Source organism: Arvicanthis niloticus, chromosome 16 (assembly GCF_011762505.2).
Source record: "Arvicanthis niloticus isolate mArvNil1 chromosome 16, mArvNil1.pat.X, whole genome shotgun sequence".
NCBI classification, from domain to species: Eukaryota; Metazoa; Chordata; class Mammalia; order Rodentia; family Muridae; genus Arvicanthis; species Arvicanthis niloticus.
The window spans coordinates 56,066,710-56,138,798 of NC_047673.1; the positions used below are offsets into that span (position 1 = coordinate 56,066,710).

Below are 72,089 nucleotides of genomic sequence, written 5' to 3' on the forward strand. Positions count from 1 at the left end.
AATTGTATGAATTCTTGTTGACTTTTGGTGTCTGCCTTTAAAAATTACTCAGCTATACAAGCTAGTTCAACAAATAATACAAACTATCTTGATGAATCTAGTAATCTAGTATTTTGTTGAATCTATAGTAATTCTATAGATTACTTAAGTAACAAATACATACACACACATATATACATATACATATACATATACATATATATATACATATACATATACATATATATATATATCAAACAATGGTGTTGGAACTAAGGTTTTGGAAACTAGATCTAATTTTCTGTCCCTATGGATTCCTATGACTCCTTTCACTTGCCTTTATCCCCTTTTACATTCGCAGGTTTTCCTTGATGTCACCCACAGCCCTCATGAATAAGGACCCAAGGTGGAGTCGGGGGCGGGGGGGAGCACATCACTGCTGCTTCTAGTGTCTGGGAGCTGTGTGTGGTGAGAATTTTGATTTCTTTTAAAACCCCAGTTATGTTATGTGAGTGTTTTTTGTTTTCATCCCAGGCGTGGAATATTGGGCTGCTTCAGATGGTCTGCAGCCACTATCTGTGATTTGTCTTGTGCTCTAGGAGAGGCATGATTTTTGTCAGCTACAGATAACTTATATTGGGAATTCTGGGGACTGTTGAGAGGGTATAAAGTTGTTGAGAGCCTCTGAGGGCTTGTGGTGGCCACTGTTCCCCCTGCTGCCACCCCTATAACTGCTGGTCCCTGCTGCTGCTCATCCTGCCGCTGGTTTTGCTATTGCTGGATTGCATTGCTGCATGTGTGTGTGCTCTTACAGACTCCATGTTTTAAAACTATAAAGTGTGTGTGTGTGTGTGTGTGTGTGTGTGTGTGTGTGTGTGTGTTTGTGTGTGTGCCTGCACATGCATGGAGGCAGTTCAATGCTGCTCTTAAATGGAGGCAGTTCAATGCTGCTCTTAAATCTATTGTCATGAGTAAACACAGGTAGTCTAATGTCATATTTAGTGTAGGTTTTTGAGAGTAAAATTTGCTCTTCTAGTTTATAAATCAAAATTTCTATCTGAACAATCTCACCTAAACCAAAATTCATTTAAATATTTTACAAAATAAAATTTGCTAGCGAAATACAATATTCACAGACGCGTTGATTTAGAACTTAGGACATTTACAGCAGTTTGTTTCTACAGCCAAAGGTCCTCCACATTTAGTTGTTCCTCCAACCACCTGATTCAAGATTGCCTCCTTCTTCTTCCAGCATCTCCACTCACAGTGTTCCTACCCTTTGGTTTGCACTCAGAGGAGCAGCCACTGTGTATATGGAAGTGGCTAGGACTCTGCATCTTTGAAAAGCTCACTTCTTTGAATTCCGTCCTTTGATTTCTGTACCCATTGCTTTACAGAGGCTTCACAGAAAACTGTGGGCCTTTTATTTTGTCCTTGTTTCTCTCATTGTTGTCTTGATACAAGCCAACTGAAGCAGAAGGCTTTCTTTCATATGTGGAAGAGCAATTTTATAACAAGAGTGTTGTGTGTTTACTTTTAGTCTATTTCCTGTTGATGGGAAGGAAATAGCAAATTAGAATTGATTAAAGAAGCAAAGTATCTCACTAGGACCCAGAGCTCATCGATGCAGGGGACCAGCTTGCTCCAGACACGGCCTCCCCTGTGTGTTGCCATGAGAGCAGTAGTCACTGCTGGTGTCATACTCTCCAAGCACTGATATGTGTTCCAGGGATCCAGACTCTGGTCCCCTTGTTGTTCCAAGCTCTTTATTCACTAGCCATCTCCCCTGGTAAATCTTTTGTTTTTGATGCAGATGCTTCATGGATGTGATTGGTCTAAGTAAAATCTAAGGGTTTTTTTTTCTTTAAATTTTTTAAAGGACATTTATTGTCTCTTAGTTATTTTAACCTTACAAACATTAATCAATTCTTATAATCAAATTTTTGGCTCACATTCTGAGGAAAACTCTTGGGTGTACTGCCCGGACAGGATGAGTGAACCTAGCTGACATCCCAACAATCTAAAAAGAAACCCGATCAGAAACAGTGTGGCCGGTAGCATCATAGAGGCTCTCTCTAAAGGCTTCAGTCTAAGCCTTAATTAACCCCAGGTTTTTTTTTTTTTTTGTCAGGTATCTCAGTCCATTTAAGTTGTTTAAACAAAACAATAGGTTGATTTATACACAACAGAGATTTTCCTCTCTGGTGATTCCAAAGCTGGCAAATTTAAGCCCAAAGTGCTGGCAAATTCTGAGTCTGTTTTTCTTTTGTATTCATTGGGCACAAGTGAAAAACTTTGGTATTATCAGGAACTTATGAGGTTGTCAATCATTTGCCAAGGGCTCCACTCTCATAACCTAATCATTTCTACAACTATACAACATTAATTGTACCCTAATCTACTTTATTTTATTGGCTATTTTATTTATTTACATCTCAAATGTTATCTTCTTTTCTGGTTTCCCACTCCAGAAACTTCCTATCCAATCCCCCTTCCCCTGCTTCTATGAGGGTGTTCCCCCACCCACCTACCCATTCCCACCTCACCACCCTGGCATTCCTTTATACTGGGGCATCAAGCCTTCACAGAGATTGGCTGAAATGCCCAACAAAGAGGAGCGAGAACCTGTAGAGACTATATCCAGAAGTTAGGCAAGGCCCCCTGGTTGGTGTATGGGTCCTCCCACTCATCTCCAATTTTTTAATCCAGAATTGCTCCTGTCTAAAGGAAACATTGGGACAAAGTGTGGAACAGAGACTGAAGGAAAGGCCATCCAGAGACTGCCTCATCTGTGGATCCATCGCATATACAGACACCAAACCCGGACACTATTGCAGATGCCAAGAAGTGTTTACTGACAGGAGCCAGATATAGCTGTCTCCTGAAAGGCTCTGCCAGAGCCTGACAAATACAGAGGAGGATGCTTGCAGCCAACCATTGGACTGAGCATGGGAGACCCCATACAAAGGTGTCCTAATCTACTTCTTAATACCATCACACTAGAGTTAGGTTTCAACATAGGAAGTTTTGTGTGTAGTAATGATTTTCACTGATGAAATGCCTCAAGTTACTTACCACTACCATACAGAAATGAAAATCTGGAGAGTTGGGCTGGTGAGATGGCTCCATGGATTAAGGCACTTGCCACTAAGCCTGACAACCTGAATTTAATTCCTAGGACCTATGTAATAGAAGAAGAGAACCAACTCTTAAAAGTTGTCATTTGACCTCTATGAGTACGTACACACATGCACATGCACACAGTCATGCACTTGCACACACAAATACTATAATAAAATAAAGTATGATAAAAATAAAAAGGAATCCAAGGAATTGAGCAATGTGCACATCTCATAAGATCCTGGTAAAATTATTGATTACCTCTGGTCTTAAGGTGGTTTCTATAGTTTGATTCCATCTAGAAGGTTAGCTAAATTTTATTACAAAAACTATTATTGTAACTGGTCTGCTTATATTTATTGCTACGGGGAAGGTCAATACTAACCTCAAGTCCTAATGCAGAAGAGGATGTCTGTACCTCGTCCTTTTTTGTAGGTAGATGGATATAGTAATGAATGAGAAGCAGTAAGTGGCTTGAGTATTATGGTTGTCATGGCAAAAAGTGTGTAGGACAAATGGGATAAAAGGAAAAGTGGGTATTTCTAAATGATACTGAAACAGCAATGAACAGCCCCATAGAGAAGCTGCAGAGGAACTGAGCTGGAAGAATGATTAACCATTCAACGAGTGGACCGCACCGAGGGCTGGCTATGGTAGAGAGTTCAGCATGTTCTTTTCTCAGAACCAGGAGTAATGCAGTGTGACGAGGGGAGGTTTTGTGCACTTAAAGTGCTCCATCCATCTTGCTGAGAACACCAATTCTATTTTCCATTGTTGTAAAGATATGAGAAGTTTTGAAGCAGAATAACATGATCAAATTTATGCTTCAGAAAACCTTTGCTGATCACAGTGGTCATTCCTGCTGTCAAAGCGTTCAGCGAGAAGGTTGAGGCAGACACTGTGAGTTATTTACATTCCAATTTTCCCTTCCTCTCGAGCACACATTAGATAGTATCCTCATCTCTGAAGGGGAGGATAAGGCCATAGAATTGAGTTTTAGTTGGAGGAAAGTGAACAACTGTTGTGTGCTGCTTCCAGGCATGCATAACAAAGACTGTCAAAATCCTGCCTCCTCCTCATCCTTGGGGAATAATAACATAGAGCATTAGAAAAGACTGGGTCTGTTGATTGGTGTTTGAAGATGAACCACCCATGAAATTAGAATATCTATTTGGTCATTTGGTGAGGGAAAATAATTCATTCTGCCAATCCCTGAGATTTGGGGATCAATTGTTTATTTTTTAGTATATCTGAAATTTATTGCCATACATGAATATTGTATTATCTTTTCTCGTTTCATCCTGAGGTTTAAAGAAAACGCTTCCACTTCCCCAGTCAGTATGGCGTTATCAGTGGGCATCATCCGTAGTCATGATGATGTTAGTTGTGGCTTGTCATAGTGATCTCTATTGTGTTGAGGTACATTTCTTTTCTGCTTCATTTACTACAAGGCTTGTTTGTATTATTTCTTTCTCATGAACAGATATCAAATCTTATCAGATGCATTCACTCCCTATACCTGCTGAAATCATCATATGCCATTTTTCACCTGATTCGGCCAAAGGGGTGTATCACATTTGCTGATTTGCATATGTTGAACCATTCTTTAATCTGAGAAGAAGTTTATATGATGCTGACTGATCTTTTAAATTTTTTTTTTTTTACTGAATTCTGCTTGTTGGTATTTTGCAGAATATATTTTACATATGTATTCATAGAGGATATTAGCATTTCATTTCTCTTTGGGCTACATCTTTGTCTAGGTTTTGGTATTAAAGTAATTCTGCCTTTATAGGATGATCTTGGAAAAATTCTATCATCTCAATAAAAAAAAGCTATGGAAAGAATTTGTGTCATATTTTCATTAAAATTTTTATAGAATTCAACAGAAAGGCACAGGGCACCGTGTTGTTTGATGGGAAATGTCTTATGACTATTTTAATCTCATTGCTCTTGGCTGCCCTCTTTGGATTTCCTATCTTTTTAATCTTATATTGATGACCAGTATGTGTCCATGAATGTGTTTACTGAACCTGAAGTTTTGTAGCAGAGTAACATGATCAAATTTATGTTTTCAAAAACCTGTGCTGATCACAGTGGTCATTCCTACTGTCAAAGACTTCAGCTAGAGGTACTTTCCTTCTAAATTTTAGATGGAAGATTATTAAATTTGTTTAGTTTTTGTTCTTTCTGTCATTTGACATGCCTTAATGGGACTAAAGTGCACTTACTTGGCCTATTTACTTTCTGGTCAGAAATGTGATTTTTTTTTCTGGGCTACTGAAAAGACAGCAGTATCAACTAACCAGACCACCCAAAGCTCCCAGGGACTAAACCATTAGCCAAAGAGTACACATGGAGGGACCCATGGCTCCAGCTACATAGGTAGCAGAAGATTTCCTCATCTGGAATCAACGAGAGGGAAGGACCCAGGTCCTGTGGAGGCTCTATACCCCAGTGTAGTGGGATGCTAGGGAGTATATGGGTGGGCGGGTAAACACCATCACAGTGGCAGGGGAAGAGGGAATGGGATGGGGGCTTGTGGAGGGGAAACCAGGAAGGGGACAACACTAGAAATGTAAATAAATAAAATAACCAATAAAAAAAGAAAAGATAGCAGAGTTGATATATGAGTCCTACACAGAAACCTTAAGGAAACTCATTCTCCATGATGTATGTATCTTAAACCAGGAAGCACTGAGAAACAGAATTCACTTCTTTAACTGTAGAAAACATTGAAGAAATGTCAAGCTGGGCATTTTGCGCATATAATTGCAGTGGTGCAAGACGCTCATTACAAAGCATTAGTTGAGGATGCAGATTGCTTTCAGCCCACTGAGATGTGATTACAATGTCTTCTAATTTCTTCATTCTATTAACTTTCCCACCTGAAAAACCTCATGATCTGCTTCAACCCTTGCCCTATTCAGTGCTCTGGTTATAGAATCATAGATTCAGGGACGTATACCTAGGGATGCAGGGATGTATACCTGGGGATGCAGGGACATATTGAACCCAGTACTTGTGTTTGCACAACCATTTCACAGATCCTTGGATAAATATTTTCATTGAAAATTGATTTTTCATATATTATATTTTGATTACATTTTCCTCTTCCCACTCCTTCCAGTTCCTTGTTACTTCCTCTCCTGTCTGTACCCACACTCTTTCTGTCTCTCTGTAAGGCAAAAATAGGCATTTAAGCAATAATAATAAAATAAAATAAACCAAACAAATCAGAATATGACAAAACAACAAAACAAGAAAAAGAATCAAAGAAAAATCACAAGAAACACATATAGAGGTAGAGACATACACATTCACACACACAGGAATCCCATGAAAAACCAAACAAACAAAAAGAAGCCATAATATATCTGCAAGGGACATATAAGAAAAAAAATATAATGCTGACTTAACATTATGAGACAAAGAACCTCCATAGTTGCTGTTGAGTTAGTATTGTGTTGGTCACCTGTTGTTAGGTACCAGGCCTCCCTTTAGAATGGCTTCTTTCCCCAGTGGGACTCCTTGGAAGAAAATTAATTTTTATTTTGCAAGTGGCTATTAATGGGAGATAGCTTCTAGATTAGGACATGAATTCAGTTTTCCTTTCAGCTCTACGATTCCTCTGGGGCAGACTCATGCAAGCCCTTTGCATGATGCAGTCCTAGGCTCTAAGTTTATAGGTTGCTGGCCGTTGTGTCTAGAAGGCCTTGATTCCTTGGTTTCCTCCATTCCCTCTGGCTCTTACATTCTTTCTGCCTCCTCTTCCATGCAGCTCCCAGAGCTCTGAAAGGAAGGATTTGATGGAAACAACCTGTTTATGGTTGAGTATTCCAGGTCTTTCATTCTCTGAATAATGTCTGGCTGTGGTTCTATTTGTCTCCATCTGTGGAGGAGGAAGCTTCTCTGATGATGGTTGAGCAAAACACTAATATCATTAGGAATCATGTTATTGTTATGTTTTTTAAAATTATTTTTTTAAAATAACAGTATTCAGGTTTACTCTAGGTCTTTGGGCTATCTAGTCCCAAGTTATTGGCCACCCAAGCTGTGTTGCATGGGTTCCATCTCATGGAGCGTGTCTTCAGTCAAATCGGAATGGTTTGATAGATTTATTACTCCCACAAGCTTTGTGCCACAATTGCATTGGCATAACTTACTGGCAGGATGGCAGTGGAGATCAGAGGGTTTGTGGCTGGGTTGTCTTTACATTTGTCTTTTGGTAGTTGGCAGTATTTCCTCCTATAATAAAGATGCTAGCTAGTATGTCGGGATGAAGGTTGTATGCCAGTTTGGGTTGTTTGGGGAGTCCCATGTGACCTGTTTACCCAACAACTCAATTAGATGTAGCTCAATCTGGGACTTCAAGCTTCATTTAGTGTTAAGAGATGGCCACTTAGGACTCTATCTCCTCCATTATATGGCAACTTCATTTAGATTGACTTCATGTTACATATATATATATATATATATATATATATATATATATATATATATATATATATATATGTGTGTGTGTGTGTGTGTGTGTGTGTGTGTGTGTGTGTGTGTAAGTATATATATATGTAACATACAAATAATGTATATATAAATCTTCTTTTGTTTTATGTTTTTACAATACTCCTCTAATGGCCAATAATTTTAGCTCTTTCTCCCTATATTCCCTCCCTTGTCCCCATCTCCCCTCCTCTTCTCCACTTGATCCTGCCACTCCAGTGCCCCACACCCATCCAACCATAATTATCTACTCTTTCCCTCTCTTTCTTTTTCCTAAAGAATCTATCTGTCTGTCCCCACTCTGTTACTCTATATACTATTCTGTTGTTTTACAGACTGTAGCTTGGTTATTACTGAATTAACAGCCAAGACACACATATAAGTGAATACATGCTTTATTTATCTTTCTGGGTCAGGGATACCTTGTAACAGGCCTCCAGATCTTAGCATGACTCCATAATGGACGTACCATTCAGGCCATAAAACTCAACACATCTGCCAAAAAAAGCAACAGTAACCTAATATATCAAAGTCTGTAGTTATGGGAAAGTCTCTAAATGTACTAACCTTGCTTTTTGGCTTCTGTAGTTCTGCTTCTAACTAACTGTTCTTGTTAATTGAAGTGTATCAACCAGGATACTGTTTATTTTGTGCTTAAAAGCTCACCATGAGAAAGACTTCAGGCTACACTGGGATGCCTAACACCAGACATAGTCAATGGCTGTTGAATAAATATTTCCTGTAGCTTAAACCCATGTCTGAGTAGTTTTTTTCTGGTGGACAACCCACAATGTAACTCACTCAAGATGATTTATTTTGGTAGTTCTATCCATTCATCTGCAAAATTTATGATTTCTTATCTTTTTATTTTCTGAGTAATAATCCATTGTGTAAATAAACCACACTTATTTTATCTATTCTAATGTAGAAGAATATCTACTAGTTTCCAATTTCTGGTTTTTATGAATAGAGCAGCAATGAGCATAGTTGAACAAGTGTCTCTGTGCTAGGTTGAAGCATATATAGGATATATGCCCAAAAGTGGTATAACTGGATCTTGAGGTATATCAATTCTCATCTTCCTGAGGGACTGTCACATTAATTTCCATAGTGGCTGTACAAGTTTCCACTCACACCATCAATAGGTAAATGTTCCTCTCACTTCATGTGCTTGCCAGCCTGATCTGTCATTTGATTTATTGATATTAGACACCCTGATTCATATAAGATGAAATCTCAAAGTAGTTTGATTTGTATTTTTCTGATGACTCAGGATGTTAAACATATTTCTTTAGCTATTTCTCAGCCAGTTGAGTTTTCCCGTTTGAAAATTCTTTGTTTATATCAGTACTTGAAGTTTGAAGTGGATTGTTTTCTTGATATCTAGGTTTTTAAAGTTCATTATACATTTTTGATATTAGCCCTCTATTGAATGTATAGTTGGTAAAACAGATTTTCTCATTCTGTAGGCTGTTGCTTTGTCTGAAGGATTGTGTTCTTTGCTCTGCCAAATCTTTAAAGTTTCATGAGGTCGGATTTAATTGTTGATCGTGGTGACTGAGATAATGGTGTTCTGTTTAGAAAATCTCTTTCTCTGATACGTTCAGAGCTACTCTCAACTTTCTCTTCTATCAAGTGCAGTGTATCTGTTTTACATTAGTATTTAATAAAGTTTGATAAGCACCATTTTTGAAGATGCTATCTTTTTTTAAAATCAAAAATCAGATGTCCATAGTTGTGTAGTTGTATGGTTTATGTCTTGGTCTTCAATTTGACTTCATTAATCATTATGCCTGTTTTTGTGTTGATATCATCACATACACACACAAATATATATATTTACTAATATAACATATAATATTAGTAAAAGATCCGTAGTACAATTTAAGTTCAGAGATGGTGATACCTTCAGTAGTTCTTTTATTATTCATAATTATTTTAGCCATCCTGTTTTTTGTTTTGTTTGTTTGTTTGCTTGTTTAGTCTGTGCCTCCATATAAAACTGAAAATTTTTTTTCAGTATCTGTGAATAAATGGCTTGGAATTTTATTGGGGATTGCATTTGAATCTGTAGTTTGCATTTCGTAGGATGGCAATATCATTTCTAAATAAGGATTCTTTTACTTTTTCCTTCCCAATTTGTATCCCTTTCATCTCCTTCAGCTGTGTTATTGATCTAGACTTTAAGTATTATATTGAATAGGTATCAAGAGAGTAGACAACCTTGTCTTGTTTATGATGGTATAAGACAGAATCCCAGAGTAGTTTTGATTTGCATTTCCCTTGTGGCTGAGGCTGTTGTACATTTCTTTAAGTGCTTCTTATCCACTTGAGTTTCCTCTTTTGAAGATTCTCTAGGATAAATATTTTAAGACCATCAATATGGCAATATTTACATTTGACAGAATTATGAATTAAATCTATGTGCTCTTCTAGTTCACTAGATACTAAAATAAGTATACAAAGTGCTCTTCCAGAGCATAAAGGAGACCTGAAATACTGTGTATGCACTGTTCTTGATTTTTGCATTTTAGGAAATACAGATTTATCACATTTTATGAACCACTTCGTTAAGTATTTACCAGATGAGATATTTTGTTTAACAATTTGTTACCTTAAAGCATCTGCAATATAGAATTCTTGTCATGTTGAGAAGCTTTCACAAAGCAAGGCAGAAAAGATTATTGGTATTTAATTTAGTGAACTGGGAAATGCAAGAAAGGCTTTTACAGTCCAGAAAGATAGTGTGAACATATCAATATAAATATTTCATATTTATATTTTTACTATGATGCTGCTCAAACACTACATATATCACTAGATGCAGGCACAGCAGCAGCATCTCTAATGGACTCAGTGTGAATACGGTAATTATGAAGTGAGCAGTATTCTTTAAGGGTAGACATAGGGGATACCCTGAGAAGCTTTACTATCATAGTTCTTACATGATATTCTGGGCTGAAGGTTTCTGCCTAAATAATGAGCTGTTTCCCTTTTAGAGATGACAACTTTTTTTTTCTTAAAGCTATGATTATAACTCCTTCATTCCAGGATGGCTGACGCAGTTCTGGGTGGATTTTGACTGAAGGCAGCAGTTTCCTTAGTGAAGTAATTGCTTTGTGATGTCTTTTATTGGATATGAATTGAGACCTTCAGTCAGATTAATTGATGTTTCTTTTCCTTTTGGCACAATAGTGACCGGTACCCCCATGATACCGATGGCTTGGTACATGATTGATCACATGTATGTAACACATGTACTTCTATTCCTACAAATCTTTTTTTTTTTGGTCTTGTTGAGGCAGCGATTATTTATTATTTCACTTAACAGGGTGATCTTCTGTTCCATCCATTTTTTTTTTTTGCCAATTATGTGATTCTTTTTTTTTTTCTTTGTAGTGGCAGAATAAAGCTTTATTGTATGGATACATCATTTACTGTGCATCTGTACGGTCGAGCCATCACTACTCCCTGCAGTGCAGCTTTGACCTGCATCATCTTCATGACTAAAGATGGTGAGTGTTTTTCATATATTTATTGGCCAAATCTGTACATCTTTAGAGGCTTGCCTGCACAGTTCCTGTGTCTGTGTGCTTTTTATGAAGATTCTTTATATATTCTGGATATCAGTTGCCTGTCAGACCAATAGCTAGCAATGATGGTCTCCTATTCTGCAGGCAGTCTCTCCTGTAGGTGGTCTCTCTGTGCTGGTAAGGGTTTCAGTTGCTTTGTCCACTGTTATTTTCTACAGCTACAGGATTCCTGTTTAGAAAAGTGTTCCATATGTATCTATCTTGAAGCATTTTCTCTGTATCTCCCCTAGCAGTTATAAGTCATATATTAAATCATGGTCAGTGTATTCACACAGCAGCAGAAATGAGGTTAGGTGGATGCTAACTCTTGCTCTGGGTTCCTGTTACCGGGAACTAACTGATCCTGTTTGGAGAGTGACCTGACCACAGGTCTTGTTGCTCAGCAGTGGTCCCCAGAGGATGTCTACCAGCCAATCCCACTGTTCCTGCATGTGAGGAAGGCCCAGAGCACATTCCAGGAGAGGGGCCCAGGATGGAAGGTGGTCAGGAAGCTGGGCCCTTAACGAAATAAACCCCATAGTGTCTTGTCCTCTCTCTTCCTTCTCCTCTCTATTCCTATAAGTCTTATCTAAAGTCAGTTGTATCAGCAATTAAACCTGCTTATGCTGGTCAAATTGTTCTGTTATCATAAGATTTCAACACAAACTTGCATATAATAGAAAATATTAAATAAATATTGGGATAATAAATATTGAGTAAAATATTAAATAAACAAATGTTGGGTAAAATACCAGGAAGATGTGTAGAGATTGTAAAAATTAGAATTAACATTTTGCTAAACAATGCTTTTGAAATACATAGGTGTTAACTCTAAAATGATGGAAGAAAAATCATGAAAAAAATCCAAACTCCAAAGACATTTCTACAGTTAGGTCATGCTTAGGAAGCTTCATGTTCTTGTTTCATTTTTAGAAGAGCTCATAGATGATGCATCATAGATGATATATCATAAATTATACATTATAGATACATTTTTTCTTCCTAGGAGAGAGGTCTGTACAGTAAGAGGAGGCAAGACTAGGGACAAATAACATGAAATTTGTTTTATAAAACTGCAAGGTATCATGTTATTTCCTATTTACTTGCAATTATACATAATCCATATAAATATATATGTGTACATGCATACATATATACATATATATATACAAATACATAATACATATACACATTAATGTATGTACATACATATTATGTTTTAATTATTATGCATATATAATATATTTATCATATATTATATTTTGTATTATATGAAATTTAAGCCTTGTGGACTGCATTGCTCTTCATAAGAACAGACTAACAAAAAACCCAGTACCAGGCCATGAGAGACCTTTTGAATGCATGCTCAGGGTAGTCCAAGTGACTCCCTGAACAATATAGATTATCAGTGTGGCCTTCTGGGATTGAGGTAGAGTTCGATTGCTGAAGACACCATAAACTTAGGAAACAGAACACAGATGATTGGAGATGCATTTGACCTGGAAACCTCTTTCCTATAATCTAGAGCCCCGAATTCAAGAGAGTGCTAGCTAAACTGTCAAGACAGAGAACCAATTAAATAGTCAGCTTCAATTTCTATGAGTCATGGAAATTTTCAGCATGACAAGACATCCATAAAGGTGCAAGAAATGGCACTTACCAGTTGTTGGCGACCAACAGCTGTATAGTTGGGCCTATGTCCCACTCAACAGTAGAGAAATCACTCCTGGTGCTAGAAATTTAGCCAGATTCCAAGAGCTAGTGAGGCCATGGACGTTAGGAAAGAATCTTCAACCACCATGTTGCTAAACCAGAGTAATTCCTTACTACATTGTAAATCTTGTCCTTATACCCACAGATAAGTGTAGCTACCACTCCTTATCAAAGAAGCCTCTTTCTACAGCAAGTGACCCATCCTAGAAAACCACAGCTGACTGGTGTAGAAATAACAGACTGTGGGAGTCAAGCCTGAGTGCATACATTTATATTATAGCTCTATGGTTCAGAGGACATCACAGAAGAGGGGGGTAGAAAGAACACTAGGAAGTCTGCTGTACAACAGTTCTTCCTGGAAATGGCTGATAAAAGAAGACAGGAACAACAGCATTATAAGTGGACATGTTAATGTGGAAGGGGAAAATTTTTGTGGGCTCCTACCCCTAGACAAAAGGCAACTAAAGGCATCTAATGACTACTGGGGGAAGGAGAATTAGCTTCTCCTGGAGATGAGTCTCCTTATTGGTTGTCTAAGTCAGAGAGGAAAGCCTTAAAGCTATATACACAATCAACAAAAAGCACACTCAGCATGCTGTGTTTACACATGTATATGTATGTAACATGTATATGTATGTAACATGTATATGTATGTAACATGTATATGTATGTAATAGTAAAAGTCAAGAAGACTAACAGCTTGAAAATCAAGGGTTCATGAGAGTGGTTTGAGGGAAGATAATAGGAGAGGTTAGAGGGAAGAAAGGAATGGGGAAAGTTATGTAATTCTATTTAGATTAAAGACATATTAAAAACATATTTTAAGATTTTCTTTGTTGTTAAGGATTAAACACACACTGGCAAACTCTAAGCATCATTGTCTGTACATACAAATTACCTGAATGATTTATGCATATCTTTGCAAGTAGTTATTATTAATCTTATGATTCTAATTATAAACAAGTGAAGGTTCTTTTCAAGAAGAGACTAAACACAAGGAGAGGCTCATGTCTCAAGCACAGAATTCTCCAGTAGCATTACTCAAATGAATGATTAATTTTCTTCATCTAAAAAATGTTACTATGTTATGTATTTTGTATTTTCTACAACATCAGGGCAGATATCATTCATTACCACTTTGGGATTTCTCTCTCTCTCTCTCTCTCTCTCTCTCTCTCTCTCTCTCTCTCTCTCTCTCTCTCTCTGTGTGTGTGTGTGTGTGTGTGTGTGTGTGTGTGTGTGTGTGTGTGTGTTCAGGCTCTCCTGATTCCCCCAGGTGTTGTTTGGCTTGTTTTTTAAGACAGGATCTCTCACTGGCTTGAAGCTCACTGAGTCAGATAGGTTGTCTGGCCAGTGAACCCCTTAGATCTTCCTGTCTCCACCTCCCTGGTACTTGGAATACAAGCACATGACACCACATTTTTGTTTTCACATGGTTTTGGTGACAAACACTTTGGAAACTCCCCAGTCTGAGATTGCTATTTTGAATAAAAACTAACTTTATTGAAACCTGGTATAGATAGTACTTAAATAATTTTAATGTTTCTGTAGAAAATGCTTATCTTTGCTTTGTAGTTAAAGCATAGTTTGAAGGAGAATCATGTTCTTTTTTAACTGTAGGTCTATACACAGCAGTTCTCCCATGCCATCTATTTAGTCCCCTATAAGAAAGCTTTTGTTTGTTTGTTTGTTTGTTTGTTCATTTGTTTTTAGCTAATTCAGACTTCTAGTATGGTCTAGAGCACTGGATAAAGGGTCATGGAATTGGTTTCTATTCAAAATTAATGTATTATTTTTTGGGACACAGTATTTAGCCTATTTTTATTTCAATTTCATCAGCTATTAAATTGGCACAAAAATGGCTTCTGCTATTAGAATGTCAGCAAAGCAATTTTACATGGGCAAATGTGATTTCTTTTGAAAATTAAATAACATGAAATAGAAAAATGAGATAAATGAGGTAAATAATACCACATGTAAATCGTAATTTCATAAGCATTATGTATCGGCAGACATAGCTAAAATGGATAGGTAGAATCGATATGCATTTTAAATATTCCCTATCCTTTATGAGAAATAGATGGGATCATTATTTGGATAATTTTTGTATTTTAAACAACATAAAGGCAAAGATTCAAAACATTCTTGTTTTTCATCTTGAAAAATAAACCAACAGTTGCATAAATAAAGCTCCTTGGGGAAAAGAGTGAGCTCACATGTTTGATGAGCTACTGTTCCTGCAGAACCAGGCTGATGTATCTAGTTCTTTCCTGGTACAATCTACCCAAGTGGAAATATGGGCCACTTTTTTTTCTCCAGAGTTCTTTCAAACTTTTGAAAAATTGACATGCCCTCACCATTTTTCTTTCTGATGGTTTTGTCCTTTCTTGGCCCTGGAATAAAAGTAAACTTCAAAGAGAAACTCCCAGTGAATGGAAACCAGGTAAAGAATCTATTCTAGTTGCAATCTCTATTGCTATCATAAAATACCAGGACAAAAAGCATCTTAGGAGAGAAAGGTTTATTTTAGCTCATGATTCTAGGTCCATTATTGCGAGAGAGTCTAGGCAGCAGGAACCCAAATCAGATAGTCACATATCCACAGGTAAGAGTAGAGGGAAACAAACACATGCATGACCACTCGCTTACTTTATACCCTGCTTGATTTTCCATTCATTAGATTCAGGAACCTCTCCTATGGGATGGTGCCATCCACAGTGGGCTAGGTCTTTCTACATCAGTTCACTTAATTAGGACAATCTCCCATAGACATCTCCCAGAAGTCAACCAACATAACGGTTGACATCCTTTCCTGAAATTTTTCTAGGTAATTCTAGGTTGTGTCAAATTGTCTATTTAGAGCCAACATACTATAGCATGTCTGAAAGGCAAGATTTAATAAGTCACATGGCTTACAGTCCTCTCAATACTGGTATATTATTGGTAAGTTCTTTTTTTAAACTACTAACCAACATTACAAAAAAGACAGTAGGGGCTATAGAGTGGATAAGAAACTGTGAAAAAGGTTTGGGTAGAAGTCTTTATGTAAGAAGAGAGCCCACAAATGCCTATGACTATAGCTCTGAGTGGGCATAGAAAAGAGGATCATGGGTTGGCTGACCTCCAGTCTAGCTGAGAAAACCAAAGACCTTTAGTTTCAGGGAGAAACTCTGTCCCAAAGAAAAAGGTAGAGAGAGGTACAGGAGGGCAGCTGACATTTCATTCTATTGTCTCTACAGGAGCACAAGCATACCTTTGCCCCATATATACATACACTCACATATACAAATACACAAATAAATAAATACATAAATATGAGACAGTCAGCACACAGCTCCAGTGAGTCAGCTGGTTTAATGACAAGGAACAAAGCTACTTAAAACTTTGGGATTCCAGTCTTCACCTGTGCCTGGAGCAGTCCTAGGGTGCCACCTCTGCACCCAATCCCCCCAAATCCAGAGGAGGCTGGACTCCCAGGAGCTCTAGCATGCTCAAGAACATAGGATAATAGGATCATAGGATCCCAGGAGCTTGGTCACACCAGGATTTCAGGATCCCAGAAGCAGCCTGACTCCCAGGAGCTATCACACTTAGGATCTCAGGATCACAGGTTCCCAGAGACAGCTGGAATCTGAAGAGTTCTGACACAACCAAGGTAATAGGACACATAGGCTCCAGTCAGAGTCAGTGAGTGAAGATAGCAGTAGAAATGACCAGATGGCTAAAGGCAGGCACAAGAACATAAGCAACAGAAACCAAGGTTACTTGGTATCATGAGAACCTAGTTCTCCAAACATAGCAAGTCCTGAACACCCCATGACACTGGAAAAGCAAGAATCACATTTAAAATCACTTTTTATATTGATAACAGAGGATTTTAAGAAGGACATAAATAACTCATGCAAAGAAATACACAATAGTCACAAATAATATAAAATACCTTGGTGTGAAACCAATCAAGCAAGTGACAGATCTGTACAAAAAGAACTTTAAGTCCTTGAACAAAGAAATCAAAGAAGATCTAAGAAGATGGACGATCTCCCATGCTCATGGATTGGCAGGATTAATATAGTAAACATGGCCATCTTGCCAAGAGCAATCTACAGATTCAATGCAATCCCAATCAAAATTCTAACTCAATTCATCACAGAATTAGAAAGAGTAATTCTCAAATTCACTTGGAATAACAACAACAACAAAAAAAATCCAGTATAGCAAAACCTATTTTCAACAATAAAAGAACTTCTGGCAGAATCACCAAACCCTGACCTTAAGATGTACTATAGAGAAATAGTGATAAAAACGGCATGGTATTGCTACAGAGATAGACAAGAAAATCAATGGAATGTAATTAAAGACCCAGAAATGAAACCACATATCTATGGTCACTTGATCTTCAACAAAAAAGCTAAAACCATTCTGTGGAAAAAAAAGAAAGCATTTTCAACAAACGGTGCTAGTTCATCTGGAGGTCAACATGTAGAAGAATGCAAATCTATCCATTCTTACTTCCTTGTAGAAAACTCAAGTCCAAATGGATCAAGGACCTCCACATAAAACCAGATACACCAACACTAATAGAAGAGAAATTGGGGATGAGCCTCGAACATATGCACATTGGGGAAAAGTTCCTGAACAGGACACCAATGGCTTATGTTCTAAGATTAAGAATTGACAAATACGACTTCAATAAATTGCAAAGCTTCTATAAGACAAAGGTTGCTGTCAATAGGACAAAATGGCAACCAACAGATTGGGAAAAGATCTTTACCAATCCTACATCTGATAGAGTGCTAATATCCAAAATTTATAAAGAATTCAAGAAATTAGATTCCAGGCTATCAAATAACCCAATTAAAAATGGGGTACAGAGCCCAACAAATAATTTTCTCAATTGAGGAATATCAAATGGCCCAGAAGCACCTAAAGAAATGTTCAACATCTTTAGTCATCGGGAAAACACAAATCAACAAACCTTGAAATTCTACCTCAAACCAGTCAGAGTGGCTAATATTAAAAACTCAGATTACAGCCTTTGCTGGTGAGGACGTGGAGAAAGAGGAACACTCCTCCATTGTTGGTGGGATTGCAAGCTGGTACAACTGCTCTGGAAATCAGTCTGGTGATTCCTCAGAAAATTAGACATAGTATTACCTGAGGATCCAGTGATACCACTCCTGGGCATATACCCAAAGGATGCTCCAACATAAAACAAGGACACATGTTCCACTATGTTCATAGCAGTCTTATTTATAATAGCCGGACGCTGGAAAGAACCCAGATGTCCTTCAACAGAGGAATGGATACAGAAAATGTGGTACATTTATTACACAATGGAGTACTACTCAGCTATTAAAAACAATGAATTCATGAAATTTTTAGGCAAATGGGTGGAACTCGAAAATATCCTGAGTGAGGTAACCCAGTCACAAAAGAACACACATGGTATGCACTCACTGATAATTGGATATTAGCTCAAAAGCCCACAGTACACAAGACATAACTCACAGACCACATTAAGCCCAAGAAAAAGAAAGACCAAAGTGTGGGTGCTTCAGTCCTTAGTACAAGAAGTAACAAAATATTTACAGTAGCAAATATGGAGACAATGTGTGGAGCAGAGACTGGAGGATGGAGAATCCAGAGACTGCCCCACCTGGGGATCCATCCCAGGTCAATCACCAAATGCAAACACTGTTGTGGATAACAGGAAATGCATGCTGACAGGAGCCTGATATACCTGTCTCCTGAGAGGCTCTGCCAGAGCCTGACATTTACAGAGGAGGAGGCTAGCAGCAGCTAACTGTTGAACTGATGGCAGGGTCTCCAATGGAGGAATTAGAGTGAAGACTGAAGGAGAGGAAGGGGCTTGCCAACCCATAGGGAGAGCAACAATACCAACCAACCAGAGCTCCTAGGGTCTAAATAGCTACCCTGGGAACACACATGGAGGAACCCATGGCTTCAGCTGTATATGTAGTGGAGGATGGCCTTGTCGGGAATCAGTGGGAGAGGAAGACTTTGGTCCCATGAAGGGTGAATTCCCCAGGTGGGGGAATTCAAGGGTGGGGAGGTGGGAGTGGGTAGATGGGTGGGGGCACATCCTCATAAAAATAGGAGAAGGGAGTATGGGATAAGGGTTTTTTTTAGGGGACAGGTTGGGGAATGGGGAAAGGGGATAACACCTGAAATGTAGATAAATAAAGTATCCAGTAATAAAACAAAACAAAACAAAACAAACAAACAAAGCAGATACTGGGACTGTCTATAGCATTTGAGACTTTTTGGCAGCAATTTAATATTACCCATATTACTAGAATTCCTTATAATTGTCAAGGACAAGGGACTGTGGAAGGGGCCTATGGATCTTTAAAATAATATCTTCATTAAATAAAAAAGGGGAAGTATATCCCAGTATACTGCGAATTTATTTAAATCATGTTCTTTTTATTTTAATTTTTTAAAAAAATTTAATGTCAAGGAACTCTCTGCTGGGTGTCTGTGGCATTCTACAGCTAGGCATATTTATGCATAGGTGAAAGGGAAGAATCCACTTACTGGCATATGGCATGATCCCAATCAGGTATTTAATATGGGGCAGAAGACATGTTTGTGTTTTTTTCTGCAGGATTCTGAAGGAGCATGGTGGCGACCAGAGTGATAGGTGAGACATGCTGATGCCAGGACACAGAATGGTGCTGACCTATAAGCTTGCTGAGTGCCCTGACAATGGTGACTGGGAAGCTGTATTGGACATATGTTCCAGACCCACCACTGCTTACCTATACCCCTGATGGAACATGCTACTTTGCCTCAATATTTTAGACCTTATAGAACAGAGAATCAAAAAGAGAAATTAAAATGACTCTTGTATTTTTCTTAAATGTGACCAGTTATTCATTCGGACTCAATCATGTGCTGGTTTAGAAATCAATCCAATATTAGAAATAACAATCTTTATTTGGAAGGCTGGTTCTGGACATTTCCAGAGACTTATTTGGAGGTTAGCTACAGTTCTCTATGATGTTATGTTAGCAAGAGATAAAGTTGAGACAGGACCTGGATTTCAAACACATGTTAGTACATGTGTTAAGGCTCTTTTAATTGTCAAGTTAAAATTACTTTTGTTTCTTCTACAGTATTTAATGTAAGTTGCATTGATTGTAAACTTTCTAATTGTGTTAGTGTTTTGAAATCAGGCATGTCAGTTATGGAGGTCTATCAAGCAGCTTTTGATTTATTGTCCTGAGTATCACAGAATCTTGGTCTTCTGAAAAAAACTTGCAAGTACTGAAAGATGTGAGTCAGGCTTTAAGCAGAAGCAAGAGGGTAGTGATTTTGATTATTGCTGGTATAACAGCTTTACTTACATTAATTGCTCACACCACTGCTTTTGCAATTGCTTTGACACAAGAAGTTAAGACAGCTATTTTTGTTAATCATTCAGCAAAACAGTTACTAATGTGTTAAGTATACAAGAGGATTTAGATAGGCATTTGCAACAACAGATTGATGCTCTTCATCCTATTCAAATTGTTAGAAGGGGGTTCAGAGTTTAAGAGTAAGGAGTCATCTCGAGGGTCATGCCAAATACCACTGGATTCATATTAGTTCTAAATTTTACAGTGGTAGTAATTATAATTAGAAAAAGTTTAAAGACACTTCTAGTGTATTTGGTATAATTTTAACACATCTGTGGATGTTTTAACTTTTCATAGTGAGATAATAAATTTAAAATATGCTGCTCTGCTGAGCGTTGATGCAGCAGATACTGCAAATAAAATTACCCATGGCCTGAGGTCAGTATTTCTATTTTGGTCAAGCTTCAAGAATGGTATATAAAGCTTGATCATGCTAGCTCTTTTTTTCCTGAGAATAATTTTATTCATGCCCATCATGTTAAAGCTTGTCTTTAACAAACTCAACATGTTGGCAGCCAAAGTACATGGTTTGAAACTGAAAATGGACCCACAGACAGAGTTATTAAATTAACAGGATGGCAAGCTAAGGACGGGTAAGATTCTGCACAGAGTCTTACCAACCTAAGACAGATATATATTGCTTTTGATAATGCATATTCCATGCTGCGTAAGAAAGGCATTCTTGTTAGAATGACCTAAGACAGGCACAGTCTTGTTTATTAAATAAAGAAGAGGGAAAGGTGTAGAGCTTTTGGGGCTGCTTGGCAAGAATCTGACATGGGCCAAGGACAAGGAAATGAGATGTTTGGCAGGAATATGACATTGGCCAAGGACAAGGAAGTGGGCTTCAGGCAGAAATCTGACATCAGGCTACAACAAAGAAGTAATTTCAAGCAGGAATCTAAATCTTAGGCTAGAACAAGAAAGTAGGCTTCAGACATGAAAATGACTATGAGCTAAGATAGGGAAGTAGGCTCAGATATTTTGGTCATCCTGATAAGCCCTTGGAAACAGTGATCATGGGAATGTGTTCAGAATTTTGTTTATTTTCTTTCTTGTTTTTGACTATTTGTGCTTATTATCTTGCTTGTTCCTTGACTATTTGCATCTATTGTATTGCTAGTTCCTCAACCTAGAACTGACCTTAATACTTGCATGTAATTAAAATGGTATAAACACAAAAAGGAGGAAGGGGAATGTGATAGGCAGTTTCTAGGGGAGTGAAATGGGAAAAGGGGATGGCATCTGAAATGTAATTAAATAAAATATCCAATAAAAACCAAACAAAAAACCCAAAATAAATAAATACATAAACAAGCAAACAAATAGATGATAGTAAAACAGATAACTTTTTTTTTTTAACATTCTATGTTTTTAATGAATGATGAAAAAAACATGGGATGCTTCCTCAATACCTTTACATGAAGAAATATCATGTAGTACAGGTTTTAAAAACAGCAAATTATTTCAAAGAAACTGTATACATTCATATATAAGCAGCCTGTCATAGATAACAAAATGTGAACAAGCAAGATAATTTTCTCACCTAGTTTTTCTTACTGCGGGTAGCAATTTGTGATTACAAAGATAAAATCAATTATTTCATTAATCATCTTAAAAAGTTATCTTATAAAAATATTAAGGGAATCACAAATTTAAACTTATATAAAATGTTTATATTCTTCTTTATCAATTCTAATTTCTGAGTGCACATCTACTCATCAGCAAGTTTTATTAAATTAAAAAGGGGTAAAAGGAACTAATTATTAAATAAATAGCCAATCCAGCCACAATCTGACTCAGGTCAGCCAATTCTAGTTAGACTGCCATTGTTCTTGTTTGCTGATGACAAAAATTCCCTAGGTCAACTATTTAAGAGTATTTTTTTTTTGTTTTTGTTTTTTTATTTTGCATATTTTGTTTATTTTTATTGGGTATTTTGTTCATTTATAATACAGATGTCATCCCCTTTCCCCATTTCCCCTACCTAGAACCCCCTATCCTATACCCCCTCTTCCTTTATGCTTTTATACCATTTTGATTACATGCATGTATTACAAGGTCAGTTCTAGGTTGAGGGTCTAGAAATACAATAGATGCAAATAGTTGAGAGACAAGCAATACAATAAACACAAATAGTCAAAGAAAAAGCAAGGCATTAAACCCAGTTATGTGAACACTCCCATGGTCACTGTTTCTAAAGGCGTATCAGGATGACCAAAGTATCTGAGCCTACTTCCCTATCCTAGCCCAAGGTCATTTTCATGTCTGAAGCCTACTTCCTTGTTCTATCCTAAAATTTAGAATTCTGTCTGAAATTACTTTTTTGTTCTGGCCTAATATTTAGATTACTGCCTGGGATTACTTCTTTGTTGTAGCCTACGATTTAGACTCCTACCTGAAATTACTTCTTTGTTCTAGTCTAATGTCAGATTCCTGCTTGAAGCCTACTTCCTTGTCCTTGGCCAATGTCATATTTCTGTCAAGCAGCCCCTTTCCTGGTTCTTGGCCCATGTCAGCTTTTTGCCAAGCAGCCTCAAAAGCTCTCCACCTCTCTCCCTTTTTAATTTTGTTAACAAGACTGAGCCTGTTTTAGGTCGTTCTGGCCAAGAATGCCATCATGGAATATGCATTATCAAAGGCAATGCACTTCTGTCTTAGGTTGGTAAGGCACTGTGCAGAATCTTACCGACCCTTGGCTTGCCAGTCTGTTAATTTAATAACTTTGTCTGGGGGTCCATTTTCAGGTTTAAGCCATGTACTTTGGCTGCAAACATGTTGATGTTGTTAAAGATAAGTTTTACACAATGGACAGGAAAACATAGTCTTCCCAGGACAAGAAGGGCTAGGCTGATCAAGCTATATATGCCATTCCTGAGGTTTGTCCAAAATGGAAATACTGAGCTCAGGCCATAGATATTTTTATTGGCATTATCTGCAACATCAAAGGTCAACAGAGCAGCATTCTTTAAATTCATAATCTCATTATGCAAAGTTAACACACCAGGAGAGGTGTTAGGATTATGTCAAATATCCTATAGGTGTCTTTAAACTTTTTTCTAATTATAATGACAATCATTGTGAATTTCAAAAGTAATACTACTCCAATAATATTTTTCATGACACTTGGGATGTTTCCTAACTATTGAAGCCTGAACCTCCTTCAGATAATTTGAATGGGTTATAGAGCATCATTCCTTGTTCCAGATACCTATATAAATCCTTTTGTATACTTAATACATTAGTAACATCTTTTGCTAGATGGTTAACTAAAATAGTTGTCTTAACTCCTTGTGTCAATGCTATTGAAGAAGCAGTGGTGCTAGCAATTAATGGAATTTAAGTTGTTATACCAGCAATAGTCAAGCCTGCTACCCTCTTGCTTCTGCTTAAAGCCTAACTCACTTCTTCCAGCACTTTCAAGCTTTTTTTCAGAGAATCAAGGTTTTATAATACTCAGGGCAGTGAGACAAAAGCTGGTTGATAGACCCCTGTAACAGACATGCCAAGTTTCAACGCACTAACATAATTGGAAATTATACAGTCAATGCAACTTACAATAAATGCTGTAGAAGAGACAAAAGCAATTTTAGCTTGACAGTTAAAAGAACCTTAAAACATGCACTAATCCTTGTTTGAAATCCAGATCTTGTCCCAACATTATCTCTTGCTATCCTAACATCATAGTGAGCTACAGCTAGCTTCCAAATATGTTCCTGACAAAGTCCAGGTCCAGTCTTTTAAAAGTAGACTGTTATTTCCCATATTGGGTTGATTTCTAGACCAGTACATGATTGAGTCCTAATAGCTGGGCACCATTAAGAAGAACACAAGAGACATAGTTTCTATTTTTGATTTTCTATCCCGCAAGGTCTAAAAACTTGAGGCAAGGCAGCTTGTGCCATCTGGGATATAGTCAAGCAAAGGTGGGTCAGGAACATATGTCCAATACAGATTCCCAGTCGCCCTTGTCAGGGCACTCAGCACGCTCACAGGTAGGCATCATTCTTTGTCTCAGCCAAAGAATGTTTCACCGATCTTTTTAAAGTTCCATGGTCCTCTTCCATAATACTTTGTCCTTGAGGATTATATGAAATCCCCATAATAAATTGTTGACAAAAAGTTTTGACTGCTCAACTACAATTGCCAGACCCATTATCTGTTTTTTTTTTTTTTTTTTGGAGTGGATATTTTATTTATTTACCTTTCAATGTTAAATCCTCTCCCATTCCCCCCCAAAACCCCTTACCCCATCCCCCCTCCTCCTATTACTATGAGGGTGTGCTGCCACCACTCTCCCATTCCTGCCTCCCTGCTCTCAAATTCCTCAACACTAGGGAATCTGAACTTTCAGGTACCAAGGCCATCCACTTCCACTGATGCGAGGCAAGGTCACCCTCAACTACCTATACAGTTGGAGCCATGAGTCAGTCCATTTGTGTTCTTGGGCTGGGGATTTTAGAGTGGCTACTTCAGCTGGTTTCTTAGGACCATTTGCTTGAAACATTGTTTTCCAGCCTTTTACTCTAAGGTAGAGTCTGTCTTTGTCTCTAAGGTAGGTTTCCTGTATGCAGCAAAATGCTGGGTCCGTTTATGTATCCAGTCCGCTAGCCTATGTCTTTTTATTGTTGGAATTGAGTCCATTGATGTTAAGAGATATTAAGGAACAGTGATTGTTGCTTCTCGTTATTTTTGTTATTAAAGGTGGAATTATCTTTGTGTGGCTATCTTTTTTTGGATTTGTTGGAAGAGGATTACTTTCTTGCTCTTTCTAGGGTATAATTTCCATCCTTGTATTAGAGCTTTCCTGCTATTATCCGTTGTAGTGCTGGGTTTGTGGAAAGAAATTGTGTAAATTTGGTTTTGTCATGGAATATCTTGGTTTATCCATCTATGTTAATTGAGAGTTTTGCTGGGTATAGTAACCTGGGCTGGCATTTGTGTTCTCTTAGGGCCTGTATGACATCTGTCCAGCATCTTCTAGCTATTATATTATCTGGTGAGAAGTCTGGTATAATTCTGATAGGTCTGCCTTTTTATATTACTTGGTCTTTTTTCCTTACTGCATTTAATATTCTTTGTTTTGTTCATTTGGTGTTTTGATTATTATGTGATGGGAGGTATTTCTTTTCTGGTCTAGTCTATTTGGCATTCTATAGGCTTCTTGTATGTTTATGGGCATCTCATTCTTTAGGTTAGGGAAGTTTTCTTCTATAATTTTGTTGAAGATATTTATTGGCCTTGTAATTTGGGAATCTTCACTCTCATCTATACCTATTATCCTTAGGTTTGGTATTCTCATCGTGTCCTGGATTTCCTGTATGTTTTGTGTTAAGAACTTTTTGCATTTTGTGTTTTCTTTGACAGTTGTGTCAATATTTTCTATGGTATCCTCTGCACCTTAGATTTTCTTTTTTATCTCTTGTATTCTGTTGGTGATTCTTGTGTCTGTGACTCCTGATTTCTTTCCTAGGTTTTCTATCTCCAGGGTAGTATCCCTTTGTGATTTCTTTATTGTTTCTACTCCCATTTTTGTGTCCTGGGTGGTTTTGTTCAATTTCTTCAGCTATTTGGTTGTTTTTTTCTTGTAATTTTTTAAGGAATTTTTGTGTTTCCTCTTTAAGGGCTTCTACCTGTTTACCTGTGTTCGCCTCAAATTCTTTAAGAGTGTTATTTATGTCCTTCTTAAAGTCCTCTATCATCATCATTAGAAGTGATTTTAAATCTGAATCTTGCTTTCCTAGTGATATGGGGAATTCAGGAATTTCTAGTGTGGGAGAACTAGGTTCTAATGATGCCAAGTACCCTTGGGTGGCTGATTCTTATTTTCTTGTGCTTGCCTTTCACCATCTGAAAATCTTTAGTGCTACCTGCCTTGTCTCTGACTGGAACTTGTTCTTCCTATTATCTTGGTTGTATCAGAGCTGTGTGAGCTGGCTGTTACTACTGGGGTTAGAGCTGGGGCCCAAGATCTGCTCAGTGCTCAGGTGCAGACAGGAAGGAACCAGTGCTCTGGGCCAGGAGTGACTTCCTGGGTCCTAGTGCCGGTTACTCTTTGTTTGAGGCGTGTGTTGCTGTTTTGTTATGTAAGATACTGCCTGGGTTAGAGCTCCTGGGATGCCTGCTTTCTCTGGGTTTTGTGAGATTATGGGCAGAGCTGCCGCCATGGATCTGCCAACAAATAACTTTTAAACAGAAACAAAACAAACAAAAAAAAACAAACAAAAAAAAAAAACAAAAAAAAAAAAAACAAAAAAAAAAAAGGAAGAATGTGTTTGAAGCTTCTTTAAATGAAATATCTAGATTAGGCCACAACAATATAAAGTACATTTCGTTTCTATTTTAAATTGGTCCAAAAATATTACTGCTGTCAGAAATCAGCCCGTTTTTGCGATCCTGTGAGCACTTCAAGAGTATGTTTGTAGACAGAGCAGTGTTTTGGCACTGGCTTTCTTTGCTCAACCATTTTTTTGTTCCCAAGCTTCCGGAACTGATGTAGATAGTTGTATGTCATAGTGGAAAATGTCCAAATTAGTTCTGGCTCTCCAGAGGTCATGGAAATATTTTATTATTAGCATCATCTATTATCAGGCAATCATCTGAAGCTTGGCCCTTTACCTTTAAAAATTTTGATAAGAATAATTCCTTTTTAAAACTTGACAGAAGAAATTCCATTTATTTGAAAAGTTAAAATATTAGCACTAATTTTACGTATACCAAAAAGAGGAGGGAAATTATTTTCTTGAAGTGGGGAGTGGTACAGCTTTTGATCAACTTAAATGTGAGCTTGAATGAAATTAGACGGTTTGTTTTTCTTAACCCTCCCTCAATCTGCTTTATTTGCTTTGTCAGCCACTCCCATGAGAATAAACATGGCTAAAAGTTGCTTATCCCTCATTGGATCACTGGTGTTTCCATTCATTTGGCCTCAAATTCCATTAGGATCACCTCTTCCTTAGTAGCAGGCACTCAGGGCTAGGGAGAACATCTCATGAACAAAAAAAGCATCAATTATGTGCTGGACTGCAGATGCATGTAAACAAATATATGCACACACACACACACACACACACACACACACACACACAAAGAGATAGAGCATGAAAGAGAGAGAGAGAAAGAGAGAGAGAGAGAGAGAGAGAGAGAGAGAGAGAGAGAGAGAGAGGAGAGTATCTTAATGTTACCTAAAGTTATTTTATTTCTTAATTTTGCTTATTTTATACACAGATATTTTTCCTGGATGTATGTCTGTGTAGCATGTGTACAATGTCTGAGGAAACCAGAAAAGTGTATCAGATGCCCTGAGAGTGGAGTTACAGATGGTTGTAAGCTGTCATGTGGGTATGGGAGTTGATGCTGGGTCCTCTGAAACAAAACCTGGTGTTCTTAACCTCTGAGCTATGTCTTCCCAGTCTAACCCAGTGTTACTTTGTGTAGAAGTAGAAAAGTATTGTTTTAAAACCTTCCTTACTTATGGCCTTTTCCATAGTCCTCAGTTTTTCATGTCATCTTTATGGATTGAATGTATTCATTATTTTTGCCCAAGAAAGAAAGAGAGCACCCTCTTGGTCTGCAGTTGAAAACTAACACACTTCCTTAGTTACTGTGTTAAACACTGGTTTGGGGAAGTCCTAAATCAAAGAGCTCTCAATTGAATTTCAGATGAAAATTTAAAAACAGATGAAGATGGTATACAATAGCAATGACAAAATTATAATAACTCAGCTCACAAATATATCAATAACTAAAGAAGTATAATTAAAATAAAATATGTAGACTAAATGAATATTATAAGGACAAAGATAAAAAACCGAGATGCTATTTTTAAAAAAGTTGTACCTCCACTGAAGTTATTCCAGACTCATTCTGTCTTCATGATTGGGGGAACCAGAATGGGAAGCAAAGCCAATGCTATTTATCTCCAGTCCCCTAATAACCATTCATCAGCCAACTCTGTGTCTGACTTAACATTTTTTTTAACATTACTTCTAGACTTACTCTCTGTCTCCTGTCTCCACCCCCTTTTTAATTTCATTTAGTCATGACATTGTCATTGTTCATTATGGATTTTTTTCTTGTAATCCTGGCAAGGAAATAAGCAGAACAATGTAGTTATAACTATCCCTTTGATAGTAAAGGGGACTATTAGCATTCCCTTGTGGGAAAAATGGGGAGGGGCTTTAACTAAATTTCTACCATTCCTACTGGGAAATGTTTTTTAGGATGTGAGGGTTAAATAAAAATGGGAGTCTATTAATTCAGCTTTCATGAAGTCACTACCCATGGTGGGGTGTGACTGGGCTTTTCTATGATGCAGCTGTTTTTGACTCACCCACACTCCTGTAAATAGCCCTTCATTCATGTTTCTGTAAGTAAGCCCTACAGATGTGTTTATAAAAAAATAAGGAGAAAGAGAATATGTTCTGTGGATGTGTGGAGAGGTATGGGAGAAGGGGATGTCTCAGCAGGCCCATGCCGAGGCATCTCTTTTCCCTGAGGGACCAGCCACACACCAGTATAGTATAGAATAGAGTTTATTCAAGGCATGGGGAGGGGAGTTAAGAGGGTATAGAGGCAAAGAGAGGCAGGGAGAGAGTAGAGGAGTAGAGGAGTAGAGGAGTAGAGGAGTAGAGGAGTAGAGGAGTAGAGGCCAGCCATAAGCACATGGAAAGAGGGCAAGGGGACAGAGGGATCAAGAGAGCAAGAGATCAAGAGAGAGAGGAGGGGGCAAGCAGCCCCTTTTATAGTGGCCAGTCCTACCTGGATGTTGCCAGGTAACTGTGGGGGTGGAGTTAAGACAGAATGCTAACACAGTGCACTCATTGTTTCACTGAACTTGTGTACAATTGTCTTTGCTCATCATTAGTGCAGTACCTAGTGTGAATGAACATTTGTTCATATCCACACAAGGAAAGGAATGTAGCAGGAGTAGTGTTATGTTTTATAAAATGGTGGCAGTGAGCAGAGGAAGGGAGTTCGTGGGTGGGCCCATTCTGAAGCCTTCCCTTTGAGAAACCAGCCTGAGGAGAGATTATTGGGACCTAGGGGAGGGGTTAGAGGCAGAGAAGGGAGGGGACAGAGAAGGACAGAATGAGAGAGGAGAAAGAGAGAAAGAGAAAACAGGCTGGCTGGTGATACGTGGGGAAGAAAGAGAAGAGGAGATGAAGAGAGAGAAAGAGAGAGGGTGGGGGGAGGGGGCGGCTAAACAGTCCTTATAGGGAGCCAGGCTATATCTGGCTGTTGCTAGGTAACTGTTGGGTAGAGTCTAGAGGAAATACTAATAAGTAATATAAGACAAGATCAAAATGGCAAGGAGAGACCAGAATACAGGGCACCTTGATTTCTAGCTTGAGGCTTTTACATTCGAAGCACCATGAAAAGATTTCCACAGCAAGGGAAGAGATCAAAGCTTGTTTCAGAGGAATCATGGGAGCCCATAGACAGGTATGGCTTGAAAGACATTCAAAGCAAGGCGATATGACAACCAGGATAAAGGGCCCAAATAATGGGCTTATCAGCAAAAATGGAAGTAGAAAGAAGAAGTTACTAGAAGATGACTATAAAGGAATGAGGGGAGTTGAAGATAATATGTCAGATCCGGGACTCAGTTGTTAACAAGAGCTAGGGCAGGAACCAAATAAAACGTCAAGAATTCAATTCTGAGCCAGTTGCATTGGAGGCAAAATGGTACCTTACTGTATGTTATAAACAGGCTTGTTGAAATGTGGCAGGCTAAATAGGGCTACTAGTTTTGTTTTTGTTTGTGTCAAAAGAATGCTAAATCCTTGAGAATGCTAGTTCAGCATTCATGGCAGTGAATACAGGGGTTAAAAATCTACCAAGTTTGTTTACTGGGGGATTGTGACATCCATTGCTGATGAGACTTCATGAATTATTAGAAAATCTGTGCAGGTTTGACAGCATGTCAGTTTGAAAGGTATTGTAACAAATATCCCAGCCAAATTCTATTCAAGGTGGATGGAACTGGAAAGTAATCAATGTGGCAGTGTGGTGTAGCTCAGTTACCTATCATAGCCAAAGTTAAGGAGCCAGTTCTCCATCTGTGATGCCTGTGAATCTGTTATTCATGGCATGCACTTTTGACCCTACCCTAGATATACTTATTGAATGAGAAACTCTAAAAAGGGGCCCAGAATTCTGTATGGGTCATTCTAACACCCATTGAAGATTATGAGTCTTCAGTTCTTAGTCTTGAAAGTAGGATGTGAAGGAAAAGGAGTCAGATGCTATGCCATGGTACTGGGAACATTTAACATTTTGCAGTAGTAATTTGTAGTAGGTGCTGTCCTTTCCTATCACACAATATCTGCTTCAAGTGAAATGGGAATTTAATTGGCCCCTCAGTGACACTAATCCTGTATCAGCATTTGCCATAGACACTCAAATTTTAAAATGGTGATAGAAATAAAAGCAGCCCTCATATTCTCCAGGGGCAGGCGGCCATTCATCCTCCCTGTTGGTTCTGAATTATGTCCCTTCCCAAACATTATTGAACTCTTTTTTTTTTTTTTTTTTGGTTTTTCGAGACAGGGTTTCTCTGTGTAGTCCTGGCTGTCCTGGAACTCACTCTGTAGACCAGGCTGGCCTCGAACTCAGAAATCCACCTGCCTCTGCCTCCCAAGTGCTGGGATTAAAGGCGTGCGCCACCACTGCCCGGCCATTATTGAACTCTTAACATAAGAATATGTATATAAAATGTGACATTTGGAAATAAGTTTTAATAAGTGTATCAAACTAAACTGTCATCATTAGAATAGGTCTTAAAGCAACATGCTTGTCAGACTAGCCTGGTTTCTGGTTGGGCACAGGCTAGAAACTGCCAGAGACCCCAGGTGATCTCAAGGGACTCCAGGCTCTTGACACAAGGTCGCAGCCCTCCATAGACTTGTGTCTTTTAGTCACATAAGGGCAATGCCCTACTAGTCCCTCCATAGGTAGAAGGTGTGACCATAGGTAGCCTCAAGACAGACCTCTATATTAATGAGGTACCTAAAGGCCAGAAGGGCTTAGCCAATTAAGTTTTCCTTCCCAGATCCTCCTCCCTGCAAAAGGTATTTAACCTCAGGCCTGCCCTGAAAAACTGGGGTACAGTTTCTCATCTGCTTTCTGGCATGACAATAAGCTTCTTAAGGCCTTATAATAGTCATCTTAAGACTGTTTCTTTTCACTGGGATCTGCTGTGGGGAACAATGGAAAAGGCCTTTTCCTATAGAGCTGCCCTCTTATCTCCCGCAGAAGACCTCTCTGCGGTCCCAGCCAGTTACCACCAACCCAAGCCAAGGGCAACCGGAGCTTCTCTCCTCCTCTCCCCTTCATTCTTGGCTCTTTAACGGCTCCCAGTGGCACCTGGGTGTCCAAGAGCCTGAGAACCAGATGATCCCCGGCCTCGGCAGGCCAACTCCAGCTGTCCCTGCTGGACTTCAGATTGCACTCCCCCACCTCCGGAGCAGGGTCCCGAGGCTTCCCATAACCCACGTGGAGTGAGTGCAGTCAAACTTCCCATGGCCTGCCCCCCTCCCTGAGCAGCTCAAGCCCAGTGTGGGGTGGATACAGGACTCCCCACATTAATCCAACACATGCATTCTGTTTTTTATAAAAAATTAAATAATTGTATGTAGGAATAAAAACACACAAATAGAAGTCTGGGGGCTGGCACACAACATGAAGGTCGTCATTTGTTGTGACACTTTTATAAGTCAAGGGTTGCTGACAACTTAGAAACTATCAGATGCTCAGAAAATTACTGCTCTGGAGCCTTCATGGAAGGGACAATTCGGTTTCAGATTTTTAATTTCCAGAATGGATTCTTCTTGCTGGAAGCTACACAGTGGTTGGTACTTTGGTCATAGGAAACGCACTATTTCTCTGGGTACATGAGTGTGTGCAGGAGTTCCCCCTGGTCACATCAGACACTATGTGTTGTTATAGAAGAGTGAGTGGACACCTCCAAAGCCTGCATTCTAACACTGATGGCACTGTGATGGGACAGAGATTCTTCAAAAGGAGATAGCTAGCTTCAGAGAGAGATCAGCTCCCAGATAGAAGTTTGGACATGTGTGTTAGCTTGCTTAAGGGTGCATCTAACAGACTTGCTATCTTAGTTCCTCTTTCTGTTGTGGTGATAAAATACCTTAACAAAAGCCACTGGAAGAAAAGGTTTATTTTTGGCCCCCAGTTCTAGGACATAATCTGTTGTCCATCACAGTAGGGAAATCCTTGCAGCAAAATCTTGATACAGTGAACCACATTGCATTCACAGTCAAGAATCAGATGGCAAGGAATACTTGCTTGTGCTCAGCTTCTTTTTTTTTTTTTCTTTTGTATAGTTTAGAATTTCAACCCTAGGAAATGGAGTCAACCACAGTAGTCAAGTCTTCCCATGGAAGTTAATTTAAAATAAAATAAAATAAAATAAAATAAAATAAAATAAAATCTCTCATAGTCATGCTCAGAGCCTAACTCAGAGAATTCTTCACGAGTATGCTGGGAGGCTGGCCTCCTAGATGATTCTAGATCCTGTGGAACTGACAAAACTAATCATCACAGATGCCTATTTTGAACGCGTGCATTACTAAGTTATTCTTTGTATTACTTCAAAAAAGTATCCTAGCCATTTTAGAATACATCCCAGGATCATTTGTGTGCCTCGGGATTACATTATATCATATCATATCATATCATATCATATCATACGGCTCACAGGCACACCTGCAGAAGAAGATGGAGAGGTGGGCAGCCTAACAGCACAGCTAGGCTGTTAGAGAGGAAACCATTCACTTTAGTTTTCTAATGCTGAAGAGTAGGAGAAAAGCAATCACAGGAAAACTGGGTTGGGCTGTTCCTATGTCTATTCCCTGGAGTTCGAGTTACAACAGAACACTGCAGTAAGAGCTATAAATTCAATCTTCTCTCACCCGCTCTAATGCCATAAACACTCATTAATTAAAAGGATAGGGCTTAAGTGCTATCAATAAAAGCATTAAATCCATAAATTGTCTAAGATACACTCAAGTGGCAGTTTCTAGGCTAATTGAGAAGAACTGGTTTTTGCTGGGGATGATGAGCAGCTGTGCTGCAATCTTAAACAAGTCCTCAGTGGATGGTTTCTGTAAGGAGGAAGCAAAGCACCCTGTCTAACTGGATTAACTATGGAACTTGATATGCCATTCAAATAGAGAGTCCCTTATTAATTTAATGCAAGATGCAGACGTATTATGCTAAAGGGCATGAAGAAGTAAAATTTCCAGATATTGCAGGGGAGAAAAATGCTTCCCCCTTTTTTAATTAATTAATTTAATAAAAATTTAGTAGTAAGTCTAACTTTTGCTAGGACACAGTAGACCATGATGTGATGGATAGTTTTAGTTGTCAAGTTGACCCAATTTAGAATCACATGGGAATAGATTCTCAGTGACGGATTGTCTAGATTAAATTGCATGTAGGTGTGTTTTAGATAGATTATGTTGATTATTGGGAAGACCTAGCTACTGTGCATGGTACCATTCCTAGGACGGGGTATCTTGACTTGTGTAAGAGTGGACAGGGTGAGGGAAGCACTGGCATGCACTCAGTTCATTGTTCTTTACTGAAGATGTAATGTGTAATGTGACTAGTTCTTTTGAGTCCTTGCTGCCTGGTGATGAACCGTAATCTTGACTTGTGAGCCAAGTAAAGCTTTTCCTTCCTTATGTCAAGGTCCTTATTTGTTCCAGAAATGGAGTCATTGCTGTGACAAACCTGACTATTAGGCTTTCTGCACATAAAGCTTTCAGAGTTGTTGTATGGGAGGAATGTGAAAGAGTCTGGGACATTAGACCAGAAATGTAGGCTTAGATTATTTTTTTTACAGCCTGTTTTAATAAGCATTCTCAAAACACTTCAACCCTGCTTCTAGCCCACTATACAAAGGTAGGGGAGAAAATATGGTAAACAGAATAAGGGGATGTGGTTCTGTTTAGAAGTAGTTCTTTGGGGGTAAATTTCAATTTTCGTTTATCAGGTTACCAGCAGTCCAATTTAAGTGTCACCAAACATGAAACAGTGATGCCTGCCTGATCCAGCAGAAACCACCAGGCCTCCGCCAATTGCAGGAGTCAGTGGAGCAACCAGGACCAGCTGGAATGTCAGGCGTTCTCTCAATGAAGTGAAAACCAGTGAAGATGCAAAAGAATGAAGAGTTGCATAGCTAGTGATGCAAGTTCTCTGTCACTGGTGAGTACTATTTATTCTCTCCAAATATCATATGTGTTCTCTTTGAGTCTTGCCTCAGTAAGATGGCACATGAGTCTGCATCACATTAAAAAAAAACCAGAAACTTCCACTTCGCAGAAAAGCTACTGAATGCTATAAGCAGAGCTTAAAGGGCTGTTTTATTGGACATTTAGAAGAAAGGATTTAGAGAGGGGTTTGAATAACCAGGTACTTGCTTATCAGGCTGTAGAAAATCAAGAACTCTGTCAGTAACTGGGCTAGGGGCCACTCACATGAGATTTGGTACACAAATTGTTCTCCATTCTTTTCACATCCCAAGAACTTGAATGAATTTGTGTAGAATAAAAATGAACCGATTTTTAAGATGAAGGAATAGTGAGTGAATAAGATTATAAAGTTTTGGACAAGGAAAGTATTGACAACAAAGCATTTGTGACAAAGAGATTAATGCCAATAAAAGAAATACATTGTTTGGTACTTAGGCAATGAGAAAGTATTCCCACAGGGCAGCGCACCAAAACCACTCAAGTTGTCATCCCTGGTGCCAGGTTATATCTCCCCAGGCTATATATTCTCAACAGCATGTGTGTGACATTGGATTTGAAGACATAGTAGATGCAAAACTGCGGGGGTTATGGAGAAAGATGTGAAGGTAAAGCTTAAGTCTTAGGGGAAACCCCTGGATAGTGGAGATGCCAGGCTCATGTGACATCTGCCTAGAAAACCTGTGTATAAGGACAGGATCCAATTCAAGAGAGAAGTTGTGTGTGTTAGAGGCAGCATAGCTAGGACAGTTGGGTGGCCCAAGCTATCTCAAGACCAGTTAATAACATTAAAGGCCTCAAACACTGGAAATGGAGCAATGGAATTTAATGTTCGAATTGCTTAGATTGGCTTTATTTTGGTGTGATTGTTTCTAGCTATTCTCTGGCTCAACCACTTTGGAATAAGAAAGTTTAAAATTGTGCCATTATATGGCTGCAAGTATGTATCCTGTTTTTCCTTTTAAAGAAAGTCACAGTTATAAACATTTGGATTCTTAAAGTGCTAGGATTTTGTAAGACTACGGGGCCTTTAAAAGTTATACATGATTTTGTGATAGATACACATGAGACTTTGAAGTCTTTTAAGGCACAGAGGTTGTGGCTTTAAGTGATATGTTAGTGAGTCAAGTAGACAAGGGTAGAGTCATGGTGGTTAGTTGTAATTGTCAAGTTGGTACAATTCTGTCACCTGGGAATGGAGTCTCAATGGAGTCTTATCTAGAGTAAGTTGACCTGTGGGCAAGTCTGGGTGGGGGGGATGATCTTGTTTAATAGAAGTATCTACCTGCTCACTGTGTGTGTGATAACATTTCCTGGGCAGCAGGTCCCAGACTGTGTAAAATTGGGGAGAATGATCTGAGCATGCATTAATCCATTGCTCTCTGTTCTTGGCTGTGGATGTAATACAACAAGTTTCCCAGGCTCCTGCTGCTGTGATTTCCCTGCTATGATGAACTTATGTGGAGTTTTGAGAAAATAAACTCATTCTCCTTTAAGTTGCTTCTTAAAACAGTATTTTATCACAGTAACAGGAAAGCATGTGGCTATAGCAACTGATGAAAGAGATGGGATAAAATCTCAGTTGAGATCAGCTTGCCCTTCATTTTTTTTCCCTGTGCTTTAAATCTGTCCCCACTTAGTGACATTAGGAAGGCTGAAGAATGGTCTAAGTAGACTGAAAGGACATTGTGTATTTCTAGAATAAAAGTCACAAACCACCATGCTGAGGCAATTAGGGAAAACAGATGTGAACAGTTAAGAAGAGTCTGTCCAACAGAAAAGACATTGTGAATATTGTCCCATCTCCACTTTTTGCTTCTTTTTATGGCATTAACTTCATTTTATCACTCTTTTATGGTCCCTAGAGTACAGAAGTCTTTCCAGCATATATGTCAGAACTTTCATAGTCAGTTGGAATTAAAAGTGCATTCAATTTAACACTCTAGTTGCCTCTCGTAAAGAGAAATAAAATATATTAAGTCAATTTTTCCGCATCTTCCATCTTAAGACTACTAAGAATCACTGGTTAGGTGCAGAGCCTAGTTTATTGTAGGTACTGTCATCACAGTACTGGAGAAACTAGTTATTTTTAGGACAGTGCTTCTTTCCTTGCTTTTTACCTTGTAATCCACCATGGCTGTTGATTATCATGGGTTGTTTGAAGAGAACAAGATAGAGGTATATTGTTGAGACAAAGGAGGCACTTTTCAGGTGATGGGACACCAGCATCATTTGGTAGGCTCAATACATTGAGTGAATCACATCTTAGGAAACACAGCACCTAAATCTCATCATAAATTCATGCTTCTGGGACCCATTGAGTTTTGGGCATTATATTGTATTCTGCTGGGCCCACTGAAATTCAGCAGCTGATTGGTTTTAGCTAACTAGGAGTAACATTCTCTTTGAACTATTTCACAAAGTGTCCAACTAGGCATTTAAGGTGACACTTATATCAAAATGAATTGCTGCTTCTGTACTCTTTGTGTGTGTGTGTGTGTGTGTGTGTGTGTGTGTGTGTGTGTATGGTATGTATGTGTGTGTGGTGTGGTGTGTGGGGATATATATATATATATATATATATATATATATATATATATATGCACGTATATATGTATGTGTGTATGTGTTGTGGTATGTTTCTTTGGGGACATATGTATATATGTAAGTGCTTATTCATAAGTGTGAATGGAGGCCAGAAGACAACCTCTGGCGTAGTTCCTCAGGCAGTACTGCCTACCTTGTTTTCTGAGACAAGGTCTCTCACTAGCCTGGAGCTCCCTCAAGTAGACCAGGCTTGGCCACAACACCTCAAGGAACTGGGTGTCGCCACTCCCGAGTGTTGGAATTTCAAGCACAAGCAGCCACACCCAGCTGTTGTATGTGGGTCCTGAAGATCAAACTCAGGTCTTCATGCTTGGGTGGCAGCCCCTGCGCTGGTTCTCTATGATCTGTTTATCAAGATGGAAATCTGTTGTCCTGTAATCACCAAGAGCCACAGCTCTTCTCTCGATTCCTCCAGTCACTCTTGACAAGTGAGATTGATCTGCATACTGTAATACAGCTGGATCCAACAGACTGAGCACACATTTCTTATCAATTCAGAAAAAGGGGTAGACCTTATTAAGATTGACTTAGGGAAGTCAAAGAAATGCGGCATTTATTTCTAAACAACTTGAATAGGTGCAAATTAATAGCTAGTATGTATTAATTATGGCAAAATTATAGAACCGATGACAGGTATTTCAAGATAGGAAATATTCTAAGAGAAATATTGAGAGGTTTACATGATTTTATATGATATCGGAAATAATTCAACAGCTCACTTATATTTTTCTCTAAAGGTTAATTGAAATGAGGGTTGTATAAATGAGGATTTATTTAAGAATAAATAATTAATATAACATCTCCAATTTTCTTCTGCACTGTTTATATCCAGATTCTAAGTTTCTTGAAAACCTAGGCAGTGTATAAATGATTAGAAAGTACAGGTGTAGGTGTGGTTTCTATATTTTATTTATTGTTATTTTACAATGCTGAGGATTAAATACAGGGTCTCGTGTATGCTAGGCAAGTAATGGTGCTACATAATGTTATACTACTGGACCTTTAAAATATTAGCAACCATACTTATTTTGCAATAATAATGTCAAAATATCACATACTTTTATAAACCTGAAAGCCACCAACTTGAAAAATAATAATAAAAAATAAGGAAGCAGCACAAGCATGAATAAGCTGAAAAATCAAAATGTAAGTATACCATGATAAATTTAAGTAATATTTTAACCAATTATTTAACAATTCTTCAAATCAAAATTGAAGCTTATCACTACATTTATACCAAAGAAATTAAGTAGGAATCTTTAATGGCTTGTGTCCTTAAGGGTTTCAATACATCTTTGTTGCCCTTTCTCTGGTATTCATGGGTATATGTACATATATGTATGTATGTATTTGTGTGTTTAATACATGTAGTAGCAGAAAAATTTTAATAATAGTATCTATTGCTGATCTCATGTTAAGTACTTCCCACTTTTCTGGTCATTCTCCTTGCTCATTCCACTAAGGAAGGCAATTGGCCGTGACCTACAGGCACAATTGAGTCCGAATACCAAAGACCATTTCTAAATTCAAATAAAAAAATCATCTTCTCACCATTCTGACAGTCATGATCAGCCACTCTGTTTTATACTTGCAGTGACTGCCAGTTGTGGTTTTACACCACCTGCCATATTTTACCCCTACTCTGACTTTCTTTCTTAATGGTCAGTGGCTTTTTCTTGCTTTAGTCCATTTCTAAGAGCATTTCAACACACAAGCACTTTGTAGTTGTATTGGACACATATCCATGAGGTCAGTCCTGGTGGAATTTGGGAATTCTATCACCTCTACCTGCATTTCTCCATGATCTATCAAGATGACTACTTTATCCATTCAATGTTTCAAGAAAAATAAGACTATGTCATCTTGAATTTGTTCTCTTTGTACTAACGATGGGGGTCTGTGAGTTTAGTTTGCTTATGACAGTCCAAACTTACATTTATTTTCTTGGTATAAATATTAATAGAGTTCTCATTAATTTGCAAACGGTTCTTGTTTGAGTAATGAATTATATATCCATCCAGATCTTATTTCAGGTGGTATTCTATGCAGTGCATCAAAATTTCTATTGGTACTACCTTCAAAACATATGCAGTATTCACTCACTCTCCCCCATTTCTTGTATACCATCATAGTCCACACTGTCTTTCAAATCATGCAAACAGCCACCTGCTCTTCTGCTCTCTGTTTCCTATAGTCTGAAGGCTGCCCAGACTAAGCTCGGGTCACTCTTTTGCCACAATATTCTTCTGGCTTCCCCTTTTAGATTGCATCTGAACATCTTGCCCTGTTCTATAGAGCCAGAAGTAATCCTGCTTTTGTTTATATTTCTATAAGTATACAACTCTCTCCCATTTTGCTTTTCTTCTCCAGCTGTATTATACATCTTGTTGTTTTCTCAGCACACTGAGCTTGCTCTCATCTTTGCAGTTTTTATTCTTCCTGCCTAACATTTTCTTCTCCAGCTTATCTGACTAGAGCCTGGACTTCCCCCCCCCCCCCCAGGCATCTCTTCAATCAAAGGGAAACTTTATCTGGGAGATTTTTCTTGACGATCAGTTTTTGACCATATGCCTCAATTAAGTTTAAGAAACAGGTGCATTTGTAGATTTTTCAAGCAGAAAGGAATTTAATTTAAAAATTAGGAGCTTTGTAAGATCAAGAAGATAACTCCTAGACTCAGCCTGCAGGTCATGCTGTATGTTTACATTTTCTGCATTTGGCAAGTACAGGAAAATGGTTTTGAGCTCTCTGAATTTCCCACAATTTATGCATCTCACTGGGAGAAGTTAAGCAGTTCCTACTGACCGAGCGAAAAGGGATTCTGGGAAATACATTCATTACTCTCTGTGAAGGTTAATTTGCTTAGCACTACCCATAGGCTGGAGACCTCAGAGATAGAATGAAAAAGTTTCCCTCTCCCTCCCTACGACTCCCCCCTCTCTCCCACTCTACCTCCCACCACCACCTCTTTCTGTTTTCTGACTGTGATCACATGACTAAGTTTGCTCCTCCCCATGCTCTCCACCAAGATGCCACTCCTTGCTACAGGTTCAGCATCAACAGGGCCCATGATAATGAACTGAGCCCCGGAATCTTCATGAGCTAAAATAAAAATGTCTTCCATTTTTACATTCTGCCAGGTATCTCACCATATCAATACGAATACTAATACATATTCTTCCAACACTTGTGTAACTAAAGGGCAACTAGAAGCCAGACTGCGTAGAGTGCCCAGTAGGTTAAACATGACCCCTGGGCTCTGTCACACTCTTGTCTTTACTATGCTTAACTTTTCTCACCAGTACTCACCATGCAAGACATTTCTTTGTTTTCTAGTTAGATCTGACTTATCTAATAGACATTAAAGTTTAGCAGAGGGGCTAGAGAAATGCATACACTATATTCCATGTAATGCAGAAAGTATTATCAGAGAATTTTTCAAGAGGATAGGAAAAGGGAAGCCAGTAGACATTAAAAATGATAAATTTCAGGAAATTCAATTTTAGGTCAGCTGGGTTATGTGGGAGAATAATCACGTAATTCTAATTCAATTAGAATTGGAAGTTATATTTACTTATCTCAGGTAAGAGATGCAAATGGCTTTCTGATTACTGGGGACTTCTCATTATTTTTTCATCTCTCTCTACCTTCTACAAAATATAGAGCTGATGGGTGAGATGGTAGAGTTGTGTGTGCTGGCATAGCCTTTCTTATCTTCCTCACAGGACTTGACAGCTGATTGGTCAAATGTCACAAGTCAACAGACATTTGACAGAAGCTCTGCCCCTGCACAGACCTGTAATTATCTAGCTGATCTTTCTATGACAGATGGTTCAATTTATGCTCAAAGAAACAGAAAGTGGTTTGAGCCTCAGAGATGAAACTCTGTTCAATAATAAAGCAGGTTGGTTTTATATTTTAATTTTCTTCTGCATCTATTACACACAGGAGAGAGAATTGAGATGCACATTGGAAATACCCGAGAGTTTTCAGATATTCTGATGTGCAAGTTCTAACCCCAGAGATGCTGCTTTAATTGTTCTGTGGTCCATGACTGTGAATTAGAATGTTTAAAAGCCCTTAGGTGAGTCTCATAAACAGCAAAGTTGCATTCTTCTGCCTCGAGAAGGAACCATTGATTGGGACATTTAAAACCCAAAGCAGAAGTCTGGGGAGATGGTTCAGTGGATAAAGCATTTGCCTCTCATTTGAGATTTAGAAAAAGAGTTTGGATCCCTAGAGCCCATGTAAAAGCTGAGAGGGATCCTAGTGTGCCTATAGTTCTGGCACACTCGGTTAAAGTGTGCTATAATACATAATAACTAGTGGGCCAGGGAGGAAATAAGGGATTTACACTTTCTAATCAGCAAACTTTATGTCCAGCTGGTAGACTTTCTCAGTCAGGAAGCTGGAAAGCTCTAGAGGAAGACATCTGGAATCAAATCTGAGCCTCCACGTACAATGCACACACATGTGCATATGCACCTGCATTCACACGTGAACATAGATGCACACATACCACACTACATACATACATACATACATACATACATACATACATACATACATACACAGGCAAAAATAAAATACTAAAAAACTCTCAGTGCACTCATTAGTTGGCTATTCACTAGTTTATTGCTTCCCACAACACTCATACTGTTAAGACTGCAAATTTGGTAGGTGTTCAGCCCATGAAGCTGGATGTCTCTGCAGTTTCAGTCTGGTGCTGGAGTCCTGAAGGATTTCCTGAGAACTGCTGATCTTTAGTCTATATTGGTACCCTGGAGTAGTTGGTTTTAGTACATGTGAAGCAATGCCACAACCGGAAAGATGAGCTTGCCAGGAAGAACGAGGGCAATCAGGTAAACAACTACATCCCTTTCCTTCTTATTCCTGAGATTATCACCAGAAGAGGCTGCCAAGATTTAGGATGAGTTTTCCTGCTTCAGGTAATCTTATCAAGAAAATTTCTCATAGAAGTGCCCAGCAAGTTTCATCTTAGTTGATTCCAGAGGCAATCAAGATTAGCCATCAATGGGTCTTACCATCAGACTCTAGTGGGCACCAAGAGTAATGGCAGTAGCCAGTAGAGTGTGTGTGTGTGTGTGTGTGTGTGTGTGTGTGTGTGTGTGTATGAGGTAGGGGTGATGGGGTCTGTATGTCACCTGCCACCAACAACTTGAGGCAAGATGTTCCACACCTGGTGCTGTTTTTTTTTGTCAACCTATGGCTTCTGCTATGAGAATAATCCATTCTGTATGATAACTCCAATTAAACTCATTTATATAAATATATATTTTATACACCTATATATATAATATATAATATATAATATATAATATATAATTTATAATATATAATATATAATATATAATATATAATATATAATTTATAATATATAATATATAATATATAATATATAATTTATAATATATAATATATAATATATAATATATAATATATAATATATAATATATAATATATAATATATAATATATAATATATAATATATAATATATAATATATAATATATAATATATAATATATAATATATAATATATAATATATAATATATAATATATAATATATAATATATAATATATAATATATAATATATAATATATAATATATAATAAATATATAATATATAATATATAATATATAATATATAATATATAATATATAATATATAATATATAATATATAATATATAATTTATAATATATAATATATAATATATAATAATATATAATATATAATAATATATAATATATAATATATAATATATAATATATAATATATAATATATAATATATAATATATAATATATAATATATAATATATAATTAATATATAATATATAATATATAATATATAATATATAATATATAATATATAATATATAATATATAATATATAATATATAATATAATATATAATATAATATATAATATATAATATATAATATATAATATATAATATATAATATATAATATATAATATATAATATATAATATATAATATATAATATAATACATAATATATTATATAATATATAATATATATCATATATCATATATCATATATCATATATCATATATCATATATCATATATCATATATCATATATCATATATCATATATCATATATCATATATTTATTATATATTTGTTATATATTTATTATATATTTATTATATATTTATTATATATCATATATCATATATCATATATCATATATCATATATCATATACATATTATATATTTATTATATATTATATATGTGTAAAAATGAAGGTTTTTAAATACTAGGTTTCCATATGTTTTTCAAACATTCTTAAAGTTTGAAAAATATTAACATTATTCCTTCCCCAACCCTCTACTTTTGCCCTATCTTCCAGTCTCTCTCTCCACTTAAACTATTTCCCACCATTCCATATTTCCCCTCATATCCCTTGTGTTTTAATATTCTCCCCTTGAAGTCTTCTCTTCCTCCTCACCAATGATTTCTTTCCAGAATCCTAGATTCCACAGGTAAGAGTGCTGGTGATAGTCCCAAGGATAGGAAGGAAGGGAATTTAGTTGTTTGCCTGATTGTCCTGGTTCTTGCTGGCAAGTTCATCTATCCTGTTGTGTATCTAATGTTTCTAATCCCATTGTTTCACTGGTATTTGATTCCACACCCAGGTCTCAGATCCAATGTCAGCCTTCCAAGGTCTTGGTTATATCATTCAGTCGAAAGTTTTCCAGGTTCATCCATTTACTTGGAATTTCACTCTTTCTTCTTTTGTAGTTGACATTGCATAGAGGTACCACATCTTCATTCAGACATTTATCAGTGGATGGACTTATAGGTTGTTTACATATCTGAGTTATTGTAAACACAGCAGCTGTGAACATTGGTGAGTGAGTGTCTCTGAAGCTGGAAAGAGTCTTTTGGGGGAAATGCCCAGGAATGCTAAAGTTCATGACAGTCTCATTTCTAGTCTTTTAGGAACCACTACATTGATGTCCATGATGGCTGCAACAGTCAGAATCCCCACCAACAGTCTATGAATCTTCCCCATTCCTCATATCCTCACCAGCATTTCTGGCCTTAGTACTAGCCATTCTGACTGGGGTTATATGAAATCTTGAATTAGTTTTAATTTTGAGAAGTGTTTAGTTTCATAGACCACCTAAAAGTATTTATGTATCTGCCTGGTGTTCTGTCTGTCTGTCTGTCTGTCTGTCTGTCTGTCTGTCTGTCTGTCTGTGTACTACATGTATACCTGGTGATCAAGGAGAATCTAAGAGGCATCAGATCTCCTGGGAGTGCCGTTATGGTTTCACAGCCATATTTAGGTACCAGGAATTGAACTCATGTCTTCTTAGAGAGCAGTGGCCATAGTGCTTAACTGCTTAGTCATCACTCTAACTGGATAGCTCATGTTTTAGTGGAATTTTTGTTTGTTTATTTGTTTGTTTTCTTTATGTTCAGTCTTTTGAATTCCTTCTATACTCATCTTGTCATGAACACTTTTAAATTTTATATTGGTTTTTCAAAATCTGTATTTCAACTTGGAATGAGAACTCTTCACTCACAGACTGCACCAGGACCTTTTAAACTTTTCTGGAATATTTATTTGCTTTTGGTTTTTTTGTTCAATATTTTCATTTATTTATAAATAATGTGAATGATTAATTTCATTTTCACTGGACAGCTATTTGGCTACTGTATTTACATATTGCCTTCTGACTTGTTTTGCTAACTTTATGAAATACTGAGTTCCCATGTCCTCACAATTTTCCTCTTCAATTCTGTTCTCTTCCCTATGGCTATTTGTCTGATGTACCAGTACAGATAAAGACAATGATGCATCCCGTGTGCCTTTGATAAATTCCTACAATTTTCTAGACTTGTTCCTTAGATTTATCCTAAAGGATATTTTAGGCATAACCACTCCTCTAAATATAACAGTTGTCCTGACTTTTACAGGTGCTCATTCTTAGGCAATAAGACAGCTATTAGTTTTACAAATCCTCTTCCACTCAATTTCTTTAGCAAATCATTTTCTTAAAGAGCTGGGATGGGCTCAGTGCTGAGCATGTCTGAGTCCTTGAGTTTGGATTCTTATATTGCAAAGTAGCAACAACAGTGGCCTTTAAAAATATGATTAAATTATAAATACATGGTTTTACCATTCAATAGTGAGGATAGGTTACTATTGTTGAAAATTGATTTTTCATTTATCCATTCCTTTAAATTCCTAAATGATATTAAATATTCTAATTACCAATTAAACTAGTACTTTAATGAACTCATCAATTCCTTAAAAAATAAAATTTGTACTATGTATTTTAAAATTATATTTATACTATATCCTTTTCTTTCCATTTTAGAGTTTTTTATAAGGAGTGGTTCGTTGAATGTGGCTTAAAAAATGTCTCCAGAGGACCCATGATGGAGGAAGCAAATCACTGGTGGTAAGCTAGAGGGTTCATAGCCTCTCTCTGTTTCCTATTTCCTCTCTCTCTCTCTCTCTCTCTCTCTCTCTCTCTCTCTCTCTCTCTCTCATTCCTTCTTTCTCTTCTTCCAGTAAAGTGTAGAAAATCTTTCTATTCCATGTGCTGCTTCTCTACCTCCTAGTCCCAATGGATTTATTCCCTCAGGAGCCATAAACCAAAATAAACTCTTTGTTCCCTAAGGCTTTCTCTTTCTCTCTCTCTCTCTCTCTCTCTCTCTCTCTCTCTCTCTCTCTCTCTGTCTGTCTCTCTCTCTCCTGTCATGGTATTTGATCACAACAACAGAAATGAACTCTTAGGTCCAAGGGACTATATCTGAGGATTTGCAATATTTCAAATGAGTGTCAGTCAAAAAATAATGTTCTGGGAATATTAAAAATAACTATGAAAAAAGTCTAAAAAATCCACACCCAACTGCCCAGTGCTTTTAGAAATTAATTGATAAAAGGTATACTTTCTAAGTTGGAATTGACTGAAGAAAGGAGATCTATTTGTGTCATAGTTTAGATATGTCTTTTCCATAGTCAGCCATTGACTGAAGCAGTATAGTGTCTCACTGCAATCAGCTGATTGTGGCATTTGTTTATACTTGAACCCTTGGAATAACTGGAGGGAAAAGCATTGCCTTTTATTTATCCAGTAGAAATAACAGTAATGAAAGCTCACTGACTAATAGTTTTTGGACATGTGTTTCCACATGTCCACATGTGTCTGATCAGACCTCCATAAAGAACATATGACATTGTACAAATAAAGACAAGATTATTAATCCCTTAGCTCAAGGGCACACTTGTAGTAAATGACAGAACATAATTTGAAAGCTAGAAATATGGCTTCAAAATCCATACTCAACCACATGTACACAGTTTTGGATGTGCATATTCTGACATAAAACAATGATAACTGGTCATAATCCTTTTTCATTTGTTAAATGAATGGAATTCTTATTAAAGAGTGAGAATGGATAATCTTTGGTGTTATATATTGATTTTAATAGCAGAACAAACCTTTGGCATTAAGAAGCCTTGGGGTAAGTTTGTATAGTGTGTTGGCTTATTTTTCTAGGATCTGTTGCTTTCATTATTTTGGCACACAGATGACTGAAATTCGCCAGCCTGGGATTTCTAGGGAGAGAACTGGTAACTGTGGCTAGCCCACTGCTTGTTTTATAAATAAAACGGTGTTATAACAGCTGTGCCTAGTAGTTTATGTGTTTTCTACAGCCATGTTTGGCCTACAGTGTCAAGAACAAGCCATTTCAATAGAGACCGGGCTGCCTGTAAACCTTTAAATAGTTGCCTTGATTCTTTATGGAAAAAGCTTCCTGAACCTTACGTCAAGCTACTATATTCTTCTGAAGAAGTGTTCCTGGACTGTCATTTCCCCAGGACCATCACTCAATAGAGGTCCACAGAGCCTTTGTTCCCTACCCCCCAATCAGAAAGCAAATCCTCTCAAATCTAATTTTATAAAAGATGGATACAGTTCTTACGTGTTTTTCTTCCTAAGGTGGAGCTCATTAATAATACTTCTAAAGAGAAATGATGTGGAGAAAAGAAATCAATACCTCATTTTGTAATTTCAGAGTCCACAGCAAATTAGGAAAGATCCTTTTAGAGCCTTTCCAATGTTGTTCACCACTACACTTCTGGCCCCATTTAACCAAGCGTGTGGCTGGTTTGCTTTGTCTGATGTTTTCCTGGCAGGTGGACACTTAAATGTATTATTACCTTTTCTATTGGCTCATTGGCTCCAGTCTGGTTGTCAAATGTCTGTAATCAGCGGCAGTACAAAATGTTGAAAAGAGAGGTGGTATCATGACTTAGAGACAGGAGACTGACGACTTATTCATTCAGGAAGAAGGGCTTCATGGAAAGAGAGAGGGAAACAGGGAAACTGAGAGATAAATATTACTTTACAGAAAAAAGAGAACTGTTGTGGTTCATTTTTACAGACACTGGCCTTGAGTTGTAGTTCTATAGGGCTTGAGAGTTTATAAAGCACCTTTCTACATATTCGTGAATAGCATCATTTATATCCCTATCTCACAAATGAGACTACAGGCTCAGATACAGAAGTTCCAAAGTGACAGAAAGAGAAGAGATCTATGCTCTTAGGCCTATGGAACATGTTTCCCATGTTCCAGGATTATTTTCATTGGATAGGATGCAGGCAAGTGTGATGGAGTAGGAGACACCATGGGGACACAGCTAGGACAGAGAAGAGCATTTTTTCCCCTGCAGAGAAAGGCAATTTTCTTCACTGCAAGGAAGGAAAAAGAAAGGAATTCTTTAGAAGTTTGGCATTTGTAGATTCCTCCATTCATCTCACAGATGCTTACTGAAGGCCAGAGCAGGAGACAGGACTCATCAGAGGAAACTTGTCTTCACAGAGTTGCATATTTGGGGAGTCAGGAGCTAAAAAAGGTTTTAGAATGCATACCAGATTATTCAAAGACAAGTACTAACGAGGAAGGGAATTGAAGAGTCAACAAGGCCTGGTTTTGAATCTGTTGAAAAGAGTGGCCAGGAGAAGCCTCACCTCTAAGGCTCCTAATAAAAATGATGTTATCTTGACTAATCTGTCTGACATGATGTCTTCTTCTTCTCTATTCACTTATGCAAAACATAATGCCCATTCTTATCTTAAAAACTATAAATTAATTTTTCAGTGTGACTAATTACCCACATCTACTAATTAATAAACCTAATGGTGTTCTACCCATTAGAGTTAGCAGTTGTCAAAGAGCCTGACATGCTACATCATACTTGTTCAGCAGTGGTGCAAGTAAGGTTTATTTTAAATAACTTTTTGCTTAATGATAAATAAATAATAAGCAATGCATAGCCTCTAAGTAAAAACCTGCCATTCCCAGAACCATCAGAGTAGCAGCTTAGATGATATGAATCAGTACACTGTTTTGAGCAACACTCTGAAGTATTGCTAGAAATACCAGAGTCGGGTGTGATTTCTTCTATGTCAAAAGAACAGAGAGAAGAGATTTAATATTCCATTTTTCTTCCACAATTGGTGGGCATCCATATGAATACTCTAAGACATTCAGGGAGCCTATGAATAAATAATATCTAGTTTTCTTATGGGATCACAGAATCAATTCATTTCTAAAACACAAATGTTGTCACTTAAGGAGGGCTTAATAAAATGACAGTTTTCAGTTCCCCAAGTCTGACTTTGGAATTAAATGACAGAGGAATAACAAATACACACACATCAGCTTTATTTACTGAGAAAGTTATTCAAGTCTTTTTCTATCCTTTCACCAATGGTATAGTGAAGGAAATTTGCCAAAGAAAATAAAATCCTCAGCAAAATTTGGTAATTCTATCTCTACCAGTGTTTCCATATGGAGGGCACTCCATTACAGCAACACCCGGCCTCTTTTCAGTGGTAACCTTTATGCAAAATTTAAATTTCCCAAGAAGAGCAAAGGGGATTAATTGATGCACAGTTGCTTTCAAGGCTCCATGGGGGCACCTTTCACTCTCTCTGAAGCATTCTACTGCATGAAGATGTGCTGTTGTTCTGTTGTGTTGTATTTCATTACGTTTGGTATCAGACATGGAAGAGACACAACAGGATAAAAAATTCTGTAGTTTAAGCAGAAGAATTAATTGCATAGAACAGTATCAGCAAAACCATATGTGCACACATACAGGAGCATGTGTGTGAGAGACCAAATCTTTTGGGTTCAGACTCTGTCTTAGAGAATGTGACCAAGGTTGAATTCAAGTTAACTAACAGGCTGGTAACTAGCACCAGTTTCCTGGCTACCGCCAACAAGACCTGTGTCTACACGTTTCCAGGTTATCTTCAACAAAACCCACAACTTGCACCTGTTTCTAGGTGATTCCTTAAACAAATCTGCACCCCCAGCTACAAGTCCCCCTGACACTTCACTTTCTAACAACCATCAATCAGAAAAAAAAAAAAAAAAGCAGAAGTTAGGTTTATGGTTTGGCTCCCAGCACCAGCCAATTATGTTAAAGGCCATAAGCCTCCCCTTCAGTTGTGTACCAGGCTAGATACTCCCTTTTTGACTCTATAAATGTTTGCCTAAAACTAGGCTCAAGGCTCCACCTTCCTGCTTGTTCAGGGTTGGCGGGGAGTAGAAGCTCAAGCTTGAATAAAGAGACCCTAATGGGACTGCATGGGATTCAGCCCCATGGTGGTCTTTTTGGGTTTACAAACATTTCATGGCACAATACGTACACACACACACACACACACACACACACACACACACACACACTGACCTAGCCTTAAATGCTGTTGTTTCAAACAAACTGAGTTATCCTCCCATTGCACTTGACCAAGAGGCAGAAAAAATTCTTCCTATTATCTCTATTACTGCTGTATATTTTGTGAAATGGAAAAGAAACGGTTTTCAGGAGATTGGATTTTTTCCTACCTCTAAGCAAAGATAAGACAGGTTTCTCTCTCTCTCTCTCTCTCTCTCTCTCTCTCTCTCTCTCTCTCTTTCTTGCATTTTCTTTTCCTTCCTTTTTCTTCCTTCCTTCCTTCCTTCTTTCTTTCCTTCCTCCCTTCCTTTTCTTTCCTTTCTCTCTCTCTCTCTCTCTCTCTCTCTCTCTCTCTCTCTCTCTCTTAAGAAAACTGCATCAAAATGGTGACACTTGAAAGGGTCATCCAGAAAGGGTTGTCTGTTCCTACAGTAGCTGGTTCAGGTAAAAGGATATGACAACACCAACTTTGTGAGGAATCCCTTACTGATCTCAGAAACTACCTTGATGGCAACCCTGAACCTGGGTAAAAAAAAAAAAAAAAAAAAAAAAAAAAAAAAAAACAAACCCTGCCTGTGTCCAGGAAAGTCAGAATCTGTTCTTATCTCTAAACAAACCCAGTGCTTCCAGAAGACATATGTGGATGTAGAAGGAATGTGAAATCCTTGTTTAATTTTGTATAAAATTTTTATAAATAAATAATGATCTTTGTTCAGATTTTCTTCAGATCCATGTAGAGTCAATTTCCCAAAGCTTCCTTTATGTTTTTAGAACCTATTTGTGGGATAGAATTTGACTCTCCTTAGATTTTTATCTAATAGTAGAGAAAAACTGTCAGTGTTGTACTTGGGGTTGGAGACCACAGGCAATGGGTTCGGTTTAGAAAGACATTTTAGTAACCCTTTTGGTATAAGTACAAGGAAGAATTAAAATTAAAAAAAATTCTGCTTAATTGTTTTTAAAAAACAGATTTTTGGGTGTTTGTGCTGATGAAGTCCAGGAGATACTATTTCAAAATATGGCATTTTGGCATCATTTGAAGGTTATGAAACTTACTTCTTCTTCCTCTTCTCCCTGAAGTAGACATAAGCCATCCTGGGAGGGCTTGGATATATGAATATAGGTGCATCCCTACACCCTAAGGAATGGATCCAGAGATGCCAAAGGCCTCAGTTACTTGGGTAACAATTTATTTCTAGAGCTTAGAGCATGCAGCCTCTCTCAGACACAAGTCTCATTTCTGATTGTGTTATCATTAACTTTAACAACATACAAATCCTTGTTAGGAAAACATGCTTAAGTAAAAGCAATACATTACAAGTGACATCTTTACTTTGGAGGATAATTTTTTTCTCTTTGTGAAGTTACATAAATCTTATCTTGTATCCAGTGAGTCATCAAACATTATTGCTAATCGCTCACAAATTGGGATTTGAGTTTTATAGATTGAAATAATGATGCTTATTGTTCCAGTGTTGTGTGGGTGGCAGTCCATGTCTGTGTACCAGTGAGAGTGCCTGGGTTGTGCTTTACTGATGGGAGGTTAAATTAGTCCACTGTGCTGGAAAATAAAGGATCTTTTCTGCCCCTGTAATGGATGAAATGTCAACCTGGAGCCAAGGATTTTTAAGATCTCCAAATAAACCTGTGTGTTGTTTATAAATTATTCATGTGGACTCTGGACTTTCAGTGCTTGGCATAGCTGTCAAAAGAAAATGAAAGACATAGATCAACATAGCAATAACTTTGTTTTTGTATTTATAAAGTTGATCCCTTTTCAAATTCTTTCAGATTTCTTTACTGAGTTATGTGTCCATCATGAGTATTCCTCCAAAGTCACATTCTTTGGGGACATGATTACCTTTCTGGAAGAATATCATAGTAGCATTGCCACAGATATTTGTATATGTTTTCCAAGGCTGAAACTCTTGAAAGAGCTTTGTTTTCAGAGGAATTTGTCAGTGAGATGCTATAAAAACAGTGCAGAATTTTTCTGATTAGGTTGATTCCCACAAGTTTTGAAGCTGAACAGATAAAATTAATCTAAACTGCAACAATAGTGCAGTGTGCTGACTGAGTATGATGCTTTCATTTTAATTTACCCTTTGAAAGAAATCTATTAATAACTTTTATTTTCTTGTTAATTTCAGATGTAAATTTGTAGCAGGACTTATAAAAACACTTCTGTGGATCAAACAACATTGACTAGTTCTGAAGTAGAAGAAGAGAAAGAAGAGAGATGAGGGAAGAGGAAGAAGAAAAGAAGAAAAGAAGAGAAGGGAAGGGAAGGGAAGAGGAAAGGAGCAGGGAAGAAGGGAAGGGAAGAAGGGAAGGGAAAGGGGAAGGGGAAGTGGAAGAAGGGGAAGAAGGGGAAGAAGAAGGGGAAGAAAGGGAAGAAGAAGGGGAAGGGGAAGGAGGGGAAGGAGGGGAAGGAGGGGAAGGAGGGGAAGGAGGGGAAGGAGGGGAAGAAGAAGGGGAAGGAGGGGAAGAAGAAGGGGAAGGAGGGGAAGAAGAAGGGGAAGGGGGAAGAAGAAGGGAAAGAAGGGGAAAAAGAAGGGGAAGAAGGGGAAGAAGAAGGGGAAGAAGAAGGAGAAGAAGGGGAAGAAGAAGGGGAAGAAGAAAGGGAAGAAGAAGGGGAAGAAGAAAGGGAAGAAGAAGGGGAAGAAGAAGGGGAAGAAGAAGGGGAAGAAGAAGGGGAAGAAGAAGGGGAAGAAGAAGGGGAAGAAGAAGGGGAAGGGGAAGGGGAAGTAGGGGAAGGGGAAGTAGGGGAAGGGGAAGTAGGGGAAGGGGAAGTAGGGGAAGGGGAAGTAGGGGAAGGGGAAGGAGGGGAAGGGGAAGGAGGGGAAGGGGAAGGAGGGGAAGGGGAAGGAGGGGAAGAAGGGAAAGAAGAAGGGGAAGAAGGGGAAGAAGAAGGGGAAGGGGAAGAAGGGGAAGAAGAAGGGGAAGGGGAAGGAGGGGAAGGGAAAGGAGGGGAAGGGGAAGGAGGGGAAGGGGAAGGGGGAAGGGGAAGGAGGGGAAGGGGAAGAAGGGGAAGAAGGGGAAGAAGAAGGGGAAGAAGGGGAAGAAGAAGGGGAAGGGGAAGAAGGGGAAGAAGAAGGGGAAGGGGAAGAAGGGGAAGAAGAAGGGGAAGAAGGGGAAGAAGAAGGGGAAGGGGAAGAAGGGGAAGGGGAAGGGGAAGAAGGGGAAGGGGAAGGAGGGGAAGGGGAAGGAGGGGAAAGGGAAGGGGAAGGAGGGGAAGAAGAAGGGGAAGGAGGGGAAGGAGGGGAAGAAGGGGAAGGGGAAGGAGGGGAAGGGGAAGAAGGGGAAGGAGGGGAAGGAGGGAAAGAAGAAGGGGAAGGAGGGGAAGAAGAAGGGGAAGGAGGGGAAGAAGGGAAAGAAGAAGGGGAAGGAGGGGAAGAAGGGAAAGAAGAAAGGGAAGGAGGGGAAGAAGAAGGGGAAAGAGGGGAACAAGAAGGGGAAGGAGGGGAAGGGGCGGAAGGAGGGGAACAAGAAGGGGAAGGAGGGGAAGGAGCGGAAGGAGGGGAACAAGAAGAAGAGAAGAGAAGAGAAGAGAAGAGAAGAGAAGAGAAGAGAAGAGAAGAGAAGAGAAGAGAAGGGAGAAGAAGAGTAGAAAAGAGAAGAGAAGAGAGAAGAGAGAAGAAGTATAAAAGATTTATTTTTATTATAAATGTAAGCAGTGAAATTAATCTGGTGGCTAAATTTCTTTACTTTATGGTGGTCCTCAATAACCACACAGAGAAACCAAGATTTATTTAAAACTATGCCTCAATAGCTAAGCAGTTAAATGATCTACTGTTACCTCCTGTGCTAATCTGTCTACCTCCCAGCACCATCTTATGACACTTGCTTATCATTATTGATCTGCCTCTTTTGGGCTTCAGGTATGTTTCCATAATTTCTCTCCATATCACTCCTTCATGGCTCCTATTCCTCTATCCTTCTGACTGATCAAATCTCCCCCTCTCCTCTCTCTTTCCTCTGGCTGCCAGACATGCCATCCCATTCTCTATTCTGCTCAGCCATTGTGTGATGATCAGCACTTACTGACAAGGCAGAGAACTAATGGTAAGAGTTGTTTACACAAATTTGAGACAGGAGATTCTTGGTATATTCATAACAATGTTGTTTCTGGGTTGAAACAAGATGTGAGGGAAGAGAAATCAGCATTTGAATAACACAAGGGTAAACTTTTCACAGCACACAAAGACATGCCTATAGAGGAGAAAAAGAAAAACATCAAATCAGCCAATAATTCAGTCTAAGGGATGGGAGAGGGGCTCAAGAGATTCCCATTCCTATCTGAGAGCTACTAGTAATTCACACTACTATGTGAGAGTCATTTTTCATTTTTCTTTAATGATATGGCCAGTGGAAAGGTACCCATATTTATGCAAATAGCACTAATTGAACTCAGTAGGTTACAGAATAAAAGTTAGAAAAGGGCCTGAAGGTAAGAAGAGCATGTATGGGAGGTGGCAGAGTGCGGGCCCACCTGAGTGTGGATATGATCAAGATGTGATGTTAAACCTGGTATGCTGCTATATAGCTTTAATTCCAGCATTTGGGAGTCAGAGGTAGTCAGATCTCTGTGTGTTCAATGTCAACCTTATCTTCATAGTTATTTCAGGCCACTGAGACCTTCTGATAAAACAATAGCAACTACAGTAAAAGCAACTAAAGAACGAGATATATAATTATAAAGTTGTCAAAGAAGAGATGATGTTAAGTTTTAAAAAGATTGAACATCCACTGCTCTCTTGCTATTGGATAAGCTAAGATGCATTTTGGGGTCATAGAGTCAGTTGTGAAGAGAAGTTGTTGAAGACAGAAAAGTAGGTGTCCTAAAATTGTGTGGCCACTGGGATAAAATGAAGTCATGGGCTTGGCATTTCTCTAATGTCACTTCCTCATTTTCCTGAATGTTGGCTTGGAAATGAAATGCTACAGTGAAAAGAGCTTGGATGTTGACCTTTCATAGCATATATGAATATGTATATATTGGTCATATGTATGGTACTTATTACACATATTATACATAATTATATAATATATAAAGGGGATTTATTAGAATGACTTATAGGCTGCAGTCAAGCTAATCCAACAATGGCTGACTGTGAATGGAAAATCCAAGAATACTGTAGTTGCTCAATCCAAAAGGCTGGATGTGTCAGCTGATCTTCAGTATAGGATCCAGAAGTAGGCTTTAGTGCCAGTGAAGGAAGGGCAAGCAGGCAAAGAGCAAAAGCTTCCTTCTTTCATGTCTTTATATAGTTTTTCAGTGGAAGGTATGACCCAGAATGAAGGTGCGTCTTCCTACTCCAAGGACCAGATTAAAGGTGTGTCTTTTCTTGGCCTGAGAGACTGAATCCAAGGCCTGTGTTTTTCTAACTCAAAAATCCAGATGAAAAGTGAATTTTCCTCCTTGAAATTAAGCAAAAAAATGCATGCCAAGTGTGCCATTCATTATTGGGTTTTAGCTCCAGAAGTAGTCAAGTTGACAACCAAGAATAGCCACCCCAGTAATATTTAAAATAAAATATTTTTGTGAGAGTCTTATGCTTATTGACCTAGTTAGGGCTACTATTGCTTTGAAGAAACATTATGACCAAAGCAACTTGGGAAGGTAAGAGTTTATTTTAGTTGACATTTCCATCATTGGAAAAAGTCAGGGCACTAACTCAAGCAGGGCAGAGACTTGAAGGCAGGAGCTGATGCAGCAGCCATGGAGGAGTACTGCTTACTGGCTTGCTCCCCATGGCTTGTTCAGACTGCTTTCTTATAAAACCTAGGACCACCAGCCCAGAGATGGCACCACCCACAGTGGGTTGTACCTTCCCCATCAACTCTAATTTTAAAAATGCCTTATATCAGGATCTTATGTAGGCATTTTCCCAATTGAGGTTACCTCCTTTCAAGTTACTCTATCTGTGTCTAGTTGACATAAAACTAACCACATAAGTATGAATATAAAAAGGACCTATATAATGGTATTTATTGTTCCCTGTGTGATTTGACACTGCTGGCTTAATTGTTTCTAGTGCTGAGTGTCTCCTCTGTTTCACATTGATTATTTTGTATTTCACCTCATTTTATAAGGCACTCAATTGTCTTCAAACCTCTGTAGATTTCAGTTTGAAGTTCTGAGAACCAGGGACTTATTGTTGGTTTTTAAATATCTAGTAATTACTGTGTCTGTGTCATATAATTAATAAAATAAATATTTATTGAGTCTATGCAACAGTTTTTACTTTTCTTTTTCCCTGCCTAAGCTAAAGCTGTTTCTGTATCTTTCAAATAGAGATCTGAAAAATACCAACATTAGTAGTGTAGAAGTGGAATATTTTAATGGTTGATCATAAAATGCAAAATGAGCTGAGCTACAGAATAGATTTGAATGTGCAGTGAGGTGAAAGGCTTCATAGCTCTAGTCTGAAAGAAATAGTTGTGGAAAGTTGTTAGTGAAGATCCTGTTTAGGTGGGTTCTAATACTTTAGGAGACATGCTAGCAAAATGTCAAGATGCAGAAATTTGTTGGCTACTTTCACTCCCTGAAGTGCTGTAAGAGAGAGAAACGACTGCAAAATCCAAACAGCTCTGCTGAATTGGAAGAAAGAGAACAGAGCAAGTACATTGCTGTTAACTTGTTTGAGATTGTACCTGGAAATCTAAGACAAATACACTTCAGGAAATTGCCTCTCCTTGTTATATCTACTTGGTTCCAATTATCAACTAAATTGTAATAAATTTGTATGTTTTACTCTTGATTTACCCTTTAGGCTTCAGATCTACATACAATATGATTCCCTTTTCAAGCTTGAGCTTAAAAAAGAACTTAAATTGGAGAGCTCAAAACTGAACTCATGACTCTTGCCTTTTGCTTTCTCTTGTCTGACCTCCATTCTGTCTCAAAAAAAATCACACCAGTTTCCATTCAGCTTACTCTATGTTGTTCCATTGAAGAAGATTGCATACATGTTCTGTGTCTCTCTTTGGCCTCTGTATTAGGTTTCTCTTGATCCCCCAACATACTTAGTAGCATAAAGAAAAAATGCCTTATATCACAGTTTTTTTTTTAGTTTAGAAATCTGCTACCATGTGTCTGAATTGTCTGTTTAGGTCTCACCGGCCAAACAGAAGGCATTAGTCAGGCTGCAGCTGTTGTCTGGGCCTTGGGTCTCTCTCAAACATAACTAAGCTATAGCACATCTCCTTATCTTCTTAGGGCATCTTACAAAAGCCTCATCTCCTATTTTCTGCTGCATTTGGAATGCTATCAATAATTACTTTAGTATTTTAAAGTAAAGCAAACAAAACATTATATAATTATCTGTTGCTAGTTCTTGATAGAGTTCTAAAATCTGTACACTAGAGTTTGGTCTAGTAATATGACTTCTGGTTGGCCCCTTCATGCCTTCAGGATGGGAAGTGATTACCAAGGGGCAAATTATATGATTAGAAGTGGGCTTTTTCAATGTGCACCTTCTATAGGCCTTTGACTTCTAAGGGGCACAGAGGGCTATAATACAATCAATCTCCATTAAAACTCCTAAGTGTGGTTTGGCACATCAGAGTGTTAGGAGGTGACATGCTAACAAGTGTGCAAATGTCACAGGTCTTCTCTTCCCAGCCATGTAACTTTATTTTTATCATGAGCTCAGCTTGGTTCACAGTGATGGAGACCCAATCCAAGGACCTGTACATTCTAGTCAGGTGATCTGCCACTGAGTTACTCTCCCAGCTTCTGTATCCAAGTGCACTTGATCCTGTGATCATACTAGCTTCTCTTCTGAGATGAATACTTGTCCTAAGGGTCAATCAGCTTCTATGGTTCTGAACGCAATTGTAAGAAATCAGTAGTTAGCTGGGGAAATATGAGCTGCAAACATGTGAAAAATACAAAGAAAAACTGCACAGGAGAGGTGTGGTGGAGGGAAATTGGGAGCAGTGGAAGTCAATTTGATTTAGAGCAAGGCACAGAGAGATTGTATATATGAAATCTCTGAAGAGTCTTAGTTCTACCTATATTTTAAAACCTTGCATCAGCTCTTCCCTTAGCTTCTGGAAAGAACCTGGTATCCTCAGAGTAAATCTTGGGTTTTATTATTAATTACTTGCTACAGTGAGAACTAACATCTATTGCTTTGTTCCTTCGGCAAGCATTGCTGGAACTCTTGTATGCATCAGTCACTTTGCTGTTGCTGAGGACAGGAATGTTTACCTTCAGAGGGACAAGCACCATGAAAATAAAGTAAAGGTCATTTTTAGGGATGGTGTGTAGGAGGCATTAATCCACAGAATGCAGGGTGCATGGTCTGTATTTGTTGCTAATCAGAAATTGAAGGAGAAGCAATATTCCTGCTTTCTTATGTTTTATCTAATTAGAGGATGATTATTCTGATGTTATGGGTTGGCACATAAAAGAAAAGGACATATTTAATTTGTATTATGAAGGCAACAGTGGAAAGCATGACCTAGAGTAATACATCATTAACAATGTGGTACTTTTCAACTAATGTTGAGCATTACAAAACAGCAGGTTCTAGGAGAAAGAAGGAAGAGAAGGTTAAAGCATTTTTAATGAAGAAAGCTTCCTGTAAGAAGAAAAAGAAGACTGGAAAATAGAATGCCTTCCTACTATACCCTAGAAGATTTAGATTTTATTCTCTACACATTATATATACATATATAATATGTATAATGTGTGTGTGTGTGTGTGTGTGTGTGTGTGTGTGTGTATCAGAGGGTAAATGTTTAAGGCCAATAAAATCATAAGGCTGTTATTGGTTGTCAATTTGACTACATCTGGAATTTACAAAAAACAAAATGGCTGGGCACACCCATTGTGCCTGTGATTCTCTCTCTCTCTCTCTCTCTCTCTCTCTCTCTCTCTCTCTCTCTCTCTTCTTCACTCTGACCATATCTGCCTCCACCACCACTCTATTCCTGGCAGTCCCCAACCCCACCCCCACCTCCCTTCTTCATATCCACTTCTGTTTTCCTTTAGAAAAGAGCAGACCTCTCAGGGATATCAACTGGACATGGCTTATCAAGATACAATAAGACTAGGCACAAACCCTCATATCAAGGCTAGATGAGACGACCCAGCAGGAGACAAAAAGGGTCCCAAGGGGATGCAAAAGAGTCAAGAAAAACTTGCACTCCCACTGTTGGGTGTCCCACAAGAACACTAAAGTCAACACCATAACATATATGCAGAGGACCTAGCACAGATCTGTGCAGGCTCTGTGATTGTTCCCTCAGTTTCTGTGAGCACCTATGAGCCCAGTTTAGTTCATTCTATGGACAGTGTTCTTCCAGTGATGTACAGCAGGAAGACTCACTTCTAATCCTAATCTCGGAGATGGGAAGAAACAGCTTTATTGCCTATCTTTTGAGGTGGGAAGATATATCTTTAGTCTGAGCCACACCTTCTGTTGGCAGTTCATATAAAGGATCTGGGGAAAGGAAGCTTCACTGATATTAGGGCCTACTTTTTCAGAATTTTGGCATATACTGAAGACCAGATAAGACATATAGCCTCATGGATTGATTGGATTCTTGGACTCTCTGTAAGTGTACAGCCATTGTTGGGCTTGCTGGACTAGCACAACATTACTAGTACATTATTTCATACTAATAATGTACTAAAAATGTATGTAAGGTTTTTACATTTTTGGTGAGACTTAGTAATACGACCAAAACTTTTTCTTATAGTGCCCATGTCTTTTGGCCATGCTCTCTAGAAATAAACCTTAGACAAAGCAAGGAGAACAAGGCATTACTAGATCTGGTTTCCTAATTGATACAGCACTGACTATCTTTGTCAAACCTTGGAGAGGCTCAGATGCCATCTCTGAAAACACACTAATTGGAGTCTTCAGAGTTAGCTGTATTTTTTAACTTTATTTCCAACTGCTGTTCTTTACTATCTAAAAATAGGATACAGATTATAGGCTCATTAAAGTAATACCCAGTTGGTAGATATTTATACCAAATTGTGAGGAAGTGGTGATGTCTAGTCCAACTTAGAGTTGTATTCTGGAAGATGCAAGAACAGCAGAATCAAACTAAGAGAAACAAGGAAGGTGATGTAACTGTCAACACCAGTGAAGCACAGGAACCACAAATAGTTTCTCACATGTATGGATTGTAGGTTTTTTTCAATCTGTTTGTAAGCTACAGATAGATATTCATTGTTAATATGTTTCTGTCTGATGATGTAGACTTAATCAACATGTTCATAGAGCTTTGATGATGACTTTGCATCTTGGGCACTTTCATTTGGTTTCATTTATCCTTTATGAAGTTTTGCCTTACAACTTTGCACACAATGTTAGCTAAATGCATGTCACTTACCTAATTTCAAGTTAGCCATACATGCTGAAGAAGATTCATTTGTACACATTGAAAGTGAAGCACCAAAACATTTTGACTGTGTGATAAGGCGAAAGCTTGGTGAATTCAACCGTGATCAGAACAGGGCTGAAGCATACTGTTGCTATGAGAAACAGCAAAACTACTCTGCTGTCAAGGATACCATTATCATAATATGCAGAAATTAAACAAGGTTTTAGAAGAGAAGCTCATATGAATTTCAATTTTAATTGTTTTATTAAATTGACCAATTAGAGATTTATTAGATTTTACTAATAACTGCTTAAATTGATTGTTTTTAATGGGATGCGTCAATGAGTCACTGCTTGATAATAAATGACAACCTAATTGGCTTCATTCATCATTTTGTAGATACAGCTTTAGTCTCTCAGAAACTTAACACTTGAGCATAGGAAGTTCATCAGAGTCAAATAATCCCATTCATGTTAAGAATTCATTTATTTAATTTTATAAATTAAAACAAATTGAAATGCACTGGGTGTTTTAAATGTTTACTTTGACCTTTTTCATTCATCTACTGAACATCAATTTCAAGACAGAACACCAAAACATACCCAAGAAATAAAAATATTTAAGAATTCTACTATATAACCAGTTATTTTGTTTAAAAAATTAATAACATGTGAATAAAAAGGTGTCTACCATAGTTCAGATTTCTATTATAAATGTCACAAAGACATTTTAATTTTCTCTTATAATTAGGGAGTCAAACATCATGATCAGCCAAAAGCACTCAGGAAAAGCAAACATAATATCAGTATAGAGTTTTCAGTTTCTCATCTGCACTTAAAAGATTTATGGAGGTTATATAATAAATAGGTTAAAAGTTATTTTGAGTGTGCTCTAATAATCTAATACGACTGTGCATTTTATTCCTCCAAGTCTTCATTAAATGTAAAAATGTTTAAGAAGCATTTTCTGTACGCGTGCTAAGGTTAGGAGTGGGATCCCACATTGAGTAAAACAGATAAGAAACCTTAATAATACCTGTGCAGTGTGTTCTTGGAATTGATGCTCTTATCCCAAGAGTCCCTATTCTTCTATTCTGCTTTTCTTTTCCTTTATAGAATAATCTTTGTCTAATGTAACAGGTGGTTTATGCACTAATTCAATGTCCTTTCTTCTCTAACACCATGTAAGCTTTAGTACTATTTCTCCAGAGTAATTTCAGGTCAAAAATAGGAACTGAATACTATTAATCAATAAATATAATTAGAACGTAATGAAGGGTATATCAATAACTGAAAAGCTATGCAGAGGTCAGCCTTGTACTTATACATTAATTTGAACCCTGGCTAAGAAGTTATACATTTTTTGACATATATGGTATGAGAATAGTCTAGAGGAAGGAAAGTGAAAGTTTGGGGAGAAAATGGATGCTTTCCCAGGATCACTGACAAAATGGTTTATAGCTGAACAGTTGCAGAGAGGCAGGCATGCATCTTTGAGGAATGGATGCTATGGATGCAGTGTTAAAAAGTAAATGCATTGAAAGACAACTTCCACATGTTGGTAATTATTAATTAGTAAAGTTTTAATATTTATAAGATTGGTGACTTACTCTGTTGGAGGGATATTGATTTTTCTTTGTCTTTTATTTTTTACAAAGTTAACACCAACAGCAAGCAAAATAATGCATAAAATCACATCTCTAACTGCTTTAAACTGCAACACAGGAAACACATTGCTAATTTTCTGACAATTTTTAGTTCTCATTCTAGAAAACTGAGTTTCCTTTTTTTTTTTTTAGGATGACCTGCAGATGAATCAGGAATTTATTTTTGTGGAATTGCACAGCAGGCTCCCTCAAGCAGAATCTGTGCTTCCCTCAACTGGGGGTAGAACAATAACATTAGTGATATCTCTGATGATCCCCCCCCCCCCTTAGTGCTTTCTACAGAAGTGATTTTTGAAAACCTATCTCTTTTAAGGCTATAACTGGAGCAGTAGAACAGGGCCTCATAGGTTGGTATCTTACAACAGCTGATATCCAACAACAGATGACAACTTAGATGTTCTATTTCAGGGCCTAGGAAGATAGCTCAATTAGCTATGAGCTTGCTGCTCAAGCATTATCATTTGAGTTTGATTTCCAGAACCCACATAAAAAATATTATGTATGTTAAAAGGTATGAGTAATCCAGCCCATGGAGGCAGAGATAAGCAGATCCCACTGGTCATCCAGACTATCTGACTCCTGAATGTCCAGTGAGTAAGAGACTATGTTTACAAAAATGAGATGAACAGAATGTGAGTTAGTCTTCTGACCTATGTATACACATTATATATATATGCATATATATGCATATATAGTGTGTGTAACATACATGTAATATATATTCCACATGTGTATACATATATATGTAATATACTATATATTACATACACATAAAAAGGCACACATAATCATGTGAATGTACACACATACATGTACACACACTCAGAGTTCTATTTTATAGCCTAATATCCTCTCAAGAAATATTAGTTAAAAATACAAAATTTAAAATCAATGTATGTAAAAGGCTTAAAATCTCGGAAAAAATGAAGTCACAGAGAGAACAAGTATTGGGGCGGAGCCTATAACCTTGAACACTCAAATACTTGGAGATAATGAGGGCAGAAGTTCATACTGAAGAGGGACAAAATACTTCAGGAAATGAGGTTCTGTGGGAAACACATATCTGATGTGTTGGTAGATAAGGCAAGGAGCACTTCAGCAAGGAGACAGTAGCTGACTTTGTCCAGTGTTGTTAAGAGTTAGAAGACAAGAAGGTAAAGATATCCTCTAGAAATGGTAACAAGAAGGCCATTCTTGATTTCAGAATTAGGAAAGGTCATGATCCAGACTTCATACACGGCTGGGAAGAAGGATAAGGTGTTGTGGATAGCCTGTATGATTTGGAAAAAAGAAGGTATTTAGACAGAGCCGAAGGGAGATCTCACATTGCATATACTTGGGCATCACTGTGAGTTTATGGAATGAATCAGTTATTAAGAAGGATAGCTAGGGAATGAGGGAGAAAACCAAATGAAGGTTTAGTAGATAGGAGAGAATGGATATAGAACTATAAAATAATGCCCTCTCTTAAGAGATGAAAGTAAGCACCACAGTGCTATTTCTTACATCACTCCACATTGATTTTCTCATAGTCTTATTTCTAGCTGTTTGTTTTGTATTCTTTGGAAACATTGCTTTCCCTCTCTCAGGCAGCATGGCACCTGCCTTATACAGCCTAGATTTTTCTTTTTTTCTTTTTCTTTTCTACTTTATTGGACATTTTCTTCATTTACATTTTAAATGTTATCCCCTTTCCCGGTTCCCACCCCCCTCAATACCCCCTATCCTATCCCTCTTCCCTCTGCTTCAATGAGGGTGTTCCCCCACCCACCCACTCCTGTCTCCCTGCCCTCAAATTCCCCTATACTGGGGGATCTATCGAGCATTCACAGAACCAAAGGCCTCTTCTCCCATTGATGCCCGACAAGGTCATTGTCTGTATATAAGATTATAGGAGGGATCCCCAGGTGGGACAGTCTCTGGATGGCCTTTTCTTCAGTCTCTGCTCTACACTTTGTCTATGTATTTGATCCCATGAGTATTTTGTTCCCCTTTCTAAGAGGGACTGAAGCACCCAACTTTGGTCTTCCTTCTTCTTGAGCTTCATGTGGTCTGTGAATTGTATCTTGGGTGTTCTGAGCATTTGAGCTAATATCCACTCATCAGTGAGTGCATACCCTGTGTGTTCTTTTGTGATTAGGTTACCTCATTCAGGATGATATTATCTAGTTCTATCCATTTGCTTAAAAATTTCATAATTTCACTGTTTTTAATAGTTGAATAGTACTCCATTGTTTAAATATACCATATTTTCTGTATCTATTCTTCTGTTGAAGGACATCTGGGTTCTTTCAAACTTCTGGTTATTATAAAAAACGCTGCTATGAACATAGTGTAGCATGTGTCCTTGTTCTATGTTGAAGAATCTTTTGGGTATACACACAGGAGTGGGATAGCTGGATCCTATGTTTTCTGAGGAATCACCAGACTGATTTCCAGAATGGTTGTATCATCTTGCATTCCCACTAGCAATAGAAGAGTGTTCCTCTTTCTCCACATCCTTGCCAGCATCTGCTGTCACCTGAGTTTTTAATCTTAGCCATTCTGACTGGTGTGAGGTGGAATCTCAGGGTTGTTTTGATTTGCATTTTCCTGATGACTAAGGCTGTTAAACATTTCTTTAGGTGCTTCTTGGACATTCAATATTCCTCTGTTGAGAATTCTTTGTTTAGCTCTGCACTCCATTTTTTAAATAGAGTTATTTGGTTGTCTGGAGTCTAACTTCTTGAGTTCTTTGTACATATTGGATATTAGCATTCTATCAGATATAGGATTGGTAAAGATCTTTTCCCAATCTGTTGGTTGTCATTTTGTTCTATTGATGGTGTCATTTGCCTTACAGAAGCTTTGCAATTTTATGAAGTCCCATTTGTTGATTCTTGATCTCAGAGCATTAGTCGTTGCTGTTCTGCTTAGGAAAATTTCCCTTGTGCCTATGTATTTGAGGTTCTTCCCCATGTTCTCTTCTATTAGTGTCAGTGTATCTGGTTTTATTTGGATGTCCTTTATGCACTTGGATTTGAGCTTTGTACAAGGAGATAAGAATGGATCTATTTGCATTCTTCTACATGCTGACCTCCAGCTGAACCAGCACCATTTTTTGAAAATGTCTTTTTTTCCCACTGGATGGTTTTAGCTACTTTGTCAAAGATCAAGTGACCATAGGTGTGTGGGTTCATTTCTGGGTCTTTAATTCTGTTCCCTTGATCTATCCACCTCTCTTCTCTACTAATACCATATGCAGTTTTTATCACTATTGCTCTGTAGTACAGCTTGAGGTCAGGGATGGGGATTCCCTCAGAAGGTCTTTTATTGTTGAGAATAGTTTTCACTATCCTGGGTTTTGGGGGGGTTGTAGTGCTCGCACATGGGCATGGGTCCTGTTGGGCTGTGTGGTAGTTCCCACATGTCTGTCATGGCTCATGGAGGCAGAAGCATGGGAATTTGACTGAGTTTCCTCTATGCAGCACCGGGCAGATATTGGGCTCTGAGAAGTCACCAGACTCTGCCCAGATGTGGGAAGAACTCAGTGTGAAGTCCCGCAGGGGCAGAGCTCCTGCTTTGGGGATCTCCAGGCAGAAACAGCTGACCTGGAGACTGGTAGTCTCTGTCCTTGGGCTCCCAGATGCCACTGGGAGCCATGGAAGAACTGAGACAGAGTGAGCATATGGGCTGGACCAGCCCGCAGCCGAGAGGGGCAGGGAAGAGAAGCTCTGGTAGCACCCCAGGGTAGGAGTCTCTTTGTTATGACACTCGATTGGCTGGGTAGGCTAGTTTGCTTGAGTTGGTGGCCTCCATGGCAGAAACACAGGGAAGTCTTCTAGTGGGAGATTAAGCATCGGCTTGGTAGTCAAAGGCCTTCTCCAAGGTGCCCCACGGCAGGGCCCCAAAGACACGAGGAAGTCCATGGTTTTAAAAGGTTTATTGTCATGATGGAAAGTGGATGTGGTTGTACTCTCCCTGGTTTCTCGGTTTCTCGGTTTCTCGGTTTCTCGGTTTCTCGGTTTCTCGGTTTCTCGGTTTCTCGGTTTCTCGGGGCTGGCCTGAGTTAAATAGGGAGAAAGGAAGGTCTGGGGAGGAATTCTTAATTGGCTACGCCCTCTGGCCTTTAGGTATCTCATTAATATGGAGATCTCTTGAGGCTCTGAGGCCTGTAGTCATGCCCTCTACCTGCGCTAGGTGACACAAAACTCTCTTTGGAAGGGGCTATAGGGGCATTGCCCTACGTGAGTGAAAGGCTTGAATCAATGGAGGTCTTTCAGGAGCCTAAAGTCTGGGAGCAAGGCTGAACATCTACCATCTCGTTAGGGTCTGGTGTTTGAGGCCTGTGCTCGACCAGGAATCAACCTATCCTTTTTCGTTTTTGTTATTCCAAATAAATTTGAGAATTGCTTTTTCTAACTCTATGAAGAATTCAATTGAAATTTTTATGGAAATTGCATTAAATCTGTAGATTCCTTTTGGCAGATGGCCATTTTTATCTATATTAATCCTGCCAATCCATGAGCATGAAAGATCTTTCCATGTTTTGAGATCTTCTTCAATTTCTTTCTTCAGAGACTTGAAGTTCTTGTCATAGAGATCTTTCACTTGCTTGGTTAGATTCACACCAAGGTATTTTATATTATTTGTGACTACTTTTATGAAAGAAAACTCAACTTAGTCTGACTCTTTAGATTCCTGCAAATTTGATGGTTTAAGCATTCTCCCTATTGTAATAATCGGCACTCCAAATATCACAAAAATTCATTTGAATAGTTTTCTGTTACCTAAGTTAGATTGGCTTTTATTAAACAACACAAACAGTGGATAAATACACAAGTGGATGAAATAATTAGTACCTAGAGATAGTAGAGTTTCTGACTTTCTCCTCTTCCTCCTCCTCTTCCTCTTCTTCCTCTTTCTCTTCTTCCTCTTCCTCTTCTTCTTTCTCTTCCTCCTCCTCCTCCTCCTCCTCCTCCTCCTCCTCCTCCTCCTCCTCCTCCTCCTCCTCCTCCTCCTCCTCTTCTTCTTCTTCTTCTTCTTCTTCTTCTTCTTCTTCTTCTTCTTCTTCTCTTTCTACTCCTCCCCCTCCCTCTCCTCTTCTTTTATTTTGTTTGGAAACAATCAGATGACTTTGAATATGTATGAGTGACACTGATAATTTGAGTAGAGAGCATCACATGTGGAATAAACACTTTCTGGGAAGGAAAAAATAATATTACTAAAGAAGTATGGTAACTATCACAAGTATCCATTTGTAATTTATGGTCATGGATATAAAGGCAATCAGATTATAGGTATGATTTTCTCTGTTAATGTTAAGTTTCTTGTATACCGGTAGGAATACAGATAATTTATTACAAGTTAATATGGTTTGTTTTCTAGAGATATTGAATGCTAGACAAGAGGGAATAAAGAAGAAGATGGAATTTTCATCAATAATGTTTGATAAACCTTTTTCTAAGAAGTAAGGTCAAGAGGAGTTTATGATTGATTAATGGAATAAAGATATTGGTTATTGGATTAAGTTAAAGACTAAATAAAAGGGAGAAATAGATCTATTATCTAGAACAACAGGAAAGACATAGTTTTTAGTAGTATGTTTAAAAATTTTTAGAGGTCATTAATGTCTTGATAGCAATATTATCGATGATACAGTTGCACCAGAGGAGAAGAGTGGAGGAAGTAAAAAAAAAAATGGCCAGGAATAAAGAGGCCCCATATGGGAAGAGCTTCAGCAGAGATATAGCAGTCACTAAGAGTATTGGCTGTCAGTTCTGGAAGGGAAGAGAGCAGCACGCTAAGCAACAAACTTCTAAAAAGTGGATTTAATTCCATTCTCCCATTTCTCTCCCCCCCCCCCCCTTTTTTTTGTTTGTTTGTTTTTCGAGACAGGGTTTCTCTGTGTAGCCCTGGCTGTCCTGGAACTCGCTCTGTAGACCAGGCTGGCCTCGAACTCAGAAATCCACCTGCCTCTGCCTCCCAAGTGCTAGGATTAAAGGCGTGGGCCACCACTGCCCGGCTTCTTCCCCTTTCTTTCCTTTTACTTTTTTTTTTAAATTCTTGTTTCAGAGTGTAGAGTTAATTTGGTTTTGAATATGTTAACTGAAATTGACACCAACTTTATTAGTACTTTAAAGTAGAGTAAGTAATATTGTAACTATCGTGAGAAATTACTTAAAACAACACATTTTAAAAACAGAAAGAATGCTTGATCTAGAAATATAGAAAATAGAAATAAGGGTCAGTTCTGAGTGAAGTTGTTCATTACTAAACAAAATAACTATGGAAAAGTATCATTTACTGGTAACTATTTGAGAGGGAGAAATAACAAGGACCATTAGTATAGTCAGTGTTCTGGAAATTGTCCAATGTCCTAGTTTTGAGTTTTTCATAAAAAGAAACAAACCTATAAGCATCAGTATAAAGGATATTTTTATTAATGCTATTACTCAGAATTGTAAACTTTCTTTTGATTACTAAGAGATTAAATATGACTGGAGAGGTGACTCAGGGGTTAAGAGCACTGACTGTTCTTTCAGAGGTCCTGAGTTCAATTTTCCAGCTCACAACCATCTGTAACAGGGATCTGATACCCTGTTCTGGTGTGTCTGAGGACAGTTATAGTGTATTAATATAAATAAAATAAATCTTTTTTAAAGAGATTAAATATTAAATATATATGTCTTTATGATGATCTTCAGATTATTCATATACATAAGTCTATAACCATTCAGAGATTTTCTTTTTAATATGTCTGCTTAACCAGACATCAGCTGAACTAGTGAAATTTAATGACATAAATACCTCTTTTAAACGATGGGTTAGGAAAAATTTAATTTTAAACACATAGAAAATTATCTTTATGGTTTCACTTATCCTTTTGCTTAGAAAATTTAAAGTGTAGTTGTTAACTATCAAGTAATGAGCACAATGGGTTTTCAGATGCATTGTGTAATGATGCTGCAGTTATGTAGTCATTCAACAATGAGTATTAGAATTGTGTATGCTGAGACTAATGGATCATAATTCATGCTTATCTAGTCACCCTAATAGATTCCAAGATTTATCATTTGTCCAGTATTCTTCTGGCAATTATCAGAGATCTGGCAATTGCCAGAGAGTAGTTTGTTTGTTTGTTTGTGTTCTGTTTGAGAATTTTATACATAGATAAACTCTTCCCTCCATTCTCTTCCTTCTAATTCTTTTCAGTCATCACCATTTTCCCCACAACTCAGTGCCCTACCTACCAAACTGAGTTTGCTTAGTGTTACCTGTATGTGCATGAGTGTAGGTCCATCTACTGGAACATGGGTAGGTTTTAGAGGCCTGATCCCTAAAACTTTCTTTCCCCTTCCCCTTCCCCAGAAACCATCAGTTACCAATAGTCTCACAGTTATGGTGGAAGCCCACAAATGCCTTCATCTTCCTGTCCATGCTAGAATTATGAATGGCTTGATTGTTTTGGCTTCAAACCTTGGTGACAAGAGTGAATGCTTTATTTTTATTTCTATTAAATTATTATTTTTTTACATTCTATCAGTCTTTTACTCATAAGTGGGAATAATTTAAAGGGAGAAAATTCACAGTAATCTCTTGGAATCTTTTATGCATCTGATAGAGTATGAAGTTTCATTACATAGTGCCATCAAGCCTCATAGTCATGGGTGGCTGTTAGTCTTATTCTCTTAAGAGTAATTATATACTGAGCAGAATAGCTTACAAACGATTCTTTATGATAAGATAAAGAATCAATTTAGGTGAAAATTATGCAGCTTTCATTTAGATTTTAATTAAAGACTGCAGAAGCCCAAAGGAATAGACTGTTAACAATTTAAACAACTAAGCATATTGGAATGTCATTGAAATTTCAAAAAACAGCCTCAACAATAGAAATGTTTTAAAATTATGCATAAATTAACAATTATCTCATGCATAATTTTTACGAAGAAATAAAATAGAACTTCTACCTGATATTTATAGTCTCCTATAGAACATAATTTAACTATTAATTTTTAAATGATTAAGAACAAGAAAAGTAACTGTGATGAATTATAATTGATTTTTCTAATTGTAGCTGAACTAACCCTAAAAAACAATTAAAATATTTTAGATGATTTTAGGACATTTAAAACATTTTAATATAGATATTTCTTCATGTAAAAGTATTTGATAGGAAATTAATATTTCCACCACCTAAAAAAGTATTTCTAACAAAGTGAAAAATTACACATCAAACCTTTAATGCATTAGTCAAACATGAAATAGATATCATTAAAATTTGAAGGTTAAAGGACAACATAGAGAGTTAAAAAATACTATTTTACAAATCATTTCTGAAGTGAATACAACACAAGGTGACAAGGCAGAAATATATTTCCTTGGAGCAAAACAAAAGCTATTGAAGAAAAGATAAAACTTTCTACAACCCCAAACAAAATGTTTAAATGAAGAAATAACTAGGAATAAGGTGCTATACGTAGAAAATTATCAAAGAGAAATCATGTTGTGTCCAGTTAAAGTGTTTGCAGAAGCAAAGAAAGCCACTGTTTAATGCTATCATTTAACAAGATTGTCCAGAAATTCACAAGACATTAAGTGTGTGTCTTTGAAAGGTCTGCCATTTACCTGGTGAAATTGCCCTGGATGGTCAGTTTTGAGATTGTAGACTAGAGATGTTCTGGCTCCTTAAGTATAAAGATAATATTCTGTGAACTCTTAGGGAAAAAATATTCTACATGAAAAAATAATTGATTCGACTTATACTTCCTTATAGTAACAGAGCAGAATACCAATAAAAAAACGCGTCCTAGGTATTTAAATAAAATGTGAATCAAGGCTTTTATATCTATCCAAATTCTTCTTGTTTTGAAGCTGGGCAGAAGCAGTAATATGTATACAAATATGCAAACAAAACTTGAAAGGATTTTGTATAGGCAACTCTTAATGATGATTCTAGGAAAAGAAAAATTTCACTAACCTAAGAATTACAGGGAAATGTGCCATGAGAATATTATGGATGTAAAAAGTGGATCTAAGCTGGGGTATGCCAAGCTGCCCTGAGCAACCTGCTATCCCCTCTGGACGTCCATTCTCTTCCCCACCTCTCTATACAACTTCATCCACCTGTTTGTCCTGAACCATACAGGTTAGCTTCTCTTCCTTCACCCATCTTTCCTGCTCCCTGAGTCCTCTGGAGCACCACAAGCTTCCCTAAGCATCCTGCTATGCTGCTGAAGCCTCCATTCTCCTGTACCTCTCTGCCTACTATCATTGGACTTGTGGACCCTGAACCATTCATACCTGCTGATCTAGAACCGTACTGCCCAAAGATGCCCATCAGAGGCCTGCCACAACAGAAACAAGGAGGTCAATCTCCTTCCCATACCTACCACAACAGAAACATCCAGGAACTAAAGCTATTTAGATGGCTAAAGGCCCCAGAAAAACCACAATCAACAAAAGCCAGGGCAATATGATACTCCAGAGCATAGCTTTCCTACTACAGAAAGCTCTAGATATACTATCACCACCAACGCACAAAATAATCACCTAAAATCCACTCTTATAAAGATGATAGAGGCTTTTAAAGAGGAAATTAATAAATACCTGAAAGATATATAAGAAAATGAAATTAAAAGGGTGAAGAAAATAAGTGAAACTGTACAAGACATGGAAGTGAAAATAGAAACAATAAAAGAAGAAACACAAACTCAGAGAATCCTGCAGATAGAAAACCTAGAGAAGAGAAAAGGAACAACAGATGCAAGCATTACCAACAGAATTCAGGAGATTGAAGAAAAAAATTTTAGGCATAGAATATACAATAGAAGAAATTGATATATTAGTCAAAGAAAACATTAAAGCCTAAAAATTCCTGATACAAAACATCCAGGAAATCAGGGATGCCATAAAATGACCTACCTTAAGAATAATAGGAATAGAAGAAGATGAAGTGTTGCAGCTTTTAGGCCCAGAATATATTTTCAACAAAGTCATTAAAAAATTTTTCCCACCTAAAGAAAGAGATGCATATAGACATACAAGAAGATTATACAACAGAAGAATTAGACGAGACAAGAAAAGAAAATTTTCCTAGCACATAGTAATCAAAACACAATATTTACATAACAAAGAAG

At 37.8% G+C, this 72,089-nt stretch overlaps 1 long non-coding RNA gene across 1 annotated transcript; it reads left to right on the top strand.

The window, feature by feature from the left end:
* The first annotated feature begins 29,627 nt into the window (after nt 1-29,627).
* On the top strand, nt 29,628-52,201 carry LOC143434622 (uncharacterized). Its single transcript, XR_013104245.1, has 4 exons — nt 29,628-29,752; nt 34,329-34,540; nt 45,574-45,657; nt 52,106-52,201. It is a non-coding gene; the product is annotated as an uncharacterized LOC143434622 (long non-coding RNA).
* Nucleotides 52,202-72,089: the final 19,888 nt, after the last annotated feature.